The following is a 72,089-nucleotide window of genomic DNA, read 5'->3' on the forward strand; positions in this document are numbered from 1 at the left end:
AAGGATAAAGGATGCTCTGCATATCACCAAAAAGCTTGTGCACTTTTCAGAATCACTGGCTAGGTTAAACAAATATGCTAAGTAGAGATCAAAACAATCCTTTGATCTGTAGCCTAGTTTTCAGAGGAATGGCTTGGCTCTTGTTGTAAATAACTTGTATAAATCTGTACCATTTGCCTTCAGGTAATATCAAAAGTGCCAGGGATTCACAGGCAAAATAGTTTTGTGGTTAGAAAATAGATCAGATAAAAAGCGTATAAATTATTTAGCTTGAGCTACTAGTTTCTGTTTGCATGCGCTGTGACATCCAAGAGAACACAGCATTTTGGGGTTGCATTTGATTCAGAAAAACACAAATATTTGGAATATCTCTGTCACGTTCAACTGCAATTTTTCCAGCACATTCAGTTATTTGGAAAAGTCCCTCTCTTACCTTCAGCATGGCTCTGGGCAGGTCGCACACAGTGAAAAACATTGTGTCCAACTTCATACAAAAGAGGCTTGAAGAGTCAGAATGCAGAAGCTATGCAACTTGCTGACTAACTTTGCCCCTCTGTTTTGATCGATGGACACAAAGGGAAACGCTGTCTATTCAAAACACACAGCAGCAGCATAACTCTCTGAACAAATGGGGCCATGTCCTGAACTGCCATCAGACTCACAGCAGCTCCCCGTGAGGGCCATGCTGGACTGGCACTGACCGACACCACCACCACCAACACACACACACACACACACACACACACAATCAGAAACACACACACACATGCGCAAGACTAACAGAGAAACTTTTGTACACATCGCCTCATCTTTCAGGAGTAGTTTTCCTCCCTTCCCCTCCCCCAGTCGCTATCTGTCTTTTTTCCGGTCTTTCTACTCACACAACTTGGACAGAAAGCTTTTTCATTCCCACACTTGGCAGTTGGTGTATACCTCCATTTAAATTTCTCCCCCTTTTTCCTGGAAGAGTAGGAACCATGTGTGTCGTCTTGTCACAACTAGGGGTCAACTGGGCCTTCTGTTGCAACTGACTTCTCTGCTTTCCTGTAATGGAAGGACAGTAGTTAAGTGGTTTGGACATCAAGGCTTCCACCTTCAGCTTTGGTCTTGCATGCTATTGTCTTTGTGCAATCACGTATTGTGTGGCTTCTGAGTACAGAAATGCTATAGTATAAACATGTTTTAAAAATCATTTAGTGTCATAGGAGAGGTTTTTGTTGCTTGAACTGTTAAACTGGTATTGTTTCAGAAACAGTTATGGCTGATAGTAATTCAATCATAGCCATTTAACAGCCACCACAGTCATAAACTGTTATGACACGCAATTCAGTTAGTGGAAGTCATTTCAGAGTATGAGTTATTTTCTAATATTGTATACATACACACAGAAAATAACTCCTCAGAAAAAAAATGGCCAAGAAACTGGATTAAACACACCCTTAAAAGCAAGTGGCTAAGAAAGAAAAGAAGGAAAGGAAGAAAGAAACAGTTGCAGTTTTAGAGTAAACAGTACACACTCTTAATCCCTTAGTCTATGCCTTTCCTCTCCCTAATCCTAATAAAATAGAAAGCGTCAACAACGCAGCGTCTGTTTGGGGGGAGGAAAGTAAAACGAGGACCTAATTTAATGCATCTGACAATTTATGGCAGCAGCTTCGGGTCCCAGATTTTTGAGTGTAGCCGAGCAGTGCTGTTCTATATTACCATGTGAGATGGCAGCCCCGGGTTCGTTAGGCAGCGCGAGCTGTGCATATGCATTACAGGACAAAATTGTGAGATGACAGATCTCTGGTGTGATATTGGTAATGACTAACTAATAAGAAGGGGAGGCGTCAGTCTGTTATCAGAGAGAAGTATTAGCACTTTCTGTCAATCAGATCTTTTTCCAAGACCAGTGAAGGACAAGGGGAGGCATTTCTATTCTAACGCAGATCAGACTTGACAGTTTTCGTCTGAATTATTCATTGGGCAGGGACAAGCCAAAGTGGGCAGTGTAAATGAAAGACAAATTAAACCAGGATAAAAACACACTGATGATACAAGTCATGTTTGAAGGGAGTGTGTCATTTCAGTTGGTCCATCAGAGGTTATATTTTTGCTCTAAGAGTTATAATGATAAGAATTCTTAACATCATTTGTTTTCTTAGTTTTTTTCCTATACATGTTCTCTGGTGGATCTCCCTGTTCCATGCACGAGAGCTTTCACTGCATTAACTAAGAAGTTACTGGGTGCGTGCATAGCGGCAAATGGCTCTTTAGCAGTGAATGTGAAATTGTGAACCAAACCGATTGTGGGTGAAACTTCAAGGCGCCATGACAGAGGACACATTTTCTCCAACGAGAAGAAAAATCAGCTCGAACTTCTAACGGGGAAGAGTCTGCCAGGTGGCGAACTGGCTGTACCAACAGAACGCACAATCTGTCTGCTTCTCTTTCCAAACCATTGACAGCTGCCACCGACAGCCCCACACTCACACTCACACACACAGACTCTCTCTCTCTCACACACTCTCTCTCACACACACACACACACACACACACACACTCACACACACACACATACACAAACAGACACACACATACATTCTCTCTCTTGTTCAGCCCTCCCTCTGAGGCGTTTCATCCTCACAGAGACAGTCACCTGTGTCCTGTGCTTCAGTCTCTCAGGTCCGCTCCACTCAGCTCCATGACCCTTGCAGTACATGACCAACTAGCAGTGTCAAACTGACACCCTTAATTACACTGGGCCGGTGGAGTCACTAGCAGTAGACTATTCACTTCATTACCCACAAACAGAGGGTGGAGCAACACCCGTAGGAACAATACCCTACCCAGGGACCTTGTGGAGAAGCACTAGCAATACAGGCAAGATTTCAACTTTCTCAGGTCAGACCAAAGCCACATTTGAACATGGCCATAGTGAGTCATAGAGACCATTTCAGCAGGCTCACTGTCTTTCAGGAATGATTTATGAAGTATTCAAGTGAATTTGGATACATTTGTATTAGGTATTTGCCTATTTGTTTATTTATTTATTTATTTATTTATTTCCGGAAAAGTGAGTACCAAATTTGCTATTAAACTCAAGATCAATTTATTATGTCCTGTGCTTTACTGACCTCATGGCTGTATTCATGACTTTCACCCTGTGAAGACATTACTGGTTGTTAGCAGTGGCACCATGAAAAGCTGCTCTGAAACAATGGCATGGAGTACACATATGTGTTTCTCTTTATAATGATCTCTCATTTTTCCAAATAAGGTACAGGGCGTATCTACTGCATCCTGCGGCTTTCTCCACTTAAATTCAGTTTCACTGTGATGTGAAACAGATTAAAAATCTTCTTTTCCATTTTCTTTTTGGGAGCGTAGGGAGTAGGAGGGGGCAAATCATGAACAGAAAATCCCTCCAACAATTCTTCAAAATCTCAGAGAGGCAGAGGACGGCCATATAACTCCTGCACTGGCTGTGCAACCGTGGCTAAAAATAAAACCTGGCAAAGTTCTCCTGATCCCTTATTGGTCCCGTAGTTTGATTTCACATTTTTCAAATTTGCATTCCCCTCCGCGTAAACAATTCATTCTTCTCTCTCCCGCTCCACAATGAGGACTTGAGTGACTCTGGCAGACGATTTTGGATCGGTGCTCCTCAATCCACCAGTGTATGTTATCAGCAGGTAAACAAGCTTTCGAACAAAGCCATAATGGAACTGCAAGCAGCATAAAGAGGCTCATCTCAAAAAGCTATACAGCCCCATCAAAGCCAGTGTCATTTCTGCCACACTGCATTGCAACTGGAAAGCCATGGCTGTTAGTCACCACTCTCAGTCATTTCTCCGGCTATTTTCAGATGCTCCCCAACTATTTGGATCGATTATCTAACTTGTCAGAGAGCAAGCAGCTTACTGAAGTAAAACAAAGGATGATTTCCAAAACGTATCTCGTGTTTACTGGATGCTCTGTGTCCTATTTGAGTTTTCCTTTTCTTTCATGTCTTTTGGAGATGGTTGCAGACGTGCTTTAAAAAAGCTTAGACACTCTACAGTGAGATCTTTTAACAATAATACAATAAAAAGCTGGAAGAGTGCTTCTAGAATTCTAGAATGATAGGAAAAAAAAAAAAAGACACAAATCCAAATGATATGTACAGTTAAGCATGAACTCCTGCTGTGTTGTTTATGCTGCCCTGTCATGCTGTATACAGACACAGTCATCTGGAAAATCTAGAGATGACTCCCTGTGAATTTCCTCTCTTTGCTCTGTGTTCAAAGTGGCTTCCTCCTGGTCTGCAGTTGGTACTAACCTTACATGGCTGCGATGAACAGAAAGTCAAGTCATGAGTGACAACTTACTTAACACGCTTACACAGCCATAAACACTGGTCACTGTCAAGAAATGTCCAGCTGAGCTGTGGACGGCACAAAGAGGCACAGACACATGCGCTCATTGAACACACCGACATACTGAGCGTGGCCTGGCACCATGAATCCATGCTTTCAAACAGCTCTATAGGGGAAGCACATCAAAAAATATCCAGTCACCAAACTCTATTGTCATCATTATTCCTGCAATGTTGCAGACCTCATCTGTCAATCCCCTGTAACAATAAACAGTGGCAATGTAAACGTTGGGGCCTCTTTTTGATAATTTTCCGCCCTTTTGAATGTAATGGCTTGACTACTCTTAAGGTGTGTGACACTATGTGTATTCTCTCTGCTCAATCCTTCTCCCCCATTTAGCCCAATGAAAAGGGGGAAATTTGATGGCATTAAGTAGATTTCGCTCCATGGTTTACACTTCTTGCCTCATTAATGCAGACTCTGAACTATATTTCTTCCCTCCTCCACAGTCTCATTTCATTTCCATTTCCAGAAAATATTTATACTAAAGAGACATTCCCTTTTATCCCCCCACCCTTCCACAATCCTACAGTCACAGTACTTGCGTATATTATTAACTGAAGATAATACTTGTTTATGTTATTTCTGCTATATAATACCATGGTGTAGTTAGAAACCATCTCAGGGTTAGACAAGGGGAATCCAAGTCAGAATAGGACCGCTTCGGAGACGCCATCTAATCTCCATCAATGCGCCGGGTCCGTTTGTGAGGTTTGCCATCAGGCGCCGATCCTTCGCAGGCAGGTTAAGAGTAAACAACTGTTCTGGAACCTTTGTGAGGAGTGTTAAGGAGCGCACAAAGGGACCAGAACCCCTTCTGACAGCCCAGGGGAGCTTCACTGACACTTTGTTGACGTCGGTACAATAAGGACTATAGTCAGTTCACCGTATGCAATCACTCCACCTGCTTATGAGCCCATCAACATGGCACCACTGCCTTGCTTCTAAAGCCATCCGCCTCATACCGTCCTACTCACCATTTCTATAGGGGTCTTCCGTTTGGCTCTCTTAATCTGTAATTTTGTATTTTAATCTTAAAGGTGTCTGTCTATCTTTTAAATGCATGTATTACTGGTCTGTACAGGCATTCTTGAAGAAGGTTATTGGAGTATTCTATTCCAATGTTTTTTTTTGTTGTTGTTTTGTGAAATTCAGCTAATTGCTCTCCACAGTCCTTTAGATGTTCTGTCAGACAGCACAGAGCAATTGCAGTCTTGAGTACAGTTAAAACATTAAAATCCAGTAGTTGACAAATTAATTGTACATTTTGTCAAAGTGCAACATAGTAGCAATCTATAGTATCAACAAAATAAATTGTCCATAAGACATTTAAAAGGTTAATTAAGTTAATATATCACACCCCTGCATACTGTCAAACATGTATTGTTGTGCCATTGCTAAGGTGTGGAGGGCAGATGATCCATATTTCCAAGTTCTTCCTTCCCACATAAAAGGTTGCGTGAAAACATGTGCACATTTAATTCTATGTCAAAACATTCAGTACATTTGGGCATGGACACCTAGACACAGATTTGAGATTTTCACCATGGCAGGCAGAGCTGCACACACTCCTTTGAGTGGACCAGTAACAAGGCGATGAGGAATTCCATTTTGCCTGTGGATTGTTACTACCAGCAACACAGTAGGGGGTTGTAAACATTTACACAGAGAGCCTGTCCATTGCACATGGTAGCCTGTCGCCAGCAACCCCGGTATCAAATGCTCTGGTGCGCATTTAGTCATTCGGCCCTATCCCGAGATTCTAACAATCACACCATCGACTCATGAACGACCCACCATCCAAAAATGTGACAGCAGACTTATGCTAAGCGGAGAAAATAAGGCAAAACATTGTTAAAACACCCTTAGGCCCACATGGTACCGAGCATCTCGGCAGAGAGCTGCTATGCTCCCTGCTGAGAACTGGGAAAGTGATGTTGGTGTGCCTTTCTCATGCACCAGGGCACTGCCATGGCTGGGCCCCCCATTCAAGCCCTTTTGAAGTCTGTTGCCTGAGACTACATGCCAGCGAGCAGTGTGCCACGTGGGCTAATGCCTCCACGCGCACTAAAAGCCAGGAACCTGGGGCTGCCATAATGTCATGCCCATATGTAGAACGTGGGGAGAAGGCTAGTGGGCTCATCGCAAAATGCTATCCCTTCCTGGACCGATATGATTGCCTTTGGTGTTTAAAGTGGAATTCAATGGGTAATGCTGGTTTTCAGTATGCAGATGATAAGGTTGAATAATTAGTCAGGAGATTTGTAAAATATTATACATAGTATTTGTCCAAGTGCACCAAGATCAAATTGACATTACCGTGCAAACTTCCAGGATTTAAGGAGATGCGTGGTGGTGTTACTTCGCAGAACTACACTACAACACTAGCTGTGTGACGATGTGGGTTTCCGACACTCCACATTGTACAGTAATGATTTGAATTTTTCAGTAGTTTCTCACATTTATTTATTCAACAGACACTTTTATCCAAATGCTTTCATTTAGACTTTATCTAGATATTGTAATCCTGATTATAAGTATAGACTGTCATTTAGGATCTATTTTGATTGACATTCACATGACCTTTCATGCAAATCACTTGACAGCATTGCTGCAGATGGCTAAAATAAAAGCTTCTGTCCTGTGTAAGTAGGGCGGTGTGGCATTATAAAATGTAGAATTTAACTACACAACAGTAGCTACTAAAGCCAGCAAGGTTAGCAAAGCTTGTAATTCATTATCCATTTTGATTTCAAAATAAGTAATTGAAATATGGGCGAATATGGGCAGGAGAATCGGAGAAGCCGATTTCTTGGTTTCTTCTGGGAAAGGACTAATGGTAATTGTCATGTGATATGAGCATAGCGAATTAGGGAAGGATGTCAGACTGAGTAGGATACATCAGACTGAGGGAAGATAGGTTGCTATGTCTGCGTTTTTAGAGCTTCGCGTTTTTGCCCATCTACACTAGACCGCAACCCTGTTGTTTTCTAACTAAAATGGGGCCAAAACCAAGCAATGTGGTAATCGTAACAAAAGTGTTGTGTTTTTATATGAAAATTTGATAGTAAAGACGTCCTCTAAGATTGACTCCTAGTGGTTACACTTGATGGGTGTCAGGAGGAGGTACAATCAGGGCAGGACAGAGATGGTAAAAGCACATGCTTTCTGTATCAAGTAGAGGTACAGATATTTCTGTTAAAAAATACTCTGATAAAAGTACTGTTATTGTTCCATCCATTTAGATTGATAGGTTTAGGTTGATCAGCGTTGATGTTGAGAAGGCGTGCAATGATGTGAAATAAAACAAATTGATAATTTGCAAATGCATTAACACAAAAGTAATGAGTTTTGAGTACTGCAACGAGTTTTGAGTACTGTAAGTAATAGAAAGCATATCTGTAGGTGAATAAAGTAAAAAGTAGAAAAATAGAAAAGAAAAGTCAGAAAAAAGTCAAGTACAGTACTGGGACCTTAAAAAGTATTTAAGCACAGTACTAAAGTATTTATGCTTCGTTACTTCCCACCTCTGGTGCAGAATACTTAATAGGGACAGGAAGTTCCTGAGAGGTGGATGAGAACTGTGTTTCTGTTTGCGTGAGGTTGGTCTGTCTGATTTAGACCAGAGCCATTTAAAGGTAGAGTTGCGACAACTCCATTGACACTAATGTTCCATTTTTTTCCAACAATGGCAGCTAATGGAAGCTTCAAATAGTTCCCGGAGGTTAACAATTAATAATAGCAGCAGTGCAGTTACAGCAGTATAGACTGTTTGTAGCCAACATTTCAGACTCAGATTTACATTCCTTTGCCTCATCCGAATAATAATAATAATAACAGTAATAGTAGTAAAGTAATAGTAGGCTATCAATAGCCTAATTATAATAATAAACGATGTATCGACTATGAATTTTCTGCTGCTCAGTCTTTATCAGTTCCTCATCAAATAGGCCTAAATTAAAAGAGGCTAAAAGCCCAATAAATGTGCCACACGTAATAGCCGAATATAAGATACTTGCCTATCCCATTTCAATTAGGCAGCACTACACCACCACAAGCTGTCATTAAGTTTTTGCGTTTAGTAGGCCTACAACTTGACGTGACGTTTCTTGGGCATTTAACTTCACCATCACGTCAAGTTGTAACGTAGCCTATGCGCAATGCTCATCTAGGCTATGGATTTAAGTGGCTTAAAGGCAGCAAAAGTGGGATATAGTGCAACTGCTTCCCCAAAACAATTCCTCCATAACTGTGTATTTAATCGTTTGATATGTGGATAACTTTCAGTGGACTAAACAAAAGGTAAAGATTTTGTTATCACAAGGCTAGCTGGTTCGTTATATGGCGAAGCATAGCCAACTTTGTTTGCAGCAGTGAAGCTGAGTTTGTTGTTAACATTGTTGGTAACTGTCAGGGAATTTAACCCCAACATACAAGAACCACAACACGTAGTATGGCTTTGCCCACAAACTCTGGTACCAAGAGGAGAGCCTGCTAATGTAAGGAAGAATTCCTCACACCATCAGTCTCTGACTCTGCAGCCCAAAAGCTGTGTCTTTTATTGTACAGATGCACATAGAAAATAGAAAGCAAGACATAGCGACTTCATTGGGACATACTCTTATCTCACCCACCCACACAAACACACAGACAGCATACCTGTCAACACTCCCGTTTTTCCCGGGTTTCTCCCGTTTTTCAAGGTCATCTCCCAGCACCCTCCCGTTTTGTTATTTCTCCCGGAAAACTCCCGTAATTTGCATGGCCATCAAACTTAATTTTAAAATCATTGATGCATTCAGGTTGCCAGATTGTGTATGAAATACATCCTACACATACACGATCACTTGTTTCAATTTCAACCGTTTTGTCATAGGCTAAAACCTGGCAACCCAAATAAGGAAGCGGGTGCAGCCTGACGGCTCCTACACACAGTTGCGTTCCGTCAACGCATGCCAGTGGGTGTTCCCAACGGTCGCTATGCAAATGACTTGAAGTATAACCGTAATTTGATTGGTTGGTGCTGTCAGTCGATTGGCTTGATTGGCCGGTGCCGTCTGTCGGTGCAGCAACAGCTGACCGTCACGGCTCCCACACACAGCTGCGTGCATCGCGTTGCTGGAGACGCATCCCATTCACTTTAAATGGGCTCACGTGATCCGTTGCCAACTGAATTGTGGATCCGTCGCGTCGCGTTTCTCCCGCTGCTCGCGTTGAGGAGTTCTGCAGTTGCTGCACCGACAGACGGCACCTGCCAATCAAGCCAATCTACGGACGGCACCAACCAATCAAATTACGGTTTTACTTCAAGTCATTTGCATAGCTACCGTCGGGAACACCCACTGGAATGCGTTCACGGAACGCAGCTGTGTGTGGGAGCCGTGCGTCTCATCGTAAGCAAGCGGGCTAGATGAATGGCCTAGGCTACTCCAGAACTAGCTGTTGTGAAATCAGTGCCAGTGCTCCGCACACGCACATCACGCACTGCACTGCAGGGGGGGGGGCACCAAAAAATCTGGGTCGAGAAAAATCACCACAATAGGCTACTAGTATTAATAACAAATAAAATATGTCTAAAGCATGTTAATATGCAAAAGCAATACAAAAGTAATAGGCCTAGACCAAATTAGTCGAGAAAAAGGTGAATCTCCTGTGCAGCCCTCTCTCCAGTCTCCCTCTGGTGCCCTCCTCCCCCACCTCCCAGTGGTCTGTTGATTATTCCTCAATCCCAAATTTGGCAGACAGTAGACATCGCCTTGAAAAGGCAGTAAAAGTCGGGGGCGGAAAAAAGAAAAAAGAAGAGACAGCGGGATGATGCTCGCGCTTCACTTGCAGTTAAGACAATGTTTTAAATAAATAAATAAAAAGTTTTGTAGCCCTTGCGTGTATGCATGTCTATGCTTATGCCAGGTAATACTACTACCGTCAATTTGTAACGTAAGCTCCTACTAGCCATGTTCATGTTCAAGAGTTAGGCTTACATTGCAAATGACTTGATGCTGGCTAGCTAGTTATTTTACGTTGTGGATATGGATATGGATTATGGGTTATTGAATGCAATTCAACACTTTACTTTAACGTTAGCAATCGGTGCATAAGACTAGCAGTCCTTCCTCAGGTTGCTAGCTAGCAATGCTATTTCTGATTATGCTTAATCTGGGTTTGCTATTTCTTTGAGCCATCAGAGATATAGTCAGGTAACGTTAGCCTATTGGCCTAGTTTGCTTTGCATTTCAGGACGCTTTTTTGGCGTTTGTTATTATGATCAAACGATCTAATTGTGTGAAAAAGTAACGCTACAAGTGACACTTTCACAACGTAATGAAATGATGATTGAAAACAACTCTTGGTAAAGTGAACTTTGGAAAAACCCTGCAACTGAACATGATATGATTTTGCCAAATTAGACAGCTTTAGATAAATTTACTAGTTGTTGTTCTATGCGGTCATTTCCAAGAGGTTCATACTAGGCCAAGGGCGACATCTGTTGGTGAAACTGCAATTAGAAAAAAAAACTAACTAAGAAATTCTGAATGGTTTTTATTCCTTTGGTGGTGGTGGTGGTTGGTTGGGGTGTGTGTGGGGGGGGCACCACCAAGTATTTGTGCTTAGGGCACCCAAATGGCTAGCGCCGGCCCTGTGTGAAATTGTTGGGAGTTTAATTGATTAACACATCACATAAACTGTTATTGAGTGTTGTTGATACACTGAACTTGTTACCTCGGAACCAAATCTGACAGCAAGCAGCTTTGGAGTTTTGGAAGTAGGCTGCAGGCAGGCAGCTGGTGGATACATAACTGGCATGCGTAAGGTAATGGTAAGGTAAAAGCAACGACCGAAATTCAGTGTTGAAACACGTGTATGAAACGTATTAAATATGCAAACACAGATCCGGTATAAAGACTGACCCCCCCCCCCCGAAAAAAAATCTCCCGTTTTTGGAAAGCTAAATGTTGACAGGTATGAGACAGGGTGCAGTTCCTGTCTGTCTGGGTGCACACTTAACTTGTACTCTGTTCTTAGAACTCAGCACAACAACATTTAACTTGAACTCTCTGTTCTTAGAACTCAGCACAGCACAACAATATTTCTGCTTACACAAATGGTTATACAATGATAATAATAATTTCCTTACAGTAACGTAAACGTTTCTTCAGTTAGGAGCAGTAGCCTACTGTTTTTTTTTTATGTTGCATTCATTTTCATTGGCAAAAGCTAGCCTAATATGCATGAGAACCTATATAGATTTGAGGGAGCTGCAGCTTAGCATCAGCACTGGTCATATTAACACAGCAGGCACTAGCCCAGTAAAGGATCGTGTAAACCCCATCCCCAGAAACCAGTTTCAAACCAAGCTTGCGCTGATATGATCACTGATCAAATTGCTATTTTCTGACAGGATGAGCACAACCATGCAAGTTCTCTGAATCTCAATTCTTTATAGCATCTTAATGCTGTATTCACAGCACGGTGAATGACAAACGGTGACAAAATGCTGTTGTTTATGAGTTCATAGCTGGTTATTTATCAAGGACTATATCACGTTTTATATGTTATTATGATCACTCGCATCGCACAATGGGGTTACTGTGTAGGTAATGCTATGTTAACTTAACATGCCCATCATTACACTGGAGAGATGTTCGAAAACTTTTAAACTTTTTTTTTATTCTCCCGAGACGCTAGCTAGTTAAGGTAGTTCGCTCATTATCTCAGAGTGAAGTGAAGAACTCAGTGAAGAACTACCAGAGAAAACGTTGGGGAGAAAACTCAAACAAGTTAATGTTAGACTTAGACTAGCTGTGTTACAGTTTCTCGTTGCAAAATTAAAATCTCCATGCGCTTTTGTAGGCTACACGCAGTCTCAAAAACACTGTTTACAGCTCTTGAGTCGTAACGTGAACGTACTAGGTCATTTTTTTTATAACGATAATTTAGATAGGCCTAGGCTACACTTATGGGGTGGGTGCTACTGCGTTTTCTAAAGAATCTCCCGTCTTGGTTTTGTACAGAAATGAATATTAAGTGACACATGTAAAAGCGAGAAAAAAAGGTCACCTTCCGATATTTAGCAGGCTACGGTCTGGGATTTAATTTAATATTGTTGTAATGGTAGGATAACTACACAGTTTACACAATAATTACACTGTGTTATAAATATTGTATATCAATGCATTTATTGTCTGTCAATTAGGCCTACCCAAAATTGTGGCTCTGTCTCTCATTGAACAGTAGCTTATTTAATCAATTGTAAAATTTGTGGCACAATTCAAACTGGACCAAAAAATAATTGTTATCTCTCCATTAACTCCCGTTCATAATTTTTTGAAAGATAGGTCCCATGAACCGGAAGTAGAAGGGGCGGGACTTCACCACTCTATTGTCGCAACTCTACCTTTATATGGCTCTGATTTAGACCTGTTGAAGCTATATTAAAATGGATGTTTTGACTTTTAGACATTTTTGGATCTATTTTAGAAATATGCCTTACAGTTACATATTACATTGAAATCTTCCATGTTTGTCATTTGCTGGAGTTGTGCTGGACGTAGTACACCTGGTCTGTGATTGATTTGCTGTGATTCCAAAGCCAAAACAGAATAATTTCCCAGCTGAAACCAGAAGCCACTGTAGCAGCACCAGTGGTTTTTAGTAGGGATAGGCCAAATCGTTATTGATATCCTGGTCAATCAATATTAATCAAATGATAAAGTTGATTACATGTTTATATGTGCTGTAAGGTGGGCAGTTCACATGTACAATGACATCAATCTTGACTGAATGTGTGAAACTAAAAGGCAAGGATGACGAGTTCAATGCTGATGATTAAGTTTTACATTTTGGTATTTGCACAGCCCACACGACTATGAGCTGACTTGACTTGTGGCTGAGAAAACAGTGGTGAATAGTACTATTTTCACATAATTATGACCGCTGCTAGCGAAGCGGTCATATAATGATTGTCAAAGTTTTTTTTTTTTTTTTTTTTTTCCCGTCATCTACTTCCTGAATTTTTAGTGAACGATACCTGGGACACCGAAACACCGGTGCACATAAAATTTGGTGGGTATGTAGCCCCACTAGACTTTTACGGGACAATTTCGTTTCGTCCCCGGGGGCCACTATCGCCCCCCCCCCCCCATGCTGGGCCCCCCGAACCGCAAAAAAAGCAGTTTTTCCTAAATAACCACCTGAACCGTGGCACTGAGGATGAAGAATCTTTTATGGTATGTTGGTCTCAAGGGCCCACATCAACCTGGCCCATAATCACTCATTTGTGATTTTTGCACCCCCCCTGGTAAAAAATGAAAATGCAATATTATTCTGCTTTAATCGCCCCTATCTTCAGTTAAGATGTTCAGAACTGCACCAAATTTTATGTGTATGATTGACCTGGCATTCTCTGGGGGTATGCCAAGTTTCGTAGAATTTCATCCATGGGGGGGTCTAAAAAAAATTAGGTTATGTGTACATTTAGTGACTGTACACTCATTGGCCTGTAGATGGCGGTGCACACATATACACATGCACACACACACAGGCACCCACATACTATCGGTATTAGAACTGCCGATACATAGCCTAATTACAAATTCAGTAGGATTAAAAGAAAGCCCAAATAAATATTCATCATCATCATCATGGCTGCATTTCCAGTTTTGGCGATAAGTAGTCGTTTGTCCACTAGATGGCCCATCTTTGCAGTGAGACTTAATTTTGTTGGAAGTTAAAAGTGGGTTGGAAAAACAATGGACGCGAATTCCTACAAGGACTGTTTACCGCAGGGAACGTCTAATAAGGATAGGATGATGTTCGCATTAAATGTAATTCCCATTTCTTCTTGAAGCCGAAATAAATCTGACGATGTTTATCGGACATGCTTGGTTTTTACTGCAGGTACGTTAATCTTATAATATTAATAAGTACCTGGGTAATGTTACCTTTAGTTGGTTGAGTGATGGAGGCCAATTTGATTGATTGCATTTGTAGAAAACTATAAATGCGGTTATACCAAGCAAATTGATAGCAGCACTGTAATTGTATCTTTCCACTGTCATTTGTTGCCTGTGCTACAAAAATCATTCTGTGCAATGGAAGATTTACCAACGTTACACCGGTCTGATACAGTTTTGCCTGAGACGCCTGTTTACGCCTTGCCTGAGACGCCTGTTTTGCCTGAGACGCCTGTTTTATTTTTGTTTTAAGTGCATGCAGGGTGTGAGAGGGGAATCGATGTGCTTTGATTCCAGCTTGGTAGTTGTAGTCTGTGAAATTAAAAAGCACGTGTGTGTGAAGTATCCAAACAATGAACCTTAATTTCATTATGGCTGCTTTAGCAACATACCTTAAGCTACTGTGTAGTGGGTCCCATTTAGAAGTGGCTACTTCATTCGCGCTTTCCTTGACTTATGGAGCTGCGTGAATTTTATTACAACTTTTCGCCACGATATGGCAATTTAAGTCCGCTTGATACTGTAAGGCGTACGCCATTGGTTTCCAAAGGAGATTTTATTTGTGTCGCCAGCATAGCCTATTGATCATTTATGTTGTTAATAGGCCTACCTGTAGCTTAGGGAAGCTAACCGCTTTCTATTAGGATCTAGTTTGTTAGTTACAGTTTTGTCATAACTCCCTGATGCATTTTTGCATTTAGAATAGCCAGAGCGTGGATATCTCAATCGGAAAATTAAACAATATCGGGTGCCTATGGACTAGGCTGGGTGAACTGCAGCCTGATCTGCCCGCTATTTATTTTTTGATTTCTTAAAAGATTGAGCTTGGGCTGGTGAAAGCCAGGCTAGCCATGGACCTCAGTTACACAATGCAAGGGAACATGAATCAGCCTATATTTGCACGAACAATAACGGACAACAGCTCTTCAACTTTGGCCCGTTAAAATGTGTATGAACAGTCTAGCGACGCAAGGCCCATTTGGACATGTCAGTTATTTACACCACTGGTTAGATGTAAAACAGCATTTCGTTTCAGACTACTGTTACTTAATTTGTGCATTAACAATAACGTTTCAGACTACTGTTACTTAATTTGTGCATTGACAATAAAGTATCACATGAACTAAAGATGACTAAAATCTTATGTAGAAGAAGAAACATTCACAAAAAATCCATCCATCCAAAAATGACCTTTGTTTTTGATAGCTGTTGAAAACGGCATGGAACTGACAGAGATATTTTTGTTAATAAATAAATAAATAAATAAATAAATAAATAACATTATGCTGATACCTTTTGCTTTTCCCAAATACAATGTAGCCTACAGGTGTAAGTGACCTTTCATCAATCCAGTTGCAATGGATGAACTGTGATGAACTGCCCTACTTGTGATTGTTTAGAGATTTTAAAGGTTTTATAACAATGCTACATCTTTGGCTATTCTACAATCTATTCACCTTTTCAGAACCAGTAGGCTACTTTCTGTGCAGCCGCACACACACACTCAGGCATGCCAAACAAGCATACACAAAAGTTTCAAGAGTGGGGGATGGAGTAAAAGATGGAGACAAATTGAAGTTTTATTTTCGCGGAACGGATGTACAGGACTGAGCGGCGGTCATATTTTTTTACCGCTATGCGGTACATCTAGTTTATATCATAATCACCATGAATACCATGAAATACCACAATATAGTTCTAATATCGCCCATACCTATTTGTTAAGGTGACACTGAGGGGTTTATTGCTGCTAGGTTAAGAGATAAAAGCCGATTGGGCAAACCTTGTGCAAAATGTGAAACCATTTCCTGTGTCAGCCATACACCGGTAGATAGATACAGTAGATAGATACTTTATTGATCCCCAAGAGGACATTCAATTAAAATTCAATATATTAGTCATTAAAAATACACACTTACACATCTGCGTACCAAAAAGGACTAAACAGATGATTGTGTGGTAAATGTGGTTCTGTAGAATCGATCATGTCAAAACAATACCATTTAATTCCACTCAATATTAAGGGTTCATTTGCAACACAGGTGAAGGGTACAGAGATTAGCAGCTGTGACGCTCAACTAACATCATGGCGAACAGGAAGAGCGCTTCATGTTGTTCTCTCCCTGCCATCCTTCAGTGGCATATAGAAAAATAATTTCCCCCTTCCAAATACATTTATGAATCAATATCACATTGACCAAGAGGTGGAATCAATGACACATTTATCCGGAGTTGACTTGCATGCTGTGACCAGTGTGAGGAGAGTTTGGATGGCTGGAGTCATATCTTAAATGCTAATGTGATGAAAAGGCCAAATGTTCCCTCCCTCCCAAGAAGCTAAACCAGCCCTTGTATCCAGGCAACTGAACATAAAATTAAGCATGTGACATATAAAGGAGTTCATCATCCCACACAGAGAGCGCACAACTAGAGAGGGGTTTAGGATCCAAAAACCTCATGTGTGAGAGGTTATTAGGAAAAGATATTATTGTGCTCCGTGTGTCAGAGTGATTTAAACTGGAACACCTCTCTGGCTTACATAATGCATATTCAATACAAAATGCCCTATGAATCAAAGCAACTGACATCTTTGTTTCTAGATGCAGTATTAACCCCAATGGCGCTTGACTAAGAGGAGCAATGGTCAAGGTCTGAGGCTGTCTAGCATCACCACAGCATTAACTAGAATGCTCAGAGAAAGAAGGGCAATACATTGTTTTGGCCAAACCTGGTTTAGTGTGGGCAACTATTGAAAAGTACCTGCATATCAAATATATTATATCATGGTTGTTCTTGCAAAATCCATAAACAGTTAAAAGACATGGGTCTATTCAATTAGCTCTTGTCTGTGTTGTCCCTTATTGTGTGAGACAATGACAAAAGTGAAAATGAGGCTTTGATCCTTGAAGTTTATGGGATTTATTTTCAAATGTTAGAAAGTGAATGGAGCACCACTGGCAATAAGCACACTCTGGTGTGGAACTGTACTGCTGTAAGCACCTTCCGCTTAGAATGCGTTTGGATCAAACCTTTATTGTTTGAAAACTCTAAATTCTTTTACAATACAGTCATTTTCTCTTTTGTTACGCGTGTGATTTGATGAGTAATGTACAATGGCATGTTCAATCCAGTAATAACACACAGCCACAAACATTAAATACATCCTTTCTACATGTCAATGTTCTCTAATAGTGGGAAGTAATGTGCCGTCATCACTAGTTTTTTTCTTTTTTTTTCTTCTTTTCAACAGCACTGTTTCTTCCCTTTTGTATCAACAAAAGCATTAGTTGTTTGTTTCTCTTTTCTGAAAGTGCATTTGAGGGATTGTGTTGACCACTGCGCAAGGCAGCTTGTCCGGCAAAACAAAGTACAATTTTAATTTAATTATCGACAGAGGGTCATACTGTGAGTAACAAACAGCATATAACCTATATTTCCCACCAAGACACATATCAGGATAAGTAAATTAAAGAAAATATAATATCTATATGCATGCCATGAACATTCCTCCATAGACATTTATAATAAATGTATACTTTCAGAACCTTACAAAGTAATTAGGCTGATTATGATACAGTATTTTCCACAAATATGGACATATGCGAATAATGATGTGAACTAATATATAACATCCAAATACTTTTAGTTAATTGTACAGACAGGTATGATGGCTTTTTGGCCAATATGTGTAGGGCATGCCCTGGTAAAGTTATTTGGTCCACAATTTACAAATCGTCCGGATTAAAAAAAAAAAAAAAGAGATCGAGAGAGGGAAATACGGGGTCTTGCAATTGAGAGCAAAAACTCTCATGATTATGACGATGTCTTTCCAGGTGCTGATTTCTTTTCCTTCGCTGATGAGAATCATAAATGATGCAAAACTGTTTTTTTTGTCTTGTTTTTGTTTTCAATGTAGGCATTATAAACATATACAATATCTCACAACTTGATACTACACTTTCTTGTTCCATGGCACTGCTTTCACTCTGTAGAATTTGGTGCCGAGAGGAACTTTGAACCGATTCTGAGCCTAAAAGAGAAGGACAATGTGGCTTGTTAAAATAAGCTTTCAGACCTAAATCAAGCTAAACAATTAAATAATACATGCAGAATCACAGACACGTTCAGAACATTTAGGTAGACATAAACCAAGAAACAATTCCAACTGAAATAATTCTTGAATTTTAAAATATTTTACAAATATTTCAGAAACTTTTAAACACTGTATCAACAAAAGTCCTTTTTTTATGTGCAGGTTTGTTTGGCTTACACAATAATTTGTGACTGCAATGCATATGCTGAGTGTACAGCATTAAGTGTAGCCATACTTTACCTTCTTTGCTTGACAGTACTCCTTTTCCATAACTTTTCCAAGAACCCAAGGTCTTCTAGAGGCACCCACTGCTGTGACAAAGCTACAATCAAAAATTGCTCTACTCGCACCCACAGAAAGCATAAAAACAAACCAAATGAATGAACACCATTTCCCCTTTCTCACTTGTTACACAAATGTTTAAGAGCAGTTAAGAATGCTAAGTGAGTAATTTCAAATGAAAGGACAGCAAACGTTCCAAATGTGTTTCAGCATATTGCATCAGATCGTGACTAAAGGACCTCCAGGATGTGTTCTGTAAGTATTCCTTGGAACACGTCCTCTATGGCACAGTTTAAACTCCCTTCCCACCAAAGAAAAAATAAAATAAAGCCTGGACTGGGGCTAATTCGGCTTTTCCATATGCAGATGACATGTCTTCTTCTCGCTGAATTGACTTTGTACATAAAGCAGACAACCATGTAGACATGACAAGAGTGCCCAGGAGCTGGTGAGGTCTCTTCCTGTGACCTCAGCGAACAGCACCGCTCCCTTACGTGGGTAGCAAGTGCGAGCTCTGACAGACACTTTTGCTTCCATGCTGGAAGATCACAACATTGAACATGTTGATTGATTGCAATGCTGCCAGATAGATCATATCGCAAATGGCAACATGTGACAACCCCAGCAAGTTAATGCTCTCCTGATGTCTCCTCTAGAGTGTTCATTCTCTCATTTTTAAAGCGGTCATTTTTATTTCTTTCCTTTATTTTTCCTCACTCTTTTCAACACTAAAAAGTACTAAAGATAAAAATAAAAAAAAATACAGAGGGAGTCCAGACCTCCCTTTGTTGCAAGTTCCAAGTTATGTTCCACTAGTTGACCCTGGAGCTTTGATTCACAAGTGCTCCTACAAGTACAAAGCTATTTATATAGAAAAAGCTTTTGGAATCAAAGAATTCTAAATGACGTGTATGATCCACTATGATGGTGGGGAGGATGGTGTATTTCCATCATGTGGCAATTTGAGGCCCTGGTTCTCTCATTGGACATGACCAGCATCCTTCACCGGAGGTTACATTATTAACTAAAAACTTGAGAAGAGAGAGAGAGAGAGAGAGAGAGAGAGAGAGAGAGAGAGAGAAAGAAAGAAAGAAAGAGAAAGAAAGCGAGAAAAAACAAACAAACCTGGTTTGAGGTCCAGTGCATTGAGGGACTCTGAGTGGAGGAAGTAGAGCGTCGGACCCACGGTAAAGAGGACGTAGTTGTCATGGCGCTCGTCCAAGATGATCAGCACCAAGTCTCCTACCTGGAAACTAGAAAAATGAATTGATGGTAAATTAAGTGTGTGAATGATCATACCCCTATCTATGATATTCAGCACAACAAAAGATAAGATCATAAGCCCCAGAATGCTTACTCTCGAATAGCAATCTTCTCTGAATGTCTTGAAGACACCGACGACATGCTCTGAGACATCTGAAATAAAGACAAAATATTTATGTAACAAGGTCAACAGCCATAACACAATGCTTAAGCTCTAGTTTACAGACAAGGTCAGGAGTAGCTTTTGAGTAAACATGAGGATGGTTTCACATGAGCACAGACTTAAACATGATGAACAGGCCGCAACTGGGCTTGACAGCTCTGCCATCTAGTGGCAAATACTATACTAACATAGTCCAGCACACATCCAGGGGACCGTTTCCCAAAAGCATAGTTGCTAATTATGATAGCAACTACCTTGGTAGCTAACTATGATAGCAACTGCCTTGGTAGCTAACTATGATAGCAACTACCTTGGTAGTGTCACTGCAAAATGTGAGTCCGTAAATTTGAGTTACGCATGTACAAACACTCAAGCTTCATATCGTCACATATCACGTTTCTAATGTTGGAAAATTAAAAAAAAAGAGCATATTTGTTAGCTTTTACTAATAATGTGACCGAAATACAACCAAATATCAACACCGTATTTCTGTATCGTTAACGTAAGCTATCTGTAACGTGTGACTCAAATACTGTCAACTCAGATTTGGCAATGACTCTACCACGGGAAGATGCATCGTAGTTAGCCACTATGCTTTTGGGGATACGCACCCCTGGCAGGCTTACAAGTGCACTGTTGCCGTGCAACAGGATGCAGGGTTATATGTTACAAATGATTTATGGCTTATCAGAGAGATCCATGATGCAGTGGCAATGCCTCCATTTCATTGTGCAAGTCCACATCTACATGTGCTGCCCGTTTTCCCCTTCTTGGTAATATTTTTCACACATGATGCTTAAGTGCGAGACAAATCTCTATACTATACTATGCAGGTTTTAAACAACCCTAAAGAACCTTGAGAAATATATTGCATGTCTGTTGCCAGATGTGTGGATAATATGAGGACACTATGTGCATTTACAGAACAGCCACTTGTCCCCTCTCCTCTGGTGTTTGAATGGCATGCTCTAGCTGTGGACTATGCTGCTTCCGTGCTCTCTTCATAGGTCATAATCTTCTCCCATGACAACCAATAAAGTTGGAGAACACAAAGCAAGGGAAGTGAGACCATTGCTCTTTACAAAATCTCTCCAGATTTTTTTTGCAAATGTTCAGGTTTTTCTTGACAGTCCATGATGGGGCCTTTGGAGTAAAAACAGCCCACTTTATCACAGACACTCCACCATAATTATCAGTAGGCATGGGGTTCTTTTAGTATAGTCATTCTTGTATTTATGCCAAGGCCAAGAGTGTTGGAAAAATGCAATTTTCCTTTCATTGACAATAGACCACGATTTCATACAAAGTCACTGTAGCATTCAGTAACTCCTGCCATTTACGTTGGTAATGAAATGACAGGCAAGGTGTTTACCTGGCATGCCCTATAAATTATCTATTAGCACGAAGGTCACTTTTGAAGATTTATTTGGAGACTTGGTGACCCCAAAAAGATACCTTTTTTCTGTATCTCTACCATCCTCCTCCCTGTGTCTGGGGACAAGATAAACATGGGTCTTTGTCCCAGCAAGTTTGGCACATTTCCAGTTGATGGGAACCTTTTCATTACTGTAAAGTTCCTAGTTTTTTTAGACATTCCCTGATTTACAAAAGGTCAAAACACTTTCCTTTTATTTGAATTTAGCGTATTCTCTTGTCTTCGTATGAATGACTAGGGGATTTGACATCTGTATCACTACCTATCACTTTCTTGAATTTCCCCTGGGGATCAATAAAGTATCTATCTATCTAAGTGAAAAGGGAAGTCATGGATTACAGCTGAAAGTTCACCGACACTCTGATTAACTTAAAGAAGTTAAATATAAATGGAAAAAAGCTCCTGTTAAATTTAGTGCCAAGGTTTTGTATGGATGCCAATAATTGTGGCACGTGCGTTTTTGGTTCAAATATTTATAGAATGTTTTTTTCTCAATATGAAGTTGCTTCCCTTCAAGGCTGAATTTTTCCTCATTGTTTTCATTGTAAGATTACGATAAATCACTAAAAGATGATTTTTTAAATACCTGTTTTACAATATTACCAGTGGTGCCAATAGATGCAGAGGGCGCTGTATTTACAGATTTGTAGTCTTATCAAGTTCATCCAACACAAAAAAACTATAAATATGAAATGTGTTTACCGGTATATATAAAAGTGTTTATGTTGATGATGTTTTCCACTGGTGCCTGGGTTTGGGCCTGCTAGGACTAATGCAAATTATCCTGGGTCATTTCTGAGGAAATCGAACCCCTCACTTTTGAGAGCAAAATAAATTACTACATAATCTGAAGTGCCAACCTAAAGTGTCTTTTAATACTAAAAGCTGGTCAAATTGAGATGGTGCTTAAAGACAGACACTACTTGGATGGATTTATTTTCATTTTATTTCTCCTGTGCTGATTGTGGGTTTTGCACCTACTAAATTCCCAGCATATTTGTTTCTCATGCTATGTGATTAACACACAACAAAGGAGCTCAGCTCATCAGAAAGCTCACCTGCGTCTCACATGGTTCTACTGTAAATAAACTGGCAACTGCTGCTCTCATTAGCAGATTAAACCTATCTGAGGAGAAAATGGTCCACGGGGGAACCTAATTGAATTACATGAAACGGCCTTGTGTACTAATTAACTGCCATTGATAACTCTGTGCTTTCCCTCTCTGGCGACAAGCAATTTGCTATTCCTACCTTGAGGGTCTTCTTAAGATAATTCTCTTTTGAAGAAGACATTAAACCAGTAATGACAGAGCCGAGCTTAGGGAGAGCTGGGCTTGCTATACCTTTGGTAAGGCTTTGTTTGTAAAACGCTACCAAGAATCACAGAGGTGTTAAGATATTTAGACTGTTCATAAACAGAGATGGATCACTCAGTATGCATGTTGCAATGGGCATGACTTTGTATTAGCTGTCTGTTTGTTAAATCCACACGTGCCAGTATCAGCACACGGTGAGAGTGGTAGGCAGCAGGTGACAGATCTAACTGGTGGTTTAGCTTTAGCCTGCTACAGTACAGTGCCAGTGGGCGCTATCAAGGTGCTCCAGTAAAGCAACAGAATGTGTTTCCTTCTAGAACCTTCAAATTGTTGTTTTCAATAGTACACTGGCTTATAATAGTAAGTCTGCCATTGCCACTGCACATCTTCAGGGCCTGGTGTTGCACAATGCAACTTTGATGCACCACGCAGGAAAGCAGGTGACCCTTTTCATCACTTTTGACACACTGGTCAGCCATTGTAAAATGACGACATAGGGCAACCGATCAACCGATGTTGAAAAAACGTCAGCAAGGCATACATTCTAACATTGTGTTAAAGTGTGCTGCAATGAGGTTTGCTGTGAGGAGATCAAACGTGTGTTTACCAGTCTCTGACTCAGCCTCTTGTTCTCTTCCTCCTTCATGTGCAAAGTCTGACAAGACAGATAAAAAAACACCTTCAAGGACTGCTCAGGTATTACATAATAATTATTAATCATTACAGAGATCATGGCAAGACACAAGACAATACAAATATGGGCCCCATAACAGATCACATTGTAAAACTGGTCTTGTAAGATGACTTTATACAATCACTGATTAAAAAAAACAAAACAATCCATGAAATGCACCTTAACCTAAACAATAGCTACTGTATCAACTGCCAGTCTTACTTGTAATACTAGTTTGAACCTGGAAAAATGAAACAGAATTTTTGTTGCATGATAATTCCGTGACCCCAGTATTCAGTGGTTTTCAGCTTACCCGTTCTAATATGAGGATCCGTTGCTTCTCCTCTGACAGTAGCAATGGATTATCACTGAAACAGAAAAACCTGAAGTCATTCACAAGAGCAGTCATGCCCCTAACAAAACACAATGTGATGTGAAGGCCAAATTACTCACACAGTGTTATCCTTGCCTGTCTGTCTCTCCCTCTTTCTGTCTGTCATTTGGTCTCTCCAACTGGTCGACAGAACGTTTAGGGCACCCCTCAACTAACCTGCCTGGTGTCTTTGACCGTACGCTGAGCCTCATCTGAAACAGGGCCTGGCGCGCATGCTTACTAAAACACCTGAATCTGAAATCCATCTGTTTAAAGGCTGCACAGGTGCATGCTAAGGGTCACTCAGAGTTTATCAATGGCTGCTTCAACTGTTATTTTTAATAGTTGCTTCAATGGTTATTTTGGAATATTTGGAATGAACATTTTGATATGATTTTATGATATTAAGTGGGAATACTGTTGACATTTTAAACAATGAAGGTTGAACATTACTGTGATAAATAAAGGTTTCAAACAGATGCACCTTGATAGAATTATATTGGAAGTTTTTGGAAGTGCTTGAGTTTTGTATTTTGCTTTTGAATGTCATTCTTTGACTGGCCATTTCCTAGCATTGTACCTCATTGGTAAATCATTATACAGTATATACAGTAGTATAGGTAAGCGCCATAAATTCACCATGCATCAAGATTAAAAACTGGTATTTTATTTCTCATTCATTCAAGGTTCCAGCCTTCCTTGCCTCCCTCCAACACTCACAAATAGAGGGGAGAGGGGAGGAATTTCTGGTAGGCAGTGAGGTGGAGTGAGGTGGGGTGGGGCAGGATGTGCTTTGCTTACTGTGTGGCCATCATGCTAGCATCCACGGCAGAGTCCACCCTCTCGTCGTCTCGGAGACAGGCGACCGAGGCCAGCCTCTCTGGGTCGGGTTCCTGGAGGACGAGGGGCATCTCTCCGCCCACGGCACCGGCGGGTTCCACAGGACTCTGGCTGGAGGAGGCCGCGCCCACGACGGGGCTGAAGAAGGTCGAGGAGACGAGCAAGCCGCTGCGCAGTCGGTTCAGCTCCTCCTCCAGGTGCTTCTTCTCCTGCAGCACGGAGGCGCGGTCCTCCGACAGCGTCTCGATCAGGCCTGCCAGCAGCACAGCAAAGCCCATAACGGTCAGCGCCACAGGACAGGGAGAACATTTCCCCACCTCTCCTCACGTCACCGCTCTAAACATTTCACTGACCTTTGTCTTTCTCCTGCTGCTGGGTGACTTTCCGGAGCTTCTCCGTCAGCTCGTTGATGATCTGTTCTTTCTTCAGTTTCTCGCGCGTCAGAACAGTGTTGAAATTTGTCTGAGGAGAGACGCACAAATGATCACCTCTGAACTGCTGGTTTATGCACAAATGGCAAATAAAGAACCTTGACCTTGACCTCCATCTCCTGGAGCTCTAAATGCAGGTGCTACACTATGCAACCTTTGAATGTTCAGGCATTCAGTGTTAAAACACAGTGAGGTCCAGCGAAAGCATTTTCTAGCACCATCTCTTTGAGCAATGACCTTTCTGACAATTTAAATCTGAATATTGTATTTTATCTTTTGATTTTGTAAACTGGCTGCACAATAAATCTGAATATTGTATTTTATCTTTTGATTTTGTAAACTGGCTGGCACAATTTGCTTAAGACTGTGAAAGGAGTCAATTTGCTTAAGACTGTGACCGCAGCAGTGGTGTTTCCCTTCCAGGGCTCTACAGTGCGCCCGTTTCACATTCGCACATGCGAGTAAAAATGATGCCGTGCGAGTGCAAAAAAATATTTAGGCGCACTGGTGTGAATGACTTCTAACCATGTCAATGTTTGTCTACAAAATACACCGCAACATCGAGAAACATTACTGGTGCAGACCATAGAATCACGTCGCGAATGCAGCATAAAAAACTACACCTCCCATAAACGTTAGCAGTTTTGCGTTGTGACTCGCTAGTAGTCGCTTCTATCAAATCCAAGAGTGCGCAGAAAAAGCGGAAAGTTAGACCAGCCAGCCAAGATGCAAAGATTGAAGAAATTAGTTCTTCTATCCACCGAATTCATTGGATATAGGAGGAACAGGATGAGATTCTGAGAATGCAGTGAGAGAAGGAAAGGTAACCTAACATGCCTTTAAGCCCAGTTGACGTATTGGCTGCAATATGCAAAATATAGCTGTAGCGAACCGGGACAAAAGTAGCCTCCCGTAATACTCCCATTTTATTCAAAGGTAGAACGCTACTGACAACTCCAGGCTTCCACGCATGCTTGTTTGTTTACACCGAGTGTGTGTAAGTGCAAAACAAAAGTAGGCCTAACATTTGCCTACTGCCCCCATCAATGCAGATATTTCAAATAAAAACTGAAAGTATAAAACATATATCCTTGATTAGCCTATGTTGGGTTTTGTGGAAGAGAAAATGGACTGTTTTAGTAGTAGTATTAGGCAGTATGCAGTCAGATAGGTCACCATGGGCATATTTGGATTAGCTACAGATGGATTCACAAATAAATAAATTAGCCTACATTTGGCAGGATACTTGATATACAGGCTAAATGCAAATATGGCAATGTATTATATTATTTTACATTAACAAAATGTAGGAAAATAGAACAGACTGAAAATAAAGTAGGCACTGATCTTTAAAATCCTGTTTCCTGTAGCCTAAATGTTGTCAGTCATTCTTAATATTCGCAATTGGGGCACTGGCATGTTTAACTGTTAGCTGCAGTATAATGTTAGATTATGTGTAAGTTAAGTACAGAACTGACTGTGCGCCCAAATTTTTGTCTGTGCTCCTAAATCTTTTAACTTGGGCGCACAAGTGCTCCTGGAAAAAAATGTTAGTGTAGAGTCCTGGCCTTCCCCTAATCCCCCCCCCCCCCCCCCCTTGAGCCCACCTGCTGTTCTGCGATGAGCGAGGTCTTCAGGTTCTGAATCTCCTCGTTCTTGCGGTGCTCGAGCTGCTCCAGTCTGGCCAGCAGGTCTGCATTCTCCTCCCTCAGCTTCTCGTGGAGCTGCTCCTGCAGACCCGTGTCCAGAGACACTGCTGCTCCAGTCAGCTCTCTGCTGCCCTCCGATGGCTCCTCTGAGAATGACACCCTGGGAGAACAAGAAACAGGCCATGGAACCATCAGACAAAAAAAAAAAACCCAACAAGAATGATTAGTGTATGACATACACAGAAAGAGAACAAAAAATGGTGAGATATAACTCCCTGATAAAAAATGACATTGTGTTATGTTGACACTGTGGCATTTAGCTGACTGACTTTTTGACATAATGTGAAAATTATGCATTCATGTGTACACACACACAGCCTAAGCATGCCTATGTCTACGCACAAATGAGGCACAATGGGCCTTTACACAAACAGAAGTGGGCATTCATATTAAAAGTGAGTCATTTACAAGATCTTTTCATCCAAAGCAGCTTACAGCGTGCTTGTTTGCCCTGCAATTGTCCATTCATGCATGTCAAAACAGCTGAGACAGAAGTACAGAGTCTGTATTAACAGATAACTTACGGTTATCTTCTTTACTGCAACTTCTCAGGCTAATATTGGCACTCATTATCCATACCTAATACTCTCTGTAAGAATACTTGTGATGCTATATAGTCTCCAGTGTGTTATATACCCATCTGTTCACCAGCACAGCGAGTATGCACTCCTCAGCCTTTCCTTTTTAATCACATCTGAAATAAGACTCTTCCGATGGTTACTGACCTGGCAGAGGATTGTCTCTCTTGGAGCTGGTTTTCAAGTACTTGTATTTTTTCTAACAGTCTCTTCTCCAGCTCCTCCTTCTGGAGTTCAAAGTCTCTTAAGGCATCGGCCAGTGCCGCCCTGACGGCCTCGGCCCTCTCCTCCGTCTCCTGCTGCTGCCCGTGCTCGCACCGCTCGGCTAGGAGCGCGTTCTCCGCCTGCAGGTCACCGAGCTGCGCCTCCAGCTGCCGCTCCCGCTCCTCGGCGTCCGCCCTCAGCGCCTCCGCCTGTTCGTCCCGCTCATCCCGCAGCGCCTGGGCCCGGAGGTCGGCCTCGCGCCGGGCCTCGTCAGCCGCCTGCCGCTGGGCGGTCAGCTCCTCCTCGTGGCGCTCCACCAGCTCCGAGATGCAGTGGTCCTTCTCGCGGCGCAGGAGAGCGCGCAGCTCGGCCAGGCCCAGCTCTTGCTCCTCGTTGCGCTTCTGCAGTCGCCGCTCCAGCTCCTCGGCCTGCCGCTGCAACTCCCTAGCCTGCGCCTCCACGCGCGCCTCCAGCTCCTCCTCGCGTCGGGCACGCGCCTCCTCGCCCTGGAGTCGCGCATCCTCCGTCTCGGCCTCCTTGAGCGCCATCTCCACCTCCAGCTTGCAGCGGGCGTCGGCCAGCTCCTGCACGCGCTCCTCCAGTTCCCGGAGGCGCTCTGCCCGCTCCTCCAGCTGCCGGCCATGAAGCTCCTGCTGGCCCTGCAGCGCGGCCTGGTGCTCCTGGGCCAGGCGCTCCAGAGCGTCTCGTTTCTCCTGCCGCTCGGCCTCCAGGGCGGCACTGTGCCGCTGGCCCAGGGCCTCCTCCAGCTCCCGCAAGTGCTCCCGCTCTGCCTCCTGCATCTCCTGGCGCGCCTCCTCCCGCCAGTGATCTGCGTCCTGCTGAAGAGCTTTCAGCTGGCCGGCCAGCTCATCTCGGGAGGACCGGGCCGCTTTGATCTCCTCAGCCCGCTCCAAGAGCTGGCGCTCCAGCTCCTGGAGGCTCTGCTGGTGGGAGGCGCGGAGCTCCTCAGATGCCCGCTCCCGATCTCCTTCCAGCTGGGCGATCTCCTTCTCCTTGCGCTCCATGCGGCCCTCCAGCTCCAGCATGGCCCGCTGGACGTCGCGCACGATGCCGCGGTTGGCCTCCAGCTCCTCGGTGAGAGCCTGCACCTGCCGTTCGTGCTCGTGCCTCAGGTCGTCCAGCTCGCTGCGGTGGCTCTCGCGGACCTCCTCCTCGTGGCACAGCCGCAGGCGGCTGACCGCCTCACGCACCTCCACCGTCACCGTCTTGAGGGCGAAGCTGAAGTCCCGCTGCTCGCGGGCAACCAGGCCGCGGAAGTGGTGCAGGTCGTCCCGGACGCTCCGCAGGCCGCTCTGGGACTCCTCAGCCGCCGCCCGGTAACGGTCAGTGCACAGGCGCAGCGCGGCCATCCGCGAGTTCTCCCGCTCCAGCGTGGTGGTGTCCAGAATGCGCTTGCTGTCGATGGCGTTGATGACCGACGAGTAGAGCGACTCCACCATCATGTCGGGGCTGGTGGGGTCGCTGATGGGGTTGGGTGACGACAGGTTCTCCTCGATCACAAACTCGTTCACCGCCGACATGAAGTCCGACTCAGGGCTCTCGGCCAGGGAGTCCAGGTCCAGGGAGCCTTGCTGCAGGACGGGGTCCATGCTGGGGTGCCCGATGGTCTCGAAGTCAAAGGTGTGGGCATCGATGCTGTCGGGGGACAGGTCTTCGAGGGGTGCAGGGACGGGCAGGGCCTGGCAGGTGGGGGGTGGGATGGTGAGGGAGGATAGTGATTTGGAGGAGGTAGGCGTCGTCCCTGTTGTGCTTTCTGACCGGGGGAACTGTGAGGATGACCTCTGACCACTCTGACTGCAGGAAGCCTGAGAGGGGGAGAGATTTATGAGGAAAGATTTATGAGGAAATAGAACCATAGATTCTTACTTGGAGTGCTATGCTATCCCATTTTAATTGCTTTCAGAGTCTTAGCTTTCTACTGCAACAGGCTCAGAACTGCTACTATCCGTTGTGAAGTGCCAGTCTGTGTACTGTCTTCTGGATGGATGGAATAACACATGTATCTGCTATTCTCCCGAAATAAATAAAAAAGTAAGTTGCACTCCTCACCCTTTGTTCGCTTAGTAAGTCAGTGATGGTTTGAGACATCTCATCTACACTTTGCGCAGCCTGGACCAACTGATGAAGCATCTGAACATGCTGATTCAAAGGCTCAAAGTCGCAAAGTGTAGGAACCCTGGAGGGAGGAACAGGAGCAAGTCTAAGACAAGATTGGAGATGGTTTAGATGAAGTGTTTAGGTGTTGTGAGGAAACCTCTGAAGTTTTGCAATGTTTTGATTGTTCTGAATGCGATGACAATTTCTTTATAGACAAACAGCAGTTTAAAAACCTTCATCAGACTGCAGCCTGCAGAAACATATTAAGGGAATCAAAATGTGGTGTCCTACCTGAGGAAAGGCTGAACCTCGACAGGACAGCAAGACTTTAGATACTGCAGGTCCTCAAGAGAGATGTCTGGAAGCTCAAAGTCAAACTTGCGAGGCTTTCGAGTCTGAATAGCAAGGAGTAAAAACCCAGTCACAGCTTAAGCAGGGCATTGATTTGTCGTTACAAGACTATTGTACCTATCGACATGCACATATGTAAATGTATCAGCATTTGTACACTTACACATGTACTGTAGGCATGTATTATCTTAATAACAACAACAACAACAACAACAACAACAATAATAATAATAATACTCACGCAAAAAGACAACGGAGGCCATGAATCAAGTCCCCGAAACAAACGATTTCTAAGAAATGACTTCCCTGGGAAAGAAATCACAGCAAATGTAAAAAAATAGAAAACAAAGCTATATCATATTATGAATCATGGCAGTTTTAAGACAATAAACAAGGCATGAAGTGACAAGAGAATGAAATGGAGCACTTACTGAATAACTTCCCAAAGGTTTCCCTTTTGGCTTTCTCAGCTTCATAGAATCGTTTCCCATCCTTCACAAGTGCATTGGCCCACTGGGAGGGGGAGAAGAATACAAGGAAGTTTATTTATGTTTATTTATGAATACAAAAATGACTAAGTAAAACTCACATTAACAAGTAACTACACCTAAAAACACCAGTGACCACAGACTAATGGCCGATGGCAGCTTTAAAATTCACTGTACATCATTCAAAATTGGTCAACTTCTGAATTCTATGATGACCTTTATGTTCCATAGATCATCCGTGACTGGAGTTGTTAGAGGTGAGATCATTTTAATGGACTATTTCCTTAGCCATATAATGGTGCCTATTTAATGAGCTTTGTTTAAATCTTCCATCATCACCTCTCTCAAACACAGGACTCCTTTACAAAATTCAAACCGACCTGACAGAATGATAAAACAAAACATGCACGGGCACAGAAAAACATGGGTGTGCTTTAAAAGCTGAAGTAAATAGTGCCACTGAAATCACAAGTAACAACATGTAAAATGTAAAGGGCAAGAGGAGGTATTTTTTTTAAAAACTTGAAGGCTTAGGTATTGCCTTGGAGATCGTGTTTTATCTCTATGGCCACTGACCGCTCTGTAGTGTCTGATGAACATCTTCCTCCTGACCACCTCCACCACGGCCAGGCAGTACATCTGGGGGACGGTGCTGAGCGCGTCCACCACGCGCACTCTCTCCAGCAGCTCAGTCAACAGCCTCAACAGCGCCTGAAGCTTCTCCCCGTCCTGGTCCGCGTGCAGCATCACGTAGCAGCACCACCTACCACACACAACCAAACGCACACAGGGCGCACCGAGTTCAGTAAGGCAAAACGCTACAGGTGAAACAGTTAGCATGTTGCAACATGATTTTTAAAGCACATCATCGCTCACTATTGAGGCATCTGTGACACTGGTGAGGCTGCTGTAGGCCAGCTGACACTGTGGTATGAACAGCATGGCAATACATGACTAACACGGCTATTAACATGAGCTAACATGGCTATTAGCTCAGTTTTCAAGAAATTACTACGAGTTCCATTGTATGTGGTTATGTGACGGAAAGATAAAGACATTTTGTTTCCATCAGCTACCCAGGATATGCACTTACTGTATATGCAGTTCTGTGTTTCGGGTGGGAATATCGTAACAAAGAGAAAAAACCTTTCACAACATGACAATGTTAGCTATATTTCCTGTTGTGTTAGCACATTTCTAGCAGTGCCAATAAGACCAGGTTGGGTTCGCAAAGTTCATAGCTTTTAGATAACCAGCTCACTAGTTTAGACTAAAACTCCATAGCGCTGCTTTAATGCTACACAACACCAAAACTTTCAACACCACTGAAGTGCATCACACATCCATGGACTGATCTGAGTGGGGAACCTACTTAAGACGGACTTGTAAGTTGTTAGCGAGTTCCTGTTTGGCAGTGGTGCACTTCTGTTTGATATCCAGCAGCTTCCTGTGGTTGGTCAGCATGATCATTAGCTGGTTTGCATGACTCAGACACAGGTCAGGCAGCACAGAGGTGTCCTTCAGGTTTTCAGCCCTCTTCTGATTGGCCAGAAATCCCTGGGGGGAGGGAGGAAGATAACTTTGATGACCATTCTGAGAAGACACCAGTGTCCACTGACAGGAATGAAGTAAAGCAGGTGACAGCTGTAAGTGACTTGACCTGAGTGCTGTAAGTCAATACCTGATGTTTGAGCCACATGTCAGGTCTCTAAACACACATTTAACATTCGACTACCATAGCACCAGAGACGGTTAACTTTAGAATCTTTGTTAGAACTGTAATAATTGTTGTAATTGTACTTCCTGTAATGTGTTTAGAGCTGGGAGGGAGAAATTTGTCCTAATAGCTTTCCAGATACTTATTCCCAGATACCATCTGGCACAAGCCAAACACAGCGTCCAGTAGCTTGTAGAAATCGGAGGCAGAACACGTGCACACACCACAGCAACTGTGCCTATGTAAGTGAGTTGCCTTTAACAGGGCCTGATAATTACAGGTAGTAAGGTATACTTTTCACAAGTGAATAATTTATACTTGTCTTCCACTTCTGAATTTACCTGTCTGACCATGATTTTACTGCTGGTACTGCTGTACTGGATTGACAATCAAGTACAGCTTTCTCGCAATGTTATAGCAAACTACATTATATGGCAATATTCAGTATTCCGTTCATGTTGCATGGACTTAACTAGTCAAAGGGCTATTTCATAAAAGCTAGGTATTGGATTTACCCAGGCTATATTGGATGAATTTAGCCTTGACTAGGTTTCACCAAAACAATGGTATATAAGATAACAGCCAGGCTTGGTTAATTCTAGTGTGAATTCTGGTGCCTTAGTGGTTCAGCCAGCTTCCAACGGTGTTTTAACTTGAAAAAAATTTAAATACTTCGCTTCCTTGTTATTCTCCAGCAAAATCTGTTGCTCGACAGTTTGAGTAAGGCTATTTCTGTGTCTTTTTTATTCCAATTGTGAAATCTTAGGAAAAGGAAAGGAAAGCCATGCACATCTATCCTGAATTACTTCCACCTATCTTGACCTAGCCACATCTACTCATTCAGGCTCAGCATTCATAAAATGTGTTGAGCTAGGATACCCAAACAATGGCAGGTCAAGCCTACCTTTTTCTCTCATATTGGATTTCTTAATTTCAATTTCAATTTAATTTCACTTATAGAGCGCCAAACATTACAAGTCTCATGGCCCTTTACAGAGTGTTAAAACATTTAGAGAAAGCCCATGAGTAACAGGGGCGAGGAAAAACTCCCTAGAATTGGAGATACATATAGTTAATTCTTAATTCTAGTTATGCTGTTAGGCAGCACTCTGGGATCATATCTTCTGCACAGAGAAAAGCAACAATGAGCCCTCTGAGCCAATGCAGTTACATATGGATGGTAAGCTATTAGAGATGTGAATATTCACTGGTCTCACAATTCAATTCGATTTGATTACGATCATCATGTCAATGCTTAAAGGGCAGATGTCAGGTTAACAATTTTTTTAAATTATTACTGTTAATGCACCACGACAGCATTTCAAAACACAAATGAGTGATGACATCATAAAAGGGAGTCGTGCCAAGAAAGTACTATGTAAATATATACTGTATGAAAATATGGAGAGTTTTGAGGCAGAGGACATTCAAAAAAGTATTTTGTATTAATCTTAATTACAAATTTAACCTGACAACCTGATAGTACTTTCTTCCCTTTTAAGATGTCATCACTCAGTTGCGTTTTGAAATGTGATCTTGACAGAAATGGCTGTAAATGTCGTCATAGTGCATTTAGAGTAACGATTTCAAAAATATCTTCACTGATTTATCTACATATTAACTAAGATTAATTAAAAATGTTGTCCACCTGACATTTGCCATTTAATATTGTGTAGTCTCTTGCATTACAAATAGGCTATAACTTGCATTGCTTTCACATTAAATTAAAGTAGGTGCACAATATAAATTCCCTTGTAAAACTATGATGATGACTTTTATAGACTTGAGTGAAGAACTCTTAAGAGTGACAGAAACAGGGGGTGGGGGTCTTTTGGAGAGTACTACATTTCCTTACCTGAGCAAGTTCCTTCTGTTCATTGACTAACTTTTTACAGCTTGCAATCATTTGGTCAAGGGCATACAGTCTGTCCTCCAGTCCCTTGATGGCCTTCATGTTCTGATTATCAAGTTTGGCAATGGTGTCCCGGCAATCACCTAAGAATGGCTGAATGATACGTGGGTCCAACTGTAGAGTTTAAACACACACACATACACACACGTCAAGTTGATACTGGGGTGGCTTAAGTATTTGAGGTAATGGTTAGACTTACAAAACCTTGACAACGAAAGTATGCAATACTGCTCTACTTTTCATTCTCCAGTATGATATGGGCCAGCCCCTTTCTGAGGCGAGTTTCAGTGAAGATATCTGCAGGTGAATGATAAGGCTTGGGCTGCAGCTCAGCATGGCCTCTGAAAAGGTTCTGGGGCATTTAGAGGTAAACTATTCACGCAAGTGAAAGGGAAATTGAAATTTCAATTCCACAGGCTGGTTTGGTAAATACTTGTTCCATTGATAACACAAAGTCACTAATACAGTCTACTATTCATATCAAACAGGAGTCTGCTTAAATTAGCCTTGACAGCTTAGCTACAACTCTTTTAGAACTGCTGTTTGCTGCCATTACCCCTGAAAGATCATCTGCATCTCAAACATTTGCATAACCTCCACACTTAAACTGTCCTCTCTCAAAGATCTGACAAAATTTTAAATAATGTCCTTGAAGAAAAGAGGATTACTGTTTCTCCATTGTTCACTGTTTAGGGGTCAAAATAAACACCTTCCTTTGTTACAGTCATCATATGATAAAACACAAAATAACTGTGAAAAAATAGCTTCACTTCAGACAATCAGCATATGAACAGACTTTAGCAGAAAGTATAGACCAGACCTTATAGAAAATGTCCAGCCATAATTTAAGTAATTTCCTTATACTAATATTAATATAATAACCATAATAACACTAGAAACTGGTGTGCAGTTCATCCATGATGGAACCAGAAAAGGAAGGCTCTTACCCTGTTGATGGAATCAAAGCACTTCCGCACCACGGACTCTACGTCATTAGGTCGGTCCTGGACGTTGATCCAGTCCAGGAGGGTGACATTAAAGGAGATCCCGGTGCAGGCTGCCTTTTCGGGCGAATCCGCCTCCTGCAGTGCTGCCTTCAGCTCACTGCTGTCAGTCATATTGCCATCGCCGCGGGGGGCGTCAGCAGCCTGGAGAGAAGCTCCGCCCATGGCGCCGAAGGCAGGGGGCAGTTCGTGGCTCTTCCTAAGTGTGTCGGCAGCGCTGGGCGTGACCGACTGGGCCGAGCGATCCTCATCCTCCTCGTCGGGCCTCTGCACGGGAGAGCTGGACTTCTCCAGGCTCTCGCGGTAGCTGTGGCGGGTCAAGCACTCCAGCAGAGGAATCTTGGCCATGACTGATACAGCCGTCCCCAGTCTACAGACCATACAAATTTAAGGTAAGATTCTTCAATGGTTTCATATCACGTCATCATGGCATCATGTCAAATATTCCCAGATACTGTCCAAACTATGTGTGTGGGTGGAGGGGGATGGGGGTAGATTGTCACTAAGGTGGCATGAATATATTCTAGGGGAAATACTGAGAGTCACTTACTTGGTAAGTTTTATTTTGATGTCCTCAAAGTCTTGCTGATAGTTCATGTAGGCTGAGTCAAACTTCAATAGTAGTTTTTGATAGGACAGCGTACAGTCATCCAGGTTGGCCATAATGGCAGCCCAGCCTTGGTGTTGCAGATGTTCATCATGAACCAGGCGCTCACAGAAGGAGCAAAGTTTCTTGGCAACTTCATACATTTCCTGTTAAAAACAGAGCAACATCAAAATATTCTAAGCTGTCAGTGAAACGACAATGTTTGAATAAACAAAATCATAGCCATTAGGTGGCTTTGGTAGATTAACATAGTTTACCAAAGGTCTACGTGTTATAACATCCCTACACATTTAAAAAGATGGATGGTCAGATGGTCAGAGAAAGAGCTCACCACTGCGAGTTGTGTTCGTGAGGCAACGGTGTGAAAGACTGCTGGCATCATAAGGGACTCCTCCACTTTCAGCTCCATTTCGTTCTCAATAGAGAAGGTTGTCTTGGGAATGGTAGGGGCACGGTCACATAAAATCATCTCCTTATTGAACAGGAATATGGGGTTGGTATCCTGTCAAGAAGAAAAAGAGTGTTAAAAATAGCTTATTAGACACAACATAGAAAATGTGTATTTAAATGTCTTGAATATTACTTAACTTATGTCAGGCATTGACTAACAAAATCAAACCATTTCCAAAAGTGCTTCAGAGTAATGACATATCAGCTACTGGTCTAATTGGTCCTGTTCAACCTCATTCATACAGATGCAGTCACTGGGGTCTTAACGCGCAATATGTACAAAACATGCGCTACGGACACATTATCCAGAGCAGTGATAACCTGATCTTGAACACGGCACATTTCGATTTCCCTATGAATGAGATAACTATGCCAGTCTCTACTCTCGTGTATTTCATATAGCTGTGAGCTGAGGTAATGGCCACCAACTGCCAAGCAGGCTCCCAGTGGAGGTTAATGCCAAGCATCTGGCTAGGAACCCCGATTATCTCCAGAGGGACAGAGCAAACACCACTGCCATCTGGATAGCCTCCAGTGTATCAAACTCAAACACTGTCACTTTAGCTTCTTTTTGAATTCTACGCCATGAATGTCTAGGAAGAAGGTAGCTTACCTGACACTGATGGCAATACAAAATAATAGTATTAACAAGTATATCATTTCCAATCATAATGTGAGTAATACATTTAGGCTTCTGCTTCAACAAAAAATAATTATTCAACTAATAGCACTTTCAAATATAAAAGGACCATTCTCATTGAATGCTCATTGAATCATTTGATTAGCGAAAGCATTAAAACATGCCCAACAAATCACCTCAGATGTTTGAGGCACAAAATGCTATATATCATTCTAAACATGCCTATATTATGCCTTATGTGTGCGGCCAGAACATTTGACATCATTTCATAACAGGGCCACCAGCTCAACTGCAATTTACATGCCGCCCTCAGTAGAAACAGGACAAATAAAAAAAAATCCTGAGGAACTAATGAGACACAGCTAGCCAATTATCATCAGTGGGTATATTATTTGTCTCTAATAAACAGCATTACTTTTGCAGAGCATGAAAAGCTAGGCATCATCTTTTGACAGTTTGAAAACAAAAGTTCAAGTAGAGGCTTCAACATCCTGACTAGCAGTAAATTAATCTGATATTTCATGCTGAGGGACAAAACTATTTTATTGTTCTGCCACCACAGCAATATGGGGTGAAATAACCTTCATCATTGTTCTGGAATAGAAGCTAAATTATTTAGAATAACCTGAATGATCTGCAAAATACCAGCTGTACGTTCCTGGTGCTAGATTACTGTCTTTCAGCAGGTCTGTCTGTCTACCTTCACTGCATTCTTCGGTGATGGTTATTTATGGGTCGATAACAGCTGCAGACACATGCCTAAACTCATCATTAATGACCATAGTAAGGCGTCAGCTTTTTTCATTATTATATGTGCCCTCTTATTTACTTACTTTTTTGTTTACTTGAATGTTATGTTTGTCTGTGGACTTAAATTGGTAAAATATGTCTTGTCTTCACCGTGGGATAGTGAGAAACGTAATTTCGATCTCTTTGTATGTCTGGAACATGTGAAGAAATTGACAATAAAGCTGACTTTGACTTTGAGCTATCGGCTGAATCAGGCATATTCACATCTCAAATACATGATAGGGGAAAATAGGAGTTGCATTTTATTATTTTAAAGAATGAAAATGATCGGAGTAATTGTGACTGCAATTAATGCCCTACCGCAGACACTTGCCAACACATTTTTCCTGACTACACTTTATGTAAGCCAGAAAACCAAACCCGAAATACAGTCTCCATTAACAATTAAATTAACTTTCCATGTCTCAAAGCACCATCGACAACAACCAAATTAAACAGGCAGTAGCAGTCCCTGTTCCCTTATTCAGACAAAACAGACAAGCACAACTCTGGATGAGATTATCCAGGATCCTTGAGATGGAACAAAACACAGCCTTATTGTAAGCACTCACAGTGCCGGCACTGTAGCTGCAGACCCGTCGATCTGCAACCATGCACTCCCCTCCATTGACCACCAGGACCTGGTGCTGAGTTGCAATCTTGTATTTAACCTGGATGGCATGTTTGAGATCAGCCACCCTGCAAAGACATAAATACATAAAGTTCAGATTTTTGATTACTGAAATTCTGTAACAAGAGATGTGGACAGACATAGAACAATTAATAGGCTTTGACCCAAACAGCAGAAAACCATTTCCTTGGAATGTATAGTGCTGGTATATCTTACAAAGGACAAGACATGACATCCTCTAATCTTATACCTGTGCATTATAAACATATAACAGATAATGACAAAGATGTAGAAAGAGCACTGTGAATTAAATACTTAAGCTCAACTATTCACCTCCCTCCCTACTGGTACCCAATAAATAAACTTACGTTTGGACGGCAAGTTCAGTATCAAAAGTAAGTGTGCTTCCATTGTTGACTTGGAACACATACAACTTCATGTTGAATTTTCCAAAACTGTAGTTCTGCCTTCCTGGTTCATTTAGTCCTATGGAGTAGGGAAACGCATGCTTAGGCACATAAGGAAAAGTCAAATAATAAGAACCACAGTCAATGCTAATTACACATTTTGTTAACCACTGTTTGTCAATATCCTTTTACAAAGTTTCTCCAACTCAGTGGCCTATGGCAGTATTGTTCATATAAATTAACTGTTTGATGTAACTGAACCCCACCTAGACTTGCTGCCAATGTAGTCTTGACACCAATAGCAGACCACAGTTGAACATCAAATGTCAGTTGTTAAAATCACTCTGCATTTCTGAGGAGAAAATGGCATTGTTACTAACTCACTTTCATTTGCGTTTCAAAGGTTTTTACATTTCTACGGGTGATGTCACCGTGTTGCAACTTTAGTTTATTAAATATTAAACACAATTTCAAGACATTGTTGTCAGGTGATTACTACTTTGGGTGTTACAGTAACATAAATAGGCCATGGTCTAGCTAAACTGTGACTGGCACCACTGAAAGAGTTCAAGGCGTCGTCTGGCTCGATCTGACAGGCAACCACACCTAACACTCATAACTACGTGCTTCATTCGGCAATAGCAGAGGACATGTACATCTAATAACACACAGTTATGTATAAGACAACAACAGAATATTCAGGCTGAGTCATGTTGGGAGCTAGCCAGCTAGCAAATGTAGCAAGCTATGATAGCGGAGTTAGCCACGGCACAGCTAGCTACATGCTTTGTAAACATACCGTGGACGGCAGCCAACCAGCCGTTTTTACCTCGGGATAAAAAATAAAACAGACTAGTCACTACAGGCTTGCTTATGTACGTTGAAGCTTGGATACTTTCTTCATGTGGATGCAATTTAGGCTCTACATTTTCGCTCACATTAATATTAGTCAAGGGTTGTCAAGAAAAGGACGAAAGAACCGTATCGAAATGAGGTTCTAGCTGATGTTTGACCATGTAGTCCAGACCTAATGGTTGCGCCTGTTAAAGCAAAATTGTGAAGTACAGGGCCTCGCTTTCACGGGCTAGCTAGTCAATTTACAACGGGCAAAGATACAGTAATTTTAGCGTTAACGTTAGCGGTCAGTGTGATGGATTGCATCATGTGCAACACCTGGGAAGCCTAACGTTACACCTACATAGCCAACGGGACAAAGCTTATAAGTAGCTGTTTATGCCCGATTAATCTGGTATTACTGACGACAACGGTGTGTGTGATACCTTAATGTCACGCCTTTGTTTAGGTGCCCTGTCTAGATGGGGCCCAGACGCATCCCATACGTTTAACTAATTAGCCAGTTAGCACTTAGCTATCATATCAATTCTAGCATAACGCAAGACAGCTGGTGTAACGTTAACATTAGCTAGTAGGACAACTAGCTAGCGAATGACATGATACGCAAGTAACATTTTAATACTTGTAAGTTATTAATCAAATATAAATCCGACTCCAGTCGATAACCACCAAAAGTTGGAGATACGAGTTAAAGCAAAAGCCGACTAAGCTAACATATGTGCTAACCTTAAAAAAATAAAATAAAAAACAATCAGCTAGCAACAGAGCAGCTGCTGGACGTCAATAACGTTACCGCTAACTTACTGCACAATATCTGTCAGAATACTAGGTCTAGCAAAGGAGGGTAACCATTCGCAAGCTAGGTAACAGTTACGCTACCACTAGATACATTTTACTCCGCTTTCTGGAGGACTAATGGAGTTGATCTGACGGGTCAATCACATGTCAACGTTACAATATTTTCCATCACGATTATGCACAATTGACTACGGAAAATTTGAGTCGCTCTTACCTTCGCTTGATAAATCGCATCCTCTCCTTTAGCGAGCTAGCATAACTTCATATAGCTTACTGGTAGAGTTCAGATAGCTAGCTACCGTTATGCATAAAGGCTAGCTACCATTACCTCGCATTAGCTGAAAATAGCAACCTTGCTTGCTTAATATTTACACTCCTACACCAACATACAGCCTTGATTCAAGGCAGATATGTGTCATTTGTAATACAACTGCTCATATTGTTCTTTGTGTAAATTAATGAATATTCCTGTTGACATCGACCCCTTCCTCTGGAGTTGTGTAACACAAGCTAATGTTATTCCAACAGCAGGCTAACACTGCTGTGTTTTGTTGTTGTCGTCTTCGTCACTGCGCAGCGAGATGCACTGTGGGACAGGGCTAAGGCGCATGACCGCAACATGATGGGTGGGTCAGGATTTTTCTTACTTACAGGATTTTTTTACTGGTATCTTATTGGTTGTTTCACTATAATGACATCTTTTGGTTGGTTTGGTTACTCTTCTACTACACATAAAAATTTAGATTTCGTCTGAAAAGTGTATGTCCGCCTACAGACTTGCATAGCTTACAGTTACAAACACAAACACGGCGAAATATGCTAAACCCTACATTGAGAAACTTTTCGTCTTCACCTTGAATGAAACCTGAAAGTCTACATTTTACAGTTTGTATTGATTGATTTCAGGTTTATGAGCAAACATTTCCAAACCATATGCCATCTACCAAAGCACATTTCATTTCCACGATTCAAATGTTCAGATTTTTAGAGCAAAACTGTACACAAATTCCTTCACATATCACTAGCAGCACTATGTTCTCACTTAAAAGCAAGTGAGCAATCAATAGAGCATCACAGTCCCGCCCACAGCCGATTCCGGAAGTAAGAATTCAATACAATTTCTCCATTGACAATTGGGGTATAAGCCATAAAAACGTAACCATACATGGTAGACTTAAAACCAGCTACGGCTGTACTAAGCGATTGTATATGGTCATATAGAGGGCGGAAATTCAAGGGGCACTAACCTTGTTTTGAGATACATTTCTTTTAATCGCGATGTCTTGGATAAGTACTTAATTACCCACAATCCCACAGTGATGCCTCTGATTGGTGGAAAGGCCGTTATGATCATAGCAAAGATTGTTAAGGCGGAGCAAGATACTTTGTCGTAGTTCATGTCTATGGGCGCAAAATGGGGCAAAATCAATTTTCTCCAGACTGGAATGCTCAAAAATGCTAAAAATGTACCTGAAATGTTCAGAAGGGTTTGAGGATCATGAAAACGTGCCCAAAATTCACATTCCTAACTCCATAGAACCAAGACCTTAGCATATAAAATTCTGAGCTATGCCCATAGACGGAGCAGTCGCTGCCTCTGCTCTGCATAAAGGGGGATTTTGACCCCCCCCCCTCGTGCGATCCGGGTTCCCGGAAGTGGCTCCTGATGAAATATCTTGCTCCGCCTTAACAATCTTTGATCATAGTTTGAAACTTTCTCAGTGAAAATTATTGACAAAGATGGAGGAGTCTTTTACTGCCTATGGCGAAAATCTTAATGTGAATAAAAACTTTCTAGACGAACATTGGTACTTGTATCAACAAGGATTGTGGTTTATATATCACACAAACTTAGTCAGGGCCAATACACCATCAAATAGAACACAGTAAATGCTAGTTTAAACACTTAACTTTTCAGGTAGCCGATAGGCTAATCATTAGCCTTTCAGACATAGACCTCTCCAGAATAAGTCCCGCCTCCGTAACTTCCGTATCCATCCAACTTTTGGTCGTCAAATGTCTATGGGAAATAACATGGCGTTTCGAAAGATCGTACCTGTCAAACTCTGTAGGTGACAAAGCTGGTGGGCCGATTGGCCTACACACTTCTGCCATCTAGTTTCCACTGGATTTTTTGATTGTCGGTGCCGTTTAAGTAGTAAACGATTATTAATGCTAACCGGGAGCTAGTTCCGATGTACACGGGCAGAGGAGGGTGTTAGATCCCTATGGTTATTTTGCACACAACCAACCAGTCGCAACCTAACGTGATAGTCATCTTCACGTGTGATTCATGCGTGGTTTCAGTGGTCTATAAATGTAAATTGTTTGCAAGGTTCAGCCTCTTTTCAACATGACTTAACTTTGGTTTGACTGTGCGAGTTTGTTGGCTGTTATTGAGATATTTTGAAAAAGAAAAAAATTGCCGACAAAGACATGACGAGATGAGATTTTTTTTCACGAATAACAGATAATGATAAGCAGACTAGGAATCAGAGGCTGAATCGTATTGAGTCGCATGCTTTTTTGCATGACCTTGATCAGAACAGTAACGTTTTCAGAATGTATTAACAACCTATCAAACATGATGATTTCACGCAGGGTTAGTGCCACCTCCGTAGACAGGCTCTGGTGTCACAAACTCTATTAGGTGAAGACAAACTATGAAACATTGCCGTTGCTATGCAACCTTGACTGGGGGAGTCGCGGCGTCTAAAGCGTGCGTTAGCTTAGTGCTTCTTACTGATATATTTCTACTTTAACGGCACCGACAATCAAAAAACCCAGTGGAAACTAGATGGCAGAAGTGTGTAGGCCAATCGGCCCACCATTCTTTTCTACTTCGCCACCTACAGATGTTTTACCGGCCATGGCTGCCCCAAGCTGAGTATGCCCCATGGCTGAGTAGTTCCTTTGCTCGGAAATGAACATATGTACACAGTCTTGTACCTTTACATTTTTTTGGACTTTCTCTTCGTTTTTTCACTCGAAATGATATGTTGTATGCTTATGAGTTACGCCGTAGCTGATTAGCCTAGACATGCTCTAAAACCAAGGGGGCAGGCGAATTCCCGGAAGTAGAAGCATCCATGGAGCAGTGGTTATCAACTCTCTGCTAACCCCATAGAACGCCCATTCATTTGGGATTTTTTTGAACTCCCATAACTTCATATAACATATATCCTGTGCCGACATTGTAGCTTCTGTATTATCTACATAAACAATAGAAGGCAAAACAGGCTCATACCTTGTATGTAACGTTGAGGTTCCCGTAAGTATAGTTAGCGAGTCTGGTTGTAGGGAAGCTAACGTTTGACGCAATATGACGCTATTATGCCTGTCGCACAGTAGGGAGATAACCGTATTGTTTGTCATGCAGCGTTGCCTCTCTGTGTGGCATCTCTGTGTGTAACGCTTTAGTTTTCTATAGTCGACACAGAAGCGCCATGCACCTGAGGGCTTTACCAAAACTATAGGAGCTGCCCAAGGGCTACAACTTTCCTTGATTACACCGCTCTGCAGCATGCCTTGAAGGAGGGAGCGAAGCTCTTTATACAAGTTTGGGGGCACTGGCCTATGGCACTCACGCACAGGGGCCACATCCCCAGTGGGAATGCAATGTTTAACTGCTGTAGTCCTACCATAATACTCTTCGTGTTGGGAAAATATATGCTGCAATTTGGATAGAAACTGTCGAAGTTGTTGTTGTTGCGAGGCATCCAACCCTTCCCCCTGTAAGCTTGCTAGATGGGGTGGGTCACTTTGCTCGTCTGTCAGCTCTTGCCCAAGTTGCACTAGTTGGACCTCAACCACTCCCTTACTAACCATCTTTAGGGAAATGTCCTGACCATCCCTAATGTTTCCAGGGTCAATACCAGAGACAGTGGCTAGCCGCTGTAGCCTATGTAAAGTAACAGGGTGGGGGTGTACATTACGCACTCTCAATGGGACTCTTCCCCGATGTACAGTGCCGACAGATCTAGCAACTTCCACCATGCTAATCCCTTCTAAGGACTCAATGACGACGGGACAACCCTGTAAGGGTATATCATTGTTGACTCTTGCCCACACTAGGGCCTCTGCTTGGGCAGGAATAGTAACGCTGTGAGTATAGGCCAGCCTGGCTGTACGTGGCTTTCTTCTCTGCATGTTGGTGGTGCGGATCCTACAGCAGTCTGCAAAAGCGGTATCCCACCCCTTGCCTAATGTGCCGTGCTGCCTGGGGGCTGACATCGTTGGACCGCAAAACAACTCCTGCCAACAAGCAGATATTACATTCATTCCAAGTATGGCCCTATCAGTTGTCTTTCAAATTCCCTCTGCACGCAATAGGACGCAATAGGATATTTGTTTTCAAGTAGCAGGGAATTCAAGCCAAACCGTTGCAATTCTGCCATCAATCATTATGTTAAGCCCACCAAACGACTCTATACACGATTTCAATGTCCTGATTAAGTTTCGATTTCTGGAGCTCACAAGCCAACGGAGAGTTGCTAGACTAGCGCTAGGGGCGCGTCTAGATTTCTAGGCTAGTGGTCCTAGGTTTTCCCTGGCTGAACCGTCATAATCCGCATATTAATTAGTCGACGGGGTCCATCCTAGAGTGGGGCCCTACTTGCCATGCCACCTGCCTCTTTTCAGGTCCTTCCCCTGCACCCAAGTCTCCAGATCCCACCGAGTTGAACAATGTTCCCACTGAGTATCTTGATCTGAAGGAGGTATTTAGCAAACAAAGGGCCTGCACACTTCCTCTACACAGATCTTATGATTGTTCCATAGAGCTTTTGCCAGGAACCAGTCCCCCACGTGGTCGGATCTTCTCTCTCTCCATCCCTGAACGGAGGGCCATGGATGATTACATCAAGGATGCCCTCTCCACTGGTTTTATATGCCCTTCCACTTCTCCTGCTGGTGCAGGTTTTTTCTTTGTTGGGAAAAAAGATGGAGGTCTGTGTCCCTGTATAGACTACAGGGGTCTGAATAAAATCACTGTACGCAACCGATATCCACTTCCATTGATCTCTACTGCCTTTGATCTCTTACAAGGTGCCACCATTTTTTCAAAGTTGGATCTTCGCAATGCTTATCATCTCATCCGCATCAGAGAAGGTGATGAGTGGAAAACTGCTTTCAACACGCCCTCGGGACACTATGAATATCAAGTGATGCCTTTTGGACTCACCAATGCCCCAGCAGTTTTTCAAGCTCTGATAAATGATGTTTTGCACGATATGATCAATCGTTTATCTGGACGACATTTTAAGTTTTTCCAAGTCACTTCATGAGCATTGTCAACATGTACGTCAGGTTCTTCAAAGGCTCCTAAAGCTGTATTTTATCTATATGCACCTTCATGCACGCACACACATACACATACAGACACAGAGATGAACACACACACACACATACACACTTTTATTCATTCATCCTGTTGTTTCTTCCGTATCAAATCATTACCCTGGTGTTTTATTCAAAATTAAACTTTTTTGCCGCGATGGGGATGATTGTCACATTTACACAAGGTGCATTTGACAGCCCACAGCCCTTTTAACAGACTGATTCAAGCAGATCAAGGTCCCTCCATTTGTACCTGACACACTGGACTTCCTTTGTGACCTGAAAGGGAATATGTGCAGGACACGGTTTTGGCGGTAAAAAATGTGACAACCAACCTCGCTCTCCCCTAGCACTCAAATAGCACTTAATTCTCCAGCTGGATATCAGTCAAAATTGGAACAGTCGAAATTGTTCACACACCAATCGGATCCTCAAATAGATTAGAAGATCGATTAACCCTTAGAACCCTAAACTGTTGTTAGGGCATTTTCACTACCTTTATTCATAAGGATTTATTCTGGTCATTGTAAGTGCCACACACACATATTATATATATTTTTTTTCAGCAGAGTCTAGGCTGTCCAGATTTGGATCCAGATCTGGATAATTTCATGTATTAGTACTAGCATTGATTTTATTTTGATTTTTAAAGAATTAAAATATAAAAAGCGTATTATAAAAATTCTTATATTTTGACATGCATCTCACCACAGCAAGCTCATAGCTCTACATGCATTTCATGTGTGTGTAGAGCTGACTATCCTAAATCAGGCAATATAATTGCCATGTTGGAGGGATACTCTGGGGCTGAGCAATTTACAGAATTATGTGGTGTGTGATTTACGGAAATAAATGCCATTTTTTATTTAGTGATGAAAAATGACCTTTCTGGGCTCCATACCTGTGACTCGAACTGTTCTGACCTGACTTGACCCGAGTTTGCGTGTTAGCCTGTGTGCGCCTATGGTGTAGGCCTATGCACTCATAATGATTCTCAACTTTTTACTGCAATGCCATGAACAAAGTAAAGGCAAAAAGGTGTTTCTTTGTTGAACAATTTGGGATGCAATGTGAGCCTTGAATTGGATGCCATTCAGGAATTTGCTAGGATCTCAAAACCGGATTATGAACATGCTTTGCCATAGAGAAACACACGATAGCGTTGGATTATAAACATGCTTTGCCACAAAAACAGACAAAAACGTGGGGTAAGTCCAGCTATATGAAGTTATTATTTTGCTGTCACTTCGTCTGTTATAACCCAGAAGGATGTACTTGTTATCAAATTATAGCTTTGTGTCTCCTCTTTCATCTGACATGTGTGGCCGATCACGGGTCCGCGAGTAATTCAAACGAGAGTAATGGGTGTGCAGCGTTGGTTTGTGTACGTTATTATTTTGCAGTCACTTCTTCTGTTTTCATAAGCCAGAAGGGTCGATATGCATGGTTGAATGGATATGCTACCATTGGATCTATGCGATCACGGGTCCGCGAGTAATTCAAACGAGAGTAATGGGTGTGCAGGTGAACGCAGAGAAGTATAGACTGTAAATATGATGCAATTTGATTTAATTTCATGATTTTTTTTAAATTTTCATACTTGATCGTACAGACAAGTGCGCAGGCTCATTGGAAAGCCCACTTCTCCTCTGTCACGTAATAAAGGTTTCATCTCGCTGTGATGAACAATTGCGGAGCAATGTAACAGAGAAGAAAGGGTGTGTTTTTTGACGCACTTTGCGTCAATCGGGTTCTAAGGGTTAAAGGGTCACATAGTCTATAGCTATATTTTTTGGTCAACTTCTTGAATCAAAGTTGAAAGTCTACACTTCACATCTTGATTACTTCATTTCAAATCCATTGGGGCGGTGTACAGAGACAAGATTATGAAAAATGTGTCATTGTCCAAATACAGTGTGTACGGAAAATATTCACACTTCACTTGTTCCACACTAATGGTATACAGCCTTATTCCAAAATGGATTAAATGTATTGTAGTCCCCGTCCAACGCATCTTCAGTCCGGCAGCTGCTTTACCGAGTAGGACAAACCTCCACCATGAGACAGGGTGGGGAGGGGGGGACACGGGTGGACAGTGGAAAGGTAAGAACTGGCTTCAATAAGGATACGTGAAACACCAGACTCACTTTCATGGATTTTGGGAGTTCCTGCTGGTAAGTGACGCTCGCTTGTGTTTTATGCCCCCAACGTCTTCTTCCAGGCAGCGCTGCCACCGCTGACTTAAAGGTACCTAATCCTAAACCTAACCCCAACCCTAGCGCCTTCCAGGCAGCGCTGCCTTGAAGACAACGTTGGGGGCATAAAATACCAAGAAACGTAAGTGACTGGGTTCAATCGTCGAACGATGTGGAAAGGTCCAACATGACGTGGAGCCAGCTTCCTAGAATCCACTCTCAGTGGGAGATCCTTGGTGGACAACCAGACATGTTGACCAGGTCTGAACTGTGGAACCGGCATTCTGCATCGGTTGGCCTGTCTCTGGTGGCAGGCTGAAGAACAGCTCAAGGCAATACGAGCCCGTCTCCAGACTCTCTGGCTGCGGGACACGAGCGCCTCATCAGAGGGGACTGCCGCAGAAACCTGTTGACTGGGAACAGAGGAGGTCTAAAGCCAAATTGACATTCAAAAGAAGACATACCATTCGAAGACCACTGAAGAGTCTCTGCCCACATTAAAAAATGGCTCCATTTCTCAGGATTTGAGGACACAAAACATCTCAAATACTTCTCAAGGTCTTGATTAATGCGTTCAGTATAGGCCATTCGATTGCGGGTGAAACCCAGAAGAGAGGGTAACAGAGGCATCAAAAACAGACCAGAAGGCCTTCCAAAATCGAGACGCAAACTGAGGTCCACGGTCCAATGCAATGCAATGCAAAAACTCCATGAATTATGATGAACAAAGAGAAACCGCACACTCTAGCAGCTCATATGCCAGTAGTTTAATACAAACAACGTTTCGGCCTGTAGCCTTTCTCAAGTCTTACAAACAAACAGTGCAAGAACACACCTAATATGGTGACCTTGGTGGCATGTAATTGGTCTAGCACACCTGTAGTCCATTATCAGAGATGAGCTTGATTTGACTCTCTTTTCTAGGATACACAGATACAATACGCACAATTACCTTTCAACATTGACTTAGACATTAAAACAGTTTTTCAATTATTTTTAGTTCATCAATGTGGAATAAGTTATATAAAACAACACAATATATGTTCTGTCATCAATAAATTAACATCTTTATTAAGTAGTTGAGACATCACGAGAAGCCGAAAACTGCCACAAATGTATAAGCCAATCTAGCAGTGATCTTGACATGCACCAATAACTCTGAATATCATTACACCAACATTGAAGTGCAAAGGTGACCAGTACCAGTACATATTCAATTGAACTAAAGGCGTTCCATAGATGCTACTTGAAATATCAGACCTCTAGGGGTCGTCATGGAAAGTGCAATATGGTCCACATATAGTTGGCGATCTAACATGGGAACTGAAGATCTGTAAATGTGGCAGCACTTCAAAGGAAACATTTGAATTCAAAATCCACATTTAGACCCAGAGGAGTAAGGGTCTTGAGGTAGTGAATATAAAAGTTTTCTCTTTGGGATAGTAATTTATCCAAATTACCACCCCGTCTGGACAAGGAAACTTTCTCTATTCCTATATACCTAAGGGAAGCTATTGACGTTCCTCTAAAAATGTGCTGCCACTGGATAGTTTACATTCTTACACGGATAGTACTACGATGTTCAGCAATCCGTGTTTTTAATTCCCTACAGGTTTTTCCGACATATACCTTGCCACACGGACAAGTGATTAGATAGATAACCGATTTGGTGTTGCAAGTAATCATACCTTTAATTGGGATCATTTTACCAGTATGAGGGTGTCTGAAAGTAGTACATTTGTATTATTGCATTGTGCACAAGACCCACATCTACGATTTCCAACTGGGATTGGGGTCAACAAAGTTTGAGAAGGAACGACCAAAAGAGGGAGATCAGAGTGTACTAATCTATCCCTTAAATTTCTAACATGTTTAAACACAATCCGAGGTGGTTCCCGAAATAAATCTCCTAAAGTAGTGTCTGATTTTAGTATGTGACAGTGTTGGTTAATGATGCTTTTTGTCTGTTCAGCACACTTTGAGTAACAGGTCGAAAATATAATGGTGGGTTCTTTTTTCTTCGGTTTTCTATGGAGCCATTAATCCTAATGACTGCAGTTTTAATTTGAGATGTCTTATAGCCTCTAGCAGTAAACTTCCGTCTCCATCATGTCCATGTTATGTTTAAAATCCTCCTCTCTGCTACAGATTCTTTTAACTCTACAAAATTGACTATAGGGTAGGCTATTCTTAAGAGGTAACGGATGACGGGACTCTGCTCTTCGTGCAGTAGGCTTAGTAAATAGATCAGTAAACAAGATGTTATTCTCGCGTTTGATCCATAGGTCAAGAAAACATATACAGTTATAATTGAAATCCATGGTGAATGTCAGATATTCAGAACAGTTATTCAAATATAGAAAAAAACTCTTGAAGTTCAGTAATATTATCACACCATAGAAGAAATACATCATCAATATATCGTTTCCATAATGCAATACGAGATGTAAGCCCACTGTTATTATAAATTACATTTCTCTTTAAAATAACCCATATAAAGGTTTGCAAAAGACAGGGGCAAATGAATGCCCCGTCTTTTGCAATGTATGGATGGTGTGTAGGGGTTATCATGCTTAGAGAGAAAATATGATAGTGCTTCGAGACCTCCATCATGGGATATAGGAGTTGACATCTCTTCTCATCCTTGGCCACCAGAACCTCCTCCGAATGAACTCAAAGGTGCGCTGCACGCCCGCATGGCCCAACAGACGTGAACCATGACCCCATTGCAGGACATGTGATCTGATTGTACTTGGTACAAGGAGACAGCCCTCAAGCAGGGCAAGTTTCGGTTTTGAGGGCCTGTTGATCTGTGTCTTCAATGGAAAACTGCACTGGTGCCACAATGCAGGAGGCAATGCAGTTCGGTCCTTCTCAGAGAGGTCAAACTGGCGGGAAAGGGCATCTACCTTTGTGTTTTTCAACCCTGGCCTTTTATAGAGCATAAAGTTAAAATGGCTAAAGAATAGCACCCACCTTGCTTGCCGTGGGTTCAGTCGTTTGGCCTCTTGGGTGTTCAACCCCCTTCAACCAGTGGTGTCATAGCACCAACTTGACAGCCAACAGCTCCTCGTCTCCCACAGCATAATTCCTTTCTGATGAGGTCAAGCGATATGAGAAAAAGGCACACTAGTGAAGTCTCCCATCTTCTACTGACCTCTGTGAGAGAATTGCTCCTACACCGACATCAGAAGCGTCCACTTTGACCACAAAAGGCTGGGCAGGATCTGGATGGTGTAGAATTAGTGCTTCTTTAGAGTGTCAAACACCGTCTGTGCCTCTGGTGTCTATTGGATCCGTGCTCAGGACCCCTTGGTGAGTGCACTGACCTGAAGTTCCTAATAAAAGCGATAAAAAACGATAAAAGTTAGAGCTAGGAGAAGCCCAGAAAAAGCTGCACCTGCTGTAGGGTTTCTCCCATTTCACAAACAGGCTGTTCTCATACAGTCTCCTCAGGACCTGCCGGACATGTAGATAGCACTCCTGTATATGGGTTTACTTCTTTGAATACAGTGTTAAGAATGAGATAAATTAGAGAAAAAAAGATTTAATATGTAAAACTCAGGGATGTAGTGGAGGTTAAACGTAAGTAAACGCAGTTTACCCACCTCTGGAATTTCAGAAATAGAGTTTATTCATCTCTTTTTTTATTATTATTATTGCAAACACCATTGACATTACAGAAAATGCAACACTATGACATGCACAAGAATACTACATAAGACAAACAGATGTACATTACACAAACACATAATGTAACTTAACAAGACATCACATTGACTTGGCTTATTCATCTCTTATTAGAGTTTATCCACCTCTCAAAAGAGTTTATTCAATTGCAACTTTTAACATTTAAAAATCATAATGTATTATCCACTTTCATTTCATTTCATTGACTCCTGCTGCCTGCTTTGCTAACTGCTGCCTGCTTGCTATACCTGCTGCCTACTCAGGAGCTTGTTTAAGTGCTGCTACCTGCTGCCAGAGGCCTTCTGCTGCACTGGTCTGTGGTAATCCTACCTGCTGCATTACTGCTGTTTGCTGCCTGAGGCCTGCTGCAACATTACTCTGTGGATACCCTATTTGCTGCTTCATTGCTGTTCCATACTCTTATGTACCCCTCTCACCCTGCCCACCCCCTGGCTAGATAGCTTGCTAGCCCCTTGGTGAGCTAGCTGGCTAGCCTGGTTTGATAACCACAGCCCCCTGCCAGCAATTCTGGGCTAATATTAGCCAAGCTACCCAGCCTCGGTCTGCTATTTGCTCACTGTTTGGCGGATAACGTTTCTGGTGGTTACATGCTAGCACTTATGCGAACTATGGACTAACGTGACTGTGGACATACAACTTGCGGGTGAGTGTGACCTAACTAACTTAACCAGTTAACTGTGCTAATCTGTTAGCGCCTATTTTCTCCGGACCTGGCATGGCCCGCCGCAACCTACTCAATGTTCTCCTTCTCCTTGCGTTCCTTCTTACTGTTTTGCCCCTCTCCTCTGTTGAGCATATGGGGGAGTCGACATTCTTCAAACCCCCTCATTTGCCTAACCATCAAACTGACTCAGTCAACATCTATAATAGAGACTTGGCTTCCCTGCTGTGTACAATGTCTCTGGAGCTACCATCAGTTGCAAACTTTACCATTCCTTCTTTTGTCTATTTAGCAACATGATTATGTTACCATCTAACCTCCCTACATCTGTCAAACGTAAACACAATGACTCATCTTCTTCTCTTTGTCGTGCTCTGATTGTGTTATTACTCATAATCTCTGGGAATGTTCCTGTTAACCCTGGCCCTTCTGATATTGCTCCCCTCTTCAATGGTCTTCAGTCACATGATCTCTGCTTCCATGATTTTTGTGAAAGAAACAACATGGGTTGGAATCCTCCAATCCCCATGTCCTTGTCCTGACTGAGACATGGCTCCGTAAATCTGGCTTGTATCCTGATACCAACATTACTGGCTATAATCTATTCCGCCAAGACAGATCATCTGAGAGTGGAGTAGCAATCTACTCAAAAGAACACCTACACTGCTCAGTGTATTTGGCAAATCTATCCCTAAACAGTTTGATCTCTTGGTCATTCAGGTCAGGATATCAAACAATTACTCCATTACTCGCCCTCCCTCAGCCCCTGCATGTACTCTTGAGGCCCTTAGTAGAGCACTGGCACCTTTCACTAGGTCTGAGTTTGTCCTGCTTGGTGATCTCAATTGGGACATGCTTAAGCCTCCTGAGAAAGTCACACAGCAGTTAGACTCCCTTAATCTCCACCAAATCATCACCCACCCAACCAGGCTCAACTCCAACTGTCCGTATAAGGCTACCTTGCTAGATGTAATTATTACTAACACTCCCCACTTGTATCAATCTGGTGTGTTCTGCAGCAACCTCAGTGACCACTGTTTTATCGCATGCATTCGCAAAAACATCTCCGCCAAACAGCCTATTACCATCAGCAATAAGCGCTCGCTAAAGCACTTTAACACCCAAGCTTTCCTCCATGACCTGGCCAACATTAACTGGCACAGAGTCAGGCTGGTTCCCTCTGTAAATGATGCGTGGTCTCTGTTCAAAGATCACTTTAGTGCTGTGGTCAATAAGCATGCCCCCCTCAAGAAACAACGGTTAAAAATCATCACAGCCCCTGGTTCACACAAAAGCTCACATCTCTTCTCAAACAAAAGAATGCTGCATGGAGAAAAGCCGTCAATCGAAATCTCCCACAGACTACCTTAAATTCCGCCACCTCTGTAATAAGGCTACACAAGCCTTACACCAGGCCAAATCTGGTTACTTCAAGGCTCAATTTACACAGTGTAGCTCCAACCCCAATGTTTTCTGGAAAACAGTGAGAAAACTTCAGAACAAGCCCTCAGCCACGCCTGTCTCACTCAAAGTGAATGATCTTGTCATTTCAGATAAGACTGCAATGGCAGATTTTTTCAACAGTCATTTCATAAAATCTGGCTTTGTCTTTGAGAATACACTGTCCAAAGATCCTACCACACCACCAATCACAGCCCATAGTCCTTCCTGTCCCCCCAACCTCCACCCTCCCATACACAGTTTCTCCATTCGGCCTCTTACAGAGGGGGAGGTTCTAAAGGAACTGTCTGCCCTTGACCCTAAAAAATCAGCTGGGTCTGATGACCTTCCCGCATTTTTTATTAAAACTGCAGCTCCCATCATTGCAGCACCCATAACTGAACTCTTCAACCTTTCACTACATACGGTGGTGAGCAGGCAGACCTAAACAGCTACAGACCTATCTCCATCCTGCCCTGTGTGTCCAAGGTATTTGAGAAGCTTGTGAACAATCAGCTCACATTTTATCTTAATACTTTTGGTATACTTTCTGGCGTACAGTCTGGTTTCCGTGCTGGGGATGGATGCACGACAGCCACTTTAAAGGTGTTAAATGACATTACCTCCACTCTAGACACCAAACAACACTGTGCTGCTATTTTCATCGACCTTGCCAAAGCCTTTGATACCGTTGACCATTCCATCCTCATCAGCAGGCTGAGCAGTATTGGGGTCACAGGTCACTCACTGGCTTGGTTCTCTCACTATCTCTCTCACCGGGTGCAACGCGTAAGGTTTGATAATTCACTCTCTCACCCCCTCCTTGTCACCAAGGGAGTCCCTCAAGGCTCTATACTTGGCCCTTCACTGTTCTCCATCTACATCAATAACATTCCCTAGCTGCTGGTAATTCACTCATTCACCTTTATGCCGATGACACAATCCTATACGCCTCTGGTCCCTCCTCTGTCCAATCCACGCTCCAGGATAGCTTTCTCTAAGTACAACATGCCTTCTCACAACTGAAACTGTCACTCAATAAATCTAAGACAAAAGCCATGTGGTTTCATCGGAAGGGTGTTCCCTCTCCGTCTCCATTAAACATCTCCACTTGTGAGGGGGCATTCCTGGAGCAAGTCTCCATTTACAAATACTTGGGCATCTGGTTAGACACTACTCTATGCTTTTCACATCACATCTCCCGGTTACAGTCTAAGGTGCGGGCCAAACTCGGTTTACTTTATCGCCACGCCTTCACTCCCTCCTCTAAACTCACGCTTATCAAAATGACTATTCTCCCCACACTTGATTTCGGTGACACTATCTATAGAACTGCACGTAAGGGCACTCTCGCCAAATTGGACACACTCTATCACTCTGCTATCCGTTTTGCTACAAATGCCCCCCTCAACACCCACCACTGCAGTCTTTACTCTCTGGTAAATTGGCCCTCACTTCACACTTCATCCTTCACACTTCACACGTCATTTTCACTGGCTCACTCTAATTTACAAGACCCTCCTTCAACGGACACCGTCATACCTGTCCCGCCTGCTGCATCGTCAACACCCGGTCCTCTCCCCACATCCTGCTAATAACCCCTAAAACCAGATCCACACTCGGCCTTGCATCATTCCAGTCAGCTGCTGCCATTGACTGGAATGCACTACAAAAACACCTCAAACTGGTCAAATTCATTTCCATCTCAGCCTTCAAAGACACCATCTCACACCTTCTCACAGATTCCTGCAACTGCTTCCCCTCCATTTTAACCCTCCTATCAATCAATTGTTTTCTTTTTATGTTTTTATGTTTTCATAATTGTTATTTTTTTTATATTCTGTGCTGTTTATGTAATCCTTTTCTTTGCTCGTGCCTGTATGTCTGAGTAGTTTTATGTGAACCCTGTGGGTCCCTGTTGCTGTCTTGTTGTATGTTTGCACAGCTGTGTTTGTGTACTGTTGCTTCTCTATCCTTTCTCACTGCCCCTTTCCCCTTCTCCTCCAAGAAGCTTGTGCTTCTTGTCAGGCCATCACTGTAAATAAGAACTTGTTCTTGATGATCTGCCTGGTTATATATAAAAAAAAAAAAAAAAAAAAAAAAAAAAAATGTACACTCACCAACACGAATATTATAGGCTAATATGGGGCAGCCGTGGCCTACTGGTTAGCGCTTCAGACTTGTAACCGGAGGGTTGCTGGTTCGAACCCTGACCATAGGCACGGCCCTTGAGCAAGGCACCTAACCCCTCACTGCTCCCCGGGCGCCGCTGTTGTTGCAGGCAGCTCACTGTGCCGGGATTAGTGTGTGCTTCACCTCACTGTGTGTTCACTGTGTGCTGAGTGTGTTTCACTAATTCATGGATTGGGATAAATGCAGAGACCAAATTTCCCTCACGGGATCAAAAGAGTATATATACTTATAAATTCCACCACACGGCTAGTCATCACAGCACAGCAAACCCACAGTGCATTATGACCCACTGCTGCAGCCCTCTAGCATCTGCATCCTCTTGTGGGCAGGCGACACATAAAATGGACATACAGAAACACAAAATACCATAAATCTGGGGGGAATCAGCTGACTCTGCCACAACCGACTACTGAATCCCCCAAAGAAAAGAAGCGAAACACAAACAAAATAAAGTCAGCCCTCCCAGCAGGTACCCCCAAACATGTCCGTCTGCGGTATACCGCACTTAACTGTCCGTCAACATTCCAAAACGCCTTTATAACGATGGAAGCGTTCCCTCTCTTGCTCCGCTCAGCTGGTGGTGACGCACAACCCGGAAGTAGCACACTGCAACAGCGAGCCAAAGATGGTTGATTACGAAGATACTTCATGAGAGGCCATTTCCTGTCCCTGGAAATTTATGCAAATAGGGTAGCAGTACACGCCCCCGCTCATTTATGCAGTGATCGGGCTCTCTTTTTAACATTGAGGTCTATGGCAGAATCCAAGAATTTCCCAGAATTTGTCCAAGCCTTATTTTTCTGAGCAATGGATGCACATTTCGGACACGGTATCATGATCTCCAAACCCTCCTCCCTATTTCAGTAGAATGTCGTGATAGTATGACCCTCCAGTCGAGAGAAAATCAACATTAATGAAGGTGTACACCAAGTTTATTTTGTACTCCGGCTTGTCTGGCGTGGAACCGAGGCGTTCAAACGTAAGTCATACGTCAGTGACACGCCCCTGTGCAGGCGGGAACTGAACCAGAGCCCGTCTCTGACTGAACTCCACTTTGCCCTCATAGACATGAACTAGGACGACCCATCTTGCTACGCATCTTTGAGCGAGCCGTCTGGAGAAGGCAGAGGGAATTCTCAGGGTAAAACACAGGCAAATCACGGCTGAATCCAAGCACACACAGCAACAATAGACATGGTTACTTTCCTTTAGATGCAGCAAGAACGGTCCACATCGCGGGGAAAATTATGAAAGCTCAAATATGGTTGTTTTTGTCAGCTATTGGTACTAGTCAAGGGGCCAAAACTGATATTAAAACTCTGTCGGACACTTTTTGGTACAAGCATACAACCTATCCAGTATTAATATTTAACCCCTTAACATGTGTTCTAAGTATAAGTATATAAGTATAAGTAAATATACTTTTTTGATGCGTCTAGATCTCTAGGCTAGCAACTATATTGTTTCAGATTATTTGGCATGATATTGTTTTTCCTGTTTTGTAGATTAGATTTATATTATGCTCTTGGATGCATGCATGCATGCATGTTTTGTATTGGGAAGGTATTCATTATCAAAACAGTAAACTCTTCTTTTGTGTCCCTGACCAGGACTCAGACTGAGCACATGGACATGGTCCCTGGGTGCCTTCTGTTGGCTGCCTACCTGAGAGTCACTGCTTGGATGGGGAAAAACATACCTTTGCCATACGACTATTATATAGTTATTACTACTAGCTAGTTACTAACCCCTAAGCCTAAAGAAGTGAGAGAGCAGTTATGTTAGGATGGAATTAATAACTATAGTGATATGTTAATTAAATATAATTTGTGTTACAACCTGGTACATTAATGAAGTCAAATAGCACCATAGACCACCATCTACAGTTCTACATTTCCGCCTTGACATTAAAGAATTATAACTTCTGCAGTATTGCACTGTCTCTCCCTACAAGCTTTAAACTTGGCTTGACTCATTCCCATAGATAGGGGTACTGATTGATAGAGGTTTTGGGATACTATGCTATGTTTCCAAGCTGATATTCACTTTGAAAACTGGTTCTCTTTAGGCGGAGATAGTTTTTTTCATGTTCTAGTTCTGTTGTCTTACACTGTACAATAAATGTCAATTCTGACACTTCTGCAGACAGCCCATGAGTGTTAGCTTTCATTTAATACCTTTTTTTATGTATATGGTCCTTGTGGTTGTGGAGATATTCAACATTTATTGCTGGCATGTCGTGTTGAGCAGGAAACCAAAAAATTGGCCTGAAATTGCTTGTACCAGTCACACAAAAAAAAATTCAGCTTGACAACCATCCTAATTTCTTACCTATGGGTGTCTTCTACCTAAAAAAAAAGGGTGACAGCTTGTACCAAAACATGTCCGCAAAAGTCTTAACGGAAGCCCTTTTCAGAATTGGCCCCCTGACTATACACAGAGGTACACAATATACCGCCTTGTGCAAATCGTCTGTGCCATTGCCATTCACCGTGAATGGTGCTCTGCATGACCATGAGACGCCATTTTTAGATGAGGCTTATTCTAACTTGTTTAAAAAGAGGTATAATATGTCTCCTTTAATTTCGCGACTGAGATATCCACGCTCTGGCGTCCCCTCTGCGTCGCATTGGCTTTTGTATGTGTTTTCAATTTCCAACGATTCTAATTTCTAATTTAACTTCCCCTCGGTTTCTCTATAAATGTTACAAAATGTAGGCTACTATTACTGAGCAAATATAACTTATTTTCAAAGCCCAATATTGACAGATCTGATTTCCCACACGATGAGTTTAGGCAATGCCAGAGCCGAGATGTAGCGGTTTACGTCATAAACCTGGCAGGAAAGTTCAGAGCGGCACAGTCAGTTTAAACAGCAAGCCGGTATAAAAACTATTGTCAAGACATTAGGCAATTAGGCTACTGTACCCCGAAATACAAAAATAAACTTCAGAAAGACAGAATACAGTACAAGTTTGTTGTACTGTATTCATAGAGTCTCAATGACCGAATCAGTAGATTTACCTGCAGTTGAGTTTGTTCAATTCATTTATTGTAGGCTAGCCTAGGCAAATATGAAACGGAGATGAAATGTGGCTACCGGCGGGATTTTGAACTTGCATGTTTCATGCATTTTAGGGCAAAAAATACCATGGGATTGATGTGTTCTCCATTTGAGGAACGTAATCAATTGTGCATGTGCACAGACAGCTCAGACACAGAGCGCATATAGGCCTAGGTTAGGCTACTTTCACTTTCTTGCGCATTCATTGTGTAAAAGATGCTTCATACCAAAACAACGATCAAACATTATCAAATGTATCATGACGTGTTGTCACAAAGACTTACTTCAATTAGAAAATTGAAACCAAAGTCATGTAAGTGTAAGTGTTCTCTCATTGAGGCCTGTAGGCCTATAAGGAAAATGCAATTTCAGTTTGTAAAATGTAACCCCCCCCCCCAACTGAATTAGTCCCCCTATGTGAAGCACTGAAGGGGGGAATCCCCCCCCATTTTGAAAAATGAATTTTAAGCCCTGGATTAAAATTAGCTTCATGTGTTCCACTGAACATTATAATAAGTGAGTTCACAATGTGTGGGGCTGTGCTAAACCTGACCATAAGGCTACTTTGGCCAGAGTTCAAGTAAAAATGTATTGAGACAAGGTAGCATCCCATCAGGGTTATCTCAACATAGTATACTAGCCTATAATATACTGTACAAACCATAACTCATAAAAAACGCTTAATTACTAAGTGCATGCTGATCAGATAGGCTATGCCTATAGAGCTCTTGAAAGACCCAAAGTGCCAGTCAGATATACCTTGAGTCTCAACGTGTCCATTAGTTTACATAGAATTCACAAGAAGTCATTATTTAAGGGGTTATTTTTCAACATTTTCTTTCAGCTAAGGTATAAGCTAGGCCTCTTACACAACATAAATTGTTACTATAGGCTATGCTGGCGACCCAAATAAAATCTCTCTCTCTCCTTTGAATAGAATAGGTGACTGAAAAGGCAGCATGGTAAATAATGAAGTGATAACAATTCAGTAGATAGTACAGTATATTTGATTTCATGATCTCTGAATAAGGTCAATCACCCACACTCTCTTTTTAGGATGGAAATGTGTAGAATGTCTCTCCCTATGCTGTCAGTTCAGTTGCATACTGTACTTGAATCCCAGTTAGAAAGTCGTGGGAAAAAAGGATAAGTAGTAGAATGAAATTATGTCCATTATGCTCCATATGCTTTGAGTAGACTGAATTGGCAGCATGTTCGGGAAGTTGGGATGGACTGATTACAATTCAACAGATTATTTCTGGTCAAAACATGACCTTTTGTTCCGCAATCTTTTTAGGGTGGCATTATTTAATTAAGGATGTACTTCCTTTGGGATTGAAATTCCCAGTTTGTCAGAAATGAGCTAGCAAGCTAACTATCTTGCGTGCAATAATATATATTATATGTAATATCATATATAGCCCACGTTACCTTCACAATTTCCCTGCATTCATCTGCATTAACATACTGATTGCTGTTTTAGCCAAAATGTGCAAAGTAAAGAAGCATCATATGGGTCCCTCTGACTAGACAGACCATAGACGTCTAGAAGTCTTAGAAAATGATGACTGATACTTTAGTGTGATATATGATTCAGTGACCTCTGAATCAGATTAAACACCAAAAGCACTTTCCTAGTGAATAATGCTTCAGATATAATGCTTCAGCTTCCAGTTGCCATCTTGGACGCCATCTTAAAAATGACCCCTTTGCTGGGGTCAGATTTTACTAGATTTTTAATATGGTGTTAAGTACATCTAAAGGTATCATAATCAGTTGAAAATCCATTTTTATCAAATCCATTTGTTGAGGTTAGGTGTTTTTTTTTTTCTTCATATTGACCCGCCTAAAGATTTATTATGACTTATGAGTGCATTCTACTATGTATGAATTCACTACTAGAATATGTTTTATTGTGCTTGAAACATAATGGGGTTCTGAACATTCCTTTTCAAAGACTGAGCATGAACTGTAAACAGTGTTGGACTCATGATTAAACCTGGAAGAAACTTCCTTACAAAACTGCTTTCCTGTCCTGCAAAGCTCCTTAACTAAAACACAGCTTGTTTGTGCATTACATCGGGTTAAATGTCACAATGCTCAGGATCGTGAAAATCATACCACCAGATGACAACTGAACTGTTTCTTTTATAAAGCCTTGAGTTAGTTTCCAAGTGATTAAGTACACCATCAAAAAGAAACCGATCGTAATACAGGCACTGCTGCATCCTGACACCTAAAATGTCCTAGCTAGCATGCCATACTAGGACATTCGTTGGAGCACAGGAAAAACAGGAGAAAAGATCTCCATTCTGAGGTTTTCCAGTGTTGTTATTCTTTGGATTTCTAGTTACAGTAGTTCTACAGGAGGCTGGATAGCTAACGACTGTTTGTCAACTATATGAATTTTGTGGCAATGTATGTATTTTGTGGTGTCTAGAATCCAGTCATAGTGTCATTAGCTGTCTTGTTACTACTAAACACTGTGCTGGTATTCAGGCACACGCCCATGATCATGGGAAACTTTGAAAGATGTATTAATGGAGAGGGACCTTTTACTCCTACCACCAGTTGCTGAGGAGTTGCATCCATTGCTCGTTTAAAGTTATCAGTTTCCGATCTCAAAGAAGGTTCAGGAGTTGTATAAGAGTATTGTCCTCCGTTATAGTAGCAAAAATAACAACCATGTTCACTATTGAACTGTTGTTTTATATTATAAACTACTGAAGCTACTGAATGTGAATTATAGATCAATGTGATGCTGGTTCTGTGTGTCTAGCCGTTGTATTGCATTTTCCTCTTATTCAGCAACAAATGGAGTCAACAATGTTTTCATATTTTGTTTCTCCTTGCCAAATCAAATGTTGTTGTTTTTTCCCTATGTCTTCGGAGCAATAACCTGACATTAAATGGACGATAGCTAACACTTTGAACTAACACATTGATTCAGAGAAATGTTCACTGAACATCTTGAGTGTGGTTCAAGAGCTGTTCAGGTTTGTCTCTCCCAATGAAAGGCATCAATAGAAGCAGACTCTGTCCATTGGAGAGGGCAATTTCCAGGGTAAAGATGCTCCGGCCCTAGGCCTGCTGATCCCTATAAAAGACGAGATGCGTAATTAGAGCTAGCATTTAATAGAAGTGTATCTTTCCGCAGGGGAAAACTGGTGGAAGCAAATTTTTATTTTGATGGTGAAGTGATTCCTTTGTGGGAGAAACATTGAACATTGAAGAGTTAAGGCAGGTGGTACAATTTCATGTTCAGTGACAAAGGGAAGGTCTTGGACCCCAGATAATTAATTGTTGAAGCTTTCAGTTTCATTGATAGAACCTTCTTGCCTGGTGAACTTAAGCTGCGGTGCATTTGGGCTTTTGCCGTATTAGGTGGCCTTTGTCTGTGTATGATATTGCTGTTACAGTTCTGGAAAAAGTAGAGAGAACTGTTTAAATAATGCAGTTAGGACATGTCCTGGGGTAACATGTCTAATAATCTAATTACTAGCATTGTATGGAATCAATGGAATTTTGCAGTTATCAATGGTGGAGGAGATAAAATGTCAACAACTTAGTCATTTTTATCAAGACCCTGAGGGGCAGAAGTACATTTGTGAGCGCAGCATAAACAGTGACTTCGCCAGTCTGCAGAAACCACAGGTTGTGTGTTTATGTTCTATTATTTATCATATCTGAATCTCACCACATAGCCAGCACATTTCTCCACCCTATGCAGTGCCCCCAGCTGAATGGTATCATTCAGTCTTAAATTAAGTTGAATAGAATCAACCAACAGCATTAAAAGGAATCAAAAGGTTCAGGAAATCAGCCAATAATGCAGTACTTAATGCTGATAAGATATCATCAAACAGAGAAGATGCAGTAATTCTACTGCACTTACAAAATACTGAAGCTGTGTGTGCAGCTATAACAAACAACAAATCAAAGGCCTTACAGACAAAATCTGCAAAGGGAAGTGGGTGACATGAAAAAAGCTAGATTTCTCCATTCATGCAACAATATTCAACAATAGTCACAATAAAAAAAAAATATTTTCATATCCTACACAGGCTACACCAGAATATCTAATCAATCATTGTTTTTTATGGTGGCTCAGATGGGTCATACATAATTAACATTTCAGAAAACAAATTACAAAAATGACAAAATCAAAAACATAGTCAAAAACAAAAAATCAAAGATGTTTTGAAACACTTTTACCAGATGTGGCACCAATTACTGATTTTCACTAAATTTAGTGTGCCACCAGAGCATCTCTCTTGTAATACCACTTTGCTCCTTTAGGGCTGTATCAAATACAGTGCAAGTCAAAGTTTTAAGGTGAATGTAATGGTGCGTTCAAATCAACTTGAATCCTACAGAATAAACAAAGCCCCTTTAATGTCTAGAATGTAAAAAGCTGATTAGTGTTTTAACACAGTGTATTCTGTTTGCTGCTCACAGTTAAATACTTGTCAAGTAGTTCCACAACAGCCTCCCCACTTTTCACAGGCTTGCGTTTTTATGCCAAAGTGTTTATTCCCTATGGCCATAAGATATGTTGTTATATAACTTGCAATAAATGTTTTAGAGAGTCATTGTACGCAATCCTTGTATCCTCAAGAGTAGGCTGCTCTTAAAAAGACTACTCATTAGTCAGAGCACCTAGCTAATGAAAAATAAAGCAGAAAAGATTAACAGGCTCAGAATTCTTAGTCAGGGGACAAGGTCTGCCTGAAGAGCTTGGCAATAATCTCACCACACTCGAAGAAGAATATGTTCAATTATTTATTGATTTCATAAATAATACCCCTCAAGCCTATTTCCGTTCTGTGAATTGAGAGGATCCCAGTGAGTTATTTAATATTCGTAGCAGATCCGTCCTGAAACCTCAGACCCTGAGTTCTTGTTCTTCGTCAGTGTGAACCGGCAGAGGCTATGAAGGGGCTCGGTCAAAGAGCCAAGACATGGTCGAACATGCACAGGGACTGCCAGAGACGGACTGGGACAAAAAAATCGGCCCTGGCATATTTGGCCCAAGTGGCCCTCAAATCGGTTGGGGACACCTAATTAAATACAAAATCTTTGCATTACCCTTAAATATGCATATATTTTCAACTATGTGTCGTAGACCACTGAAAGTGAACAAATGAGGCCTCATTGGCTATCACTCTGACTGATCAAAGTTAGCCATGGAGCACATGGTCTCATTTCGGCAACGCCAGGGCAGCCAATAAAGCTTCCCTGTTCTCCAACAATCACGTGTTGATAGCCTAGGACAAAATTATATAGATAAGATAATTCTTTAATTGTCTCCCAAAGCAGAATATATATACTCTTGAGGGAAATTTGGTCTCTGCATTTATCCCAATCCGTGAATTAGTGAAACACACTCAGCACACAGTGAACACACAGTGAGGTAAAGCACACACTAATCCAGGCGCAGTGAGCTGCCTGCAACAACAGCAGCGCTCGGGGAGCAGTGAGGGGTTAGGTGCCTTGCTCAAGGGCACTTCAGCTGTGCCTACTGGTCGGGGTTCGAACTGGCAACCCTCCGGTAACAAGTCCGAAGCGCTAACCAGTAAGCCACGACCACGAAGTCCAAGACAGTGAAGGAAAAAGACTTACAGACAACCCCCCCCTCCCCATATATCATCAGTAAGACGTGCAACAATACACATTCCTTGGGCATGCTCCCCTGCACCATACCTGTTCGAGCACATGAGGGGAAAGAACAACCACTGTGTACATCCATTTATCACAGTAACAGACAGTCTCATCATCCTAGTTCTAATGGGAACTCATTTCTTAAGAATAGTTACATTGTCCTTGTGTAATGTATAAAAACTATATATAAAAAGTAGTCAGTAAAACATCTCTAGTAGTTCTAAAAGTGCCTTGTGCTCTAATGGGGTGGTGCTTATTGTACAATCTAACTGCAGTGGGTAGGAAGGACCGGTGATGTCTCTCCTTAATACACACAGAGTGTAGCAGCCTGTCACTGAAACAGCTGTTCAGTGTTGTCAGTGACATGCATTGGGTGACGCTCATTACCCAGCATAGATGTCAGCTTAGCTACCATCCTGCTCTCTCCCACTATCTCTATTGGGTCCAGCTTGCATCCCAGAACAGCACTAGCAGTTCAGTTAACGAAGACATAAGCCTAGTTTTCAGACACAAGACTCACTCTATCAAGGGAGGCATAATGCATTTATCAAAATTTTTAATATTTGTGAAGAAATGCCTGTTAATGGATAGGCATATATATGGTCTGCTGTCATCCTCAACAGTCCATTTTGGAGTGCCAGCATCCTGGACATCAGGGTCTCCAGAGTTGGTAAGAGTACCATAGTAACAGTTATCTTCACCTTGCAAGATATCCAGAGCTACTGTCAGCGGTTTCAAAACACTGCAGTATTCCTTTAGGAATAGATGTTCACACTCTGTCAGGGCTCTGATGTCCAGTCTAGTACAAAGCTTATTCAAATCTTGGGCCGGGATGTCACTGATACGAGACATGTCATTGTGGTAGGAATTCCACCTTGTAGGGCCACAGTAGAACGGCTTGCCTTTGTCCAAAGAGCAGCACACTTCGCCGTTGCACTCCTGTACACAAATTTTGAGTCACTGTTGGATGACAGCCATTTGTTGATGTCATTGCATGAGATCAAATTGAGAGTATGCAAAGCACACCTAAAATGCGGGGGAAGAGAAAACTGTCCTTCTGTGGTCCCAACCAACTCTTCCATGTCTGTGAAAACTACACCTTGCTCTTCATCCTCCTCTTCGCCAGGCTGAGGGGGGCATACATCTTAAAAGCTTTAACAAAATTCGACCTGTTGTCTGTAACGGCGCCGGTGATCCTATGTGAAAGGCCAAAAGCTGAGTGAATCTGTTCCATTTCAAAGCCTATAACATCATGTGCATGCCTGCCCTTTATTCTTTTGCATGCAATGGCAGCTTTCTCACGATTAAAGTTGCGTGGATTGATCCAGTGCACATTAATCCCAAAAAAGCTTTTGTTATGGCTACTCCATATATCCGCACATATATTGACACATAAGCCTACTGCAAACTCAAGTTTTCTTGAATTCACTCTCCATTTTTAGATAACATTCATCCAGATAGCCTGTGAAAGTTCTATGATCTGACCATAGGGTGCCTGTCTCCTGCTATCGGTATCTTGCTAAGTTGCTACCTCCTGAAGGAAAAATAAAAAGTCCCTCATTGCACTTTTTTTTTTTTTTTTATTATTATTTATTATTATTTAGGTTGTTTCCATCCATGTGCACATGCACAGGGAAACTGCCAGTAAAGGTGCATTACCAAACTATTTTAGAAACCACTTCCCATCTAGCCATGTAACGTCAATGTGTTTCAAATTCCAGTTACATAATGGCCATGCCTGATGGTGCCCATGCAGAGAGCCCTCTCTCTCACACACACACACACACACACACACACACACACACACACACACACACACACACACACACACACACACACACACACGTCCAGACTTCAGTCAATGAGTGGGTGGGTGGGTGGAAGGAGGAGAACAGAGCACTGTTGTATTCCGGACAGCTGGTGAGGTGGCCGGGGAATGCCAAGAAGGAAAATCCTGCCGACTACATTATATTCCCGCTAGCTGGATGAGCCTCTGTTCACCATCCCATGTGCCAATAAAACCATCTGTTGGGACAAAGATGACCATGACCTACACACAGGCGCATCAAAGGAGTACGATCATATACAATGTGATCAAATAGTTTGTGTGTGTGTGTGTGTGTGTGTGATAAGCCTCAGGCCTTAGATGCTTAGAACTAAAAATATGATTGTGTGCTTGTTTCTAGCTGGCCGTTTATAAACTCGGATTAAGAGAGCAAGAAAAGATCAAAAGGAGTAATCAAAATGTATTTCCAACCAGTGGGCTAGTCTTCATTTCCAACCAGTGGGTTGGTCTTAATATCCAACCAGTGGGCTAGCCTTAATTTCCAGTCGTATGGAAATGGATGATGGATTGCTGACATTGTTGTGGTTAGGTTAAGACAGTGTTGGGGAGTACTGAACTACATGTAGATTTAGTCATTCAACTACAAAGTATCTTGCTAGCATACCTGCCAACACTCCCGTTTTACCAGATTTCTCACGTATTTCAAGGTAATCTCCCGGCGCCCTCCGCCTTTTGTTATTTCTCCTGTAATTTCCATGTCCATCAAACTTCAGTTTAAAGATGCAGATCCAGTTGAGTAGGCCTAGCATACTCCAGAACTAGCTGTTGTCAAATTGTTAAGGAAGACATTTAGTGATTACCAGATGACATTTTTGTGTATTGAGTGTTTTTGATCCACAATATAAGTTGTGTCCTGGGAACATAATCTGGAGGTAGGCTGCAGGCAGCAGGCGGATACATAACTGGCATTAGTATCTCGTTGATATGCGTAAAATCAACGACCAAAATGCAGTGTTGCAAGGAGTGTATGAAACTTACACTTTTTGGAAGGCTAGATGTTGGCAGGATTCAAATAATCACTTTTTTACCATTTTTGTATAGTTCACTACTGAAACTAGAAACATATGCATTAAGAAACATGGCCAATTAAAGGAGAGGAATGTTTTTTTTTATTATTATTATTATTTTCCGATTGCTTCTCTGTAATCGAACTCCCTTTGACCAGCCCTGCTCCTTATTCTTTAATCCTAATTGCTGTGGACATGCCCTGTCAGACATTACCACACTCTTGAACGTTAGTGCCTGTATGAAAGAGCGGACATACACACTATGAACCACTGAACATTATACAGCTTCACCAACTCAACTTATGTTTTTTGTGTGTTTTTTGTGCTATGCTTTTAAAGTGTGTGTGTGTGTGTGTGTGAGTGTGAACTATGTGCTCTCTCTACTGCACCAACATAAACACAAATTTAAAAACATTAATTTTATTATTTTGGTTTATATGTCATAATGAAATATGATATATTTTATATGATGATACATGGTCACTTCTTGCACTTTCATTTTTCAGGTAGCTTTAGCCTTTAGTTAGATTGATAAGTATTTCTGTTTCACCTGGTCATTAGACATTGTGACTGTAATTCACATTGGACATTGTCAGCTTCATTAACTTTGTCTGTTATTAGAAAAGAGAACAAACTAGATAATATTCAGATATACCATGGCAATGCTTGGTAATCTGGATGAAATAGTTCTGTGAATGGCCAGTAGATGGAAACATTACCCTTTTTATTTATTTTGCCAATGTCTTATGGCAAAGGAAATGTGTTTCCTCTCCATTCTGGATTGGAAAGTCAAGCTGCACATATTCTACTGTTATATCCACAACTCATGGCACTTGGCGGACTCAGTTACTCAAGTGAAAAAAATCCATGATGCTTTTCTTGTCCTGGCAACCATTAGTGTTCTATCTTTGTTCTATCTTTGTATTTTCATTTTTCCAGGTGTCGACTAGAAGAGAAAATAGATGCCACACCTTTTTCCTCTTGGTCACTTCCTCGGAAAGTCATGCTTGTTTTTTTTTTCCATCTGTGCCTCAGTGCATCTATCTGTGGTATTTTTGTCTTCAGGGGTGTCAGAAATGGGGAATGGGGGAGGGAGAGGGCGTGTTTATTTTATAGATTAATGAGATTCTCAAATGCTGATTGCTGCCTGCTCCCGTTAAACAGCGTGGGGACAGGGAAAAAGGAAAAACATGTTTTATCCAATCTGTAAGTATACAAAGCTTTAGACTGAGCTCCACCCTCCTAAACCTTTACTGCATCCTCATTAGTGTTAATGAACAGGAAATCCAATTATAATCAAATAATGGATAGTGATCAAATGTGTTATCTTTAATGGGTGGGCGTAATCTATGTACTAATGTGGCCAAAGCCTTCACTAGACAATATGACTAGATAGATTGATAGATAGATGCTTTATTGACCTCAAGGGAAAAGTAGTATGTTGGTGCGCACATCCAAGGCAGGTGCTGGACAAAAAGTGCTAGGCTATCAAAGAGTGGATTGTCCGCACACATGCTCCCATCAGGAATTTTTATTGATTTTCACCCGTGTGTAACGTTTCGAGCTAAACGCTCTTCATCAGACTTGAATATCAGACAGACAGTCGCCATATTTAAACAAGTACAAAAGGTCACATGACCCATCAGAGTGATATATTTAAATAGATTTACAAAACACTTATATACATATATACACAACGTCATAATATCTACAAAAAACATGCACTTATAGAAAAACATTTATATACTATACTTTGTAAAAACAATTTTTTTAAAGAGTACAAGCTTCCACCCTATCAGAGTACTTGGCTGTGTATCAGGCCGCATTAGGCCGTCATAATAAGTAAACATGATATTGGCGTCTATTCAGTCTACAGGTTACTAATCATACATTTCTATAAAGGAGACTACATTCACATTTCGAAAATATAACCATATCCAAAGAGCACACCGTCGAGTCGAGACACAACATCACAAAATCAGTTACAGGAAAGGCCTAATACTGAAGTCTTCATTTAAACCTTTAGGTGCCATTGTATCCAGTGTGTAAATCCAGTACAGTTCACGTTTAAGAAGTAGTCAATAAGTGAGAGTGTCAATAAGAGTAAGTAAGAGTGTCAATATGCCCCCCCTCCGGGGACTCTTAATAGATTCTATTCCGATGTATTTTAGAGAAGCCACATTATGTCTAGCCTCTTTGAAGTGAACTGCCACTGAACTTTTCATATCCTGATTGCGAATTGCGGATCTGTGTTCTGTTATCCTGGTTTTGAGTGCTCTTGTGGTTTTACCCACATAGGCCAATCCACAGGGGCAAAACAGCATATATATTACATTTTTTGTTTGACACGAGATGATGCCCTTAATTTTGTACTTTTCTCCTGTGTGGGGGTGATTGAATGTGTGTGTTTTGTATGTGAAGTTGCATTGTTGACAATTTCCACATTTATAGTTTCCCGATTGGACATTGCTGAGAAAGTGTGTAGGGGGAGGAGGTGGTAAGTCCGCCCTAACAAGCATGTTGCGGAGGTTTGGCTGTCTCTTATAGACAACACGTGGTGATCCTTGAAAGATCTGTCTCAGTGTCGGGTCTGTATCCACAATATGCCAATGTTTTTTAATAGTCCGTTCGATATCTTTGGCGATGGGAGAGAACTGGACACAGCAAGTAATCCTAGGCACTTGATTCTGGGCTCTTTTCCTGCTCAGACTCTCGGATTGGGACATTTTATCAAATCTTAGAGGCTTCTGTGATCCAGTGTTCTTTGTATCCCCTTGTTCTGAATCAATCTTTTAGTATGGTAGATTGGATCTGGTAGTCCTCATCTGAACTACAAATTCTCCTGATTCTATTGAACTGTGATATGGGGAGGTTTTTCTTAAGAGACGTTGGGTGATATGACTCCCCATGAAGTAAAGAGTTTCTATCAGTGCTCTTACAATACAGATCAGTTTTTAGAGTATTTCCTTCCCTTATTACTAAGATGTCCAAAAAGTTCATTTTTGACTCATCCACAGACATGGTGAAATTTAGATGTTGATTACTTTCACACATGTATTTATGAAATTCTTTTAGTTGGGTCTCATCCCCTTCCCATATGAAAAATATATCGTCCAGGTACCATATTCCAATAGGATATGTTCTGTATGTAGGGATTCTTTTGTGTGTCGAAGATCACCTCTGATTTGAACAGTCCCACGTAGAGAGATGCAAAGCTGGGGGACATTTTAGATCCCATCGTCACACCAGAGATCTGGACATAGAAATCAGTGCCAAATAAGAAATAGTTATATGTTAGGACACACTCAATCAGATCAAGAAGGCATTCAAAGTCAAAGTCAAAGTCAAAGTCAGCTTTATTGTCAATTTCTTCACATGTTCCAGACATACAAAGAGATCGAAATTACGTTTCTCACTATCCCACGGTGAAGACTAGACATATTTTACCAATTTAGGTCCACAGACAAACATAACATTCAAGTAAACAAAAAAGTAAGTAAATAAGTAAATAAGAGGGCACATATAATAATGAAAAAATAAGAGCAGCAAAATTTGGTTGAAATTGTGCATAGACAGTCAATAAAATACTAGTGCAAAGTCAGGCCAATAAAAGGCTTGGGTAGTTCTGTTTGACCTAAGTAAGAAAGAAAGTGGCATAGTGGTGCAAGTTATGTAAGAGCAGCAGAAGTGTTGTGTTTTCAGGACAACACCAAGTTGTAAAGTGTACAAGTGTGCAAGTGTGCAAGTGTGCAAGTGGAGTAGTGCAGGCGGCCATTTTGGGTCCAATGTCCAGGATGTTATGTAGCTGAGGGTGGAGGGGGGAGAGGAGGGAGAGAGTTCAGCATCCTTACAGCTTGGTGTATGAAGCTGTTGGTGAGTCTGGTAGTGCGGGAGCGCAGGCTTCTGTACCTCTTCCCAGAGGGCAGTAGATCAAACAGATTGTGAGCGGGGTGACTTGCATCACTCACAATTTTGGTCGCCTTGCGGGTGAGGTGGGTGGTGTAAATGTCCTTCAGGGAGGGGAGTGAAGCACCAATAATCCTTCCAGCTGTGTTCACTATGCGCTGCAGGGCTTTCCTGTTGTATTCAGTGCAGCTTCCGCCCCACACAGCGATACAGCTGGAGAGGATGCTCTCAATGGTGCCTCGGTAGAATGTGGTCATGATGGCTGGTGGAGCACTTGCTCGCCTGAGTTTCCGCAGGAAGTACAGGCGGCGCTGAGCTCTCTTCGCCAGTGATGCAGTGTTGGTGGTCCAGGAGAGGTCTTCACTGATGTGCACCCCCAGGAATTTGGTGCTGCTCGCTCTCTCCACCACAGCACCGTCGATGGTCAGTGGCAGGTGTTGGGTGTGACCTCTCCGGAAGTCAACAACAATCTCTTTGGTCTTGCTGACGTTCAGCAGGAGGTTGTTTTTGGGCTATTGATAGACCTTTTTTCCAAGAAAAAATGTGTAGCCTGTAAGCCACCCTGGAAGGGGACATTTGTGTACACAC

The 72,089-nt window shown here is 42.0% G+C and overlaps 1 protein-coding gene across 6 annotated transcripts; it reads right to left on the reverse strand.

The window, feature by feature from the left end:
* Window positions 1-17,256: 17,256 nt before the first annotated feature.
* rb1cc1 (RB1-inducible coiled-coil 1) lies at window positions 17,257-41,065 on the reverse strand. 6 transcript variants are annotated; one of them, XM_042092294.1, is made up of 25 exons: window positions 40,695-41,065; window positions 39,627-39,656; window positions 39,094-39,179; window positions 38,789-38,906; window positions 38,362-38,488; window positions 36,242-36,412; window positions 35,854-36,056; window positions 35,247-35,673; window positions 34,243-34,413; window positions 32,043-32,227; window positions 31,247-31,433; window positions 30,614-30,695; window positions 30,424-30,488; window positions 30,123-30,226; window positions 29,784-29,934; window positions 27,657-29,539; window positions 26,830-27,031; window positions 25,145-25,253; window positions 24,753-25,044; window positions 23,892-23,961; window positions 23,513-23,560; window positions 20,086-20,144; window positions 19,854-19,981; window positions 18,687-18,757; window positions 17,257-18,383 (listed from the first exon to the last, which is right to left on the reverse strand). In XM_042092294.1, exons 4-25 carry the CDS (start codon window positions 38,857-38,859, stop codon window positions 18,306-18,308), a joined length of 4,884 nt encoding a protein of 1,627 aa, XP_041948228.1. In that variant the 5' UTR covers window positions 38,860-38,906; window positions 39,094-39,179; window positions 39,627-39,656; window positions 40,695-41,065; the 3' UTR covers window positions 17,257-18,305. The 6 variants fall into 6 exon arrangements, with proteins under 6 accessions (XP_041948228.1, XP_041948253.1, XP_041948235.1 ...); XM_042092319.1 differs by lacking the exon at window positions 39,627-39,656 and having other exon boundaries at window positions 29,784-29,910; XM_042092301.1 differs by lacking the exon at window positions 39,627-39,656 and having other exon boundaries at window positions 18,687-18,754.
* Window positions 41,066-72,089: the final 31,024 nt, after the last annotated feature.

This window comes from Alosa sapidissima, chromosome 1, assembly GCF_018492685.1.
Source record: "Alosa sapidissima isolate fAloSap1 chromosome 1, fAloSap1.pri, whole genome shotgun sequence".
In the NCBI taxonomy this organism is placed as follows: domain Eukaryota; kingdom Metazoa; phylum Chordata; class Actinopteri; order Clupeiformes; family Clupeidae; genus Alosa; species Alosa sapidissima.

Excerpts from the sequence above, each read along its gene's own strand:
- rb1cc1 (XM_042092287.1), bottom strand. The coding sequence starts at position 38,859 with ATGAAGTTGTATGTGTTCCAAGTCAACAATGGAAGCACACTTACTTTT. Across the intron at positions 25,045-25,144 it reads GCAGCAGGAGAAAGACAAAG|GCCTGATCGAGACGCTGTCG; the intron begins GTCAGTGAAATG and ends TGCTGCTGGCAG. Across the intron at positions 18,758-19,853 it reads TGCACTGGACCTCAAACCAG|CAGTGGGTGCCTCTAGAAGA; the intron begins GTTTGTTTGTTT and ends GCTTTGTCACAG.